The sequence below is a fragment of the Lissotriton vulgaris genome, chromosome 8 (assembly GCF_964263255.1).
Source record: "Lissotriton vulgaris chromosome 8, aLisVul1.2, whole genome shotgun sequence".
Classification (NCBI taxonomy): domain Eukaryota; kingdom Metazoa; phylum Chordata; class Amphibia; order Caudata; family Salamandridae; genus Lissotriton; species Lissotriton vulgaris.
The window spans coordinates 1,577,592,287-1,577,664,375 of NC_141696.1; the positions used below are offsets into that span (position 1 = coordinate 1,577,592,287).

The 72,089-nt window shown below is 47.7% G+C and overlaps 1 long non-coding RNA gene across 1 annotated transcript; it reads right to left on the reverse strand.

Annotated features, from left to right (window-relative positions):
* Positions 1–31,046: 31,046 nt before the first annotated feature.
* On the reverse strand, positions 31,047–43,510 carry LOC147700463 (uncharacterized). The gene is made up of 2 exons (XR_015299250.1): positions 43,077–43,510; positions 31,047–31,680 (listed from the first exon to the last, which is right to left on the reverse strand). It is a non-coding gene; the product is annotated as an uncharacterized LOC147700463 (long non-coding RNA).
* Between the last annotated feature and the right edge of the window lie 28,579 nt (positions 43,511–72,089).

The following is a 72,089-nucleotide window of genomic DNA, read 5'->3' on the forward strand; positions in this document are numbered from 1 at the left end:
GCACCTGTACTTGGTCCGGTTGGTTCTGGACAACGTTGACCGCTTGGGGATGGAAGATCCTATCCTTCCTAGGCATTGCCCTTGTCATAGTATTCAGTTGTTGCCTGTGCCTACAGTGTGGGCCAGCTATTTGTGGACTGTGCGCCACATCGTGCATTGAACATTCCAGTTTTCTCTCAAACCGTCAAAGGAAGAAAGACGAGCAAATGATGTTACAAGAACAGACTGATCGATTCATGAGGATCGAGATATCATGAAGGGTCCGTAGGGAACAAGGAGGGAATGAGGAAATATAAATTTTTGGTCAAGTTATGTTCCCTAACGTGTACCCCACCGTCTCCATGTACCAAGCTTAAAGTGCATGTAACTTCCCTCCTGTGCTAGCTATGAAGACGCAAATACGTTTGCGTCCAACGTTAACATGTCCTCTTTCAGACCCACCCTGAATGGGTTGAATATTCAGTTTCTAAGTATGCCATGCCAACGTCTTTTTGTGGTGTACTTTACACGTTTTTCAGCTCTGGCAAAGTAGGCCCTGAATTCTGCCATCGAGCCTTTTTCCTGCCTTCTGACTCTGAAAGCCTCAGCCCAGGCAGCCTCTGTATCCGTGACCTCTGCCTTACTTCCAGCGCGGCCCACCGCGCTTAGCTCAGTCTGCTGCCTGCCAAGACTGAATTCAACCTTCGAATTATCTGGTCCGCTCCTCGAAAATGCATTCCTGCCTACTAGCTTAAGTAAACATCTCCCCAGCTGCAGAGCAAAGGGCCCGGCCTCACTGTCTCCGTGCAAGTAATTCATAGCCTCTGTTACCATGCTACCATGGAAGGCCCCATGCCCCCACGCTCCTCATGCAGACACTTAGGCGCTTATACACGCACTCACAGTCAGTATAGAACAGCTTCTGCCCCAGAGATCTCTTCCGCCCAGATAACTTAGTTCCTAAACATCAGATACCAGATATGATAGAAGCCCAAGTTGATCTGACATGCCAGACTTCTGTCTCTTTCCGTCAGTGTAAAATGTCAAGTCCCCAGCACCCTCCAGCTTCACGTCAATCACACGTCATGCAGCTGCGCGCGCATCCAGGCCTCAGATTTCTGCTGACATTGCAAGATTCTGCTTTTTGTTGCCACCCATCTATGACACTTACATGTGACGTTTCTAGCACACACCTCTATGTTCACGCCTAGTTCACGCCTTCTCATTACGTATCATTACCACGTGTGTGTTTTATCTTGTCTCTCTCAGCTGTTACGCCTACTGTATTGGTTTCTATGACACGTTTTTTGTATATAAGCTATGTATTGTCAATAAAATATGCTCTATCCCTTCTTACACCCCTGTGGTGGTAAGAACCCGATATCCGGTCTTGACCATTCCTTTTAAAGGAATAAAACCCCTAAGAACTCTAACACCACGGACTCTGCATCTTTTTTTCCGATTGAGTTATTATTGATTAAGCACTTATCTGCATAGAAATTAAGACGGTAAATCAAATATTTACCACAATGAGTACTCTCTTTGTGTAATCTTTTGTGGTTAGACCTATTTTCTTTCGCTCAAGGATATTTCACGCATGCAGGCATTAGAATAATACGACCCTCGTTTTATTTACTTATTGCGTGTTTTCTATGTGTTTTAATGGCATTTCTTTTAAGATTCAGCATAATATCTGATTTCATTTGTTTTCATAATCAGAACAAAAAAAAACATGTTATCTATTAAAACATGTATAAATATACATTCTGGGTAAACTTACAAGGTCAACCCACACATCTGTTATTATTTCACTTCATTATTTTACCCGTTCAAAAGTCTTTTGGCAAACCTATTGTCTCTTTTCCTTGCCATGTTTTAGTAAAAAAAAAAAACAAGTCCCTGAATACGCACATGATGATTCTATCTGTGACACATAACCCCTCAACGGCACCTATTGTGTACAAGAAGCTGTCTTCGTGGCACATCAGCCTAAAACTAAGGGATAGCCGGAGAAGCCTTCTGATGTCAGAGAGTAATGCTCATGCAAATAGCTCATGATCCTCTTGCAATTTCACATAAAGCGTAGGTTAGGAGAGTGGTTTGACTTGCGTACATATGGGAATTTTACTTGATGTGACGGGAGAAACATTGTCGATTTGCATGGTGCTGTCTGATGTTCTCTGCATATTGACAAAACATTTGACCTTGCATTTGTGGTGCGAGTCGGACATAGTTGGGTCTGAGACTGAGTTGACTGTAAGGTGGGCTTTACAATACCTTTTCTTTTGTTGTAGTATTCTCTGATGCCTGCCTTGTTGTTTTATCTTAGTTACCTAGAGGCTGTTGCCTCTAGATTGCACTGCAATAGGTCCTGGAAAAAAGACCCAACCACTAGCACCAAGGACGCCTTCAAAAACGCCACCCGCACTCACCACCAACTAATCCGAAAGGCCAAGAAAACAGCATTCAAGGATCGACTTGACAACAACGCCCACAACAGCAAGGAACTTTTCAACATCGTCAAGGAATTTTCCAATCCCTCGGCCAACTCCAACGACATCACCCCCTCTCAAGCCCTCTGCGACTCCCTAGCCTCATTCTTCCACAACAAGATTGCAGACATCCACAACAGCTTCGACAACCAACCCGGAAACCAACCCACCCAACCATTTGCTGAACATTCTCCCCCCGTGAACACCCTTAACGACTGGAACCCAATCTCCACTGAGGACACCATCCGCCTGATGAATTCCATCCACTCAGGATCCCCCAGAGACCCATGTCCTCACCACATCTTCAACAAAGCAGACTCCGTCATAGCACCGCACCTCCGAGACGTCATCAACTGCTCCTTCAACTCCGCCACCTTCCCGGAAGACTGGAAACACGCTGAACTCACCGCCCTTCTGAAAAAACCCACAGCGGACCCCACCGAACTCAAAAATTACCGCCCCATTTCGCTCCTTCCATTCCCGGCCAAAGTCATCGAGAAAGCTGTCAACAACCAGCTCGCCGCTTTCCTCGAAGCCAACAAATCCCTCGACTCCTCACAATCTGGCTTCCGAGCAAAACACAGCACTGAGACCGCCCTCATCGCAGCAACAGACGACATTCGAACTCTACTAGACAATGGAGACACAGTCGCCCTCATCCTCCTCGACCTCTCTGCAGCATTCGACACAGTCTGCCACAGCACCCTTTTACAACGCCTCAATAACATCGGAATACAAGGAAAAGCACTTGAATGGATCACCTCGTTCCTCACCGGAAGAACCCAGAGAGTCCGCCTTCCACCATACAAGTCCGAGGCCACTGAAGTCATCTGTGGCGTACCACAAGGATCCTCACTCAGCCCCACCCTCTTCAACGTATACATGAGCCCCCTCGCGGCCATCGCCCGCCAACACAACCTCAACATCATCTCTTACGCGGATGACACTCAACTAATCCTTTCTCTCACCAATGACCCCAGCACTGCCAAAACTAACCTACACGAAGGAATGAAAGAAGTTGCCGAATGGATGAAACAAAGCCGTCTGAAACTGAATTCAGACAAAACAGAAGTCCTCATCTTAGGTACGTCCCCCTCTGCATGGGACGACTCTTGGTGGCCGGAAGCCCTTGGAAAAGCACCCATCCCGACAGACCACGCACGGAACCTAGGCGTCATCCTGGATTCTTCACTCTCGATGAACAGACAAGTCGGCGCCGTGTCCTCATCGTGCTTCAACATTCTTCGCATGCTCAAAAAAACATTTCGCTGGATCCCCACCGAAACCAGGAAGACGGTCACCCATGCTCTGGTCACGAGCCGACTGGACTACGGAAACACCCTCTACGCAGGTACTACCGCTAAACTCCAGAAGAAACTCCAACGAATCCAAAACGCCTCAGCCAGGATCATATTAGACATCCCGCGCAACGAACACATCTCTGGTCACCTGAAAGACCTCCACTGGCTACCCGTCAATAAGAGAATCACTTTCCGACTGCTAACCCACGCACACAAATCACTCTACGACATCGGACCAGAATGCCTCAACTCACGACTGTCCTTCTACACCCCCTCCCGCCAACTACGTTCTTCCAGCCAAGCCCTCGCCACTGTACCTCGCATCAACAAGACCACCATGGGAGGCAGATCCTTCTCATACCTGGCTGCTAAAACATGGAACTCACTCCCCGCTTACCTGCGCCTTACCCAGAACCACCTAGCATTCAGAAAGCAACTTAAAACGTGGATATTTGACAAGTAATCCTCCTCCCCTTCCTAAGCGCCTTGAGACCCTCTGGGTATGTAGTGCGCTATATAAATTCTCTGACTTGACTTGACTTGACTAATTTATCTGTTTCAAAAACCAACACATAAACAAAAGGCATTGTCATTTACAATGTCAATAGCTAAAAACATCCCAAATTCGAAACCTATTGCGTTGCAAATGCTTGTTTTATTATGTCCACTACAGCAGTTATGTTTTCCTGTAAAAATCTAAGAATGCAGTAGAGGGCACTTTTTTTCACATCACTATCAATATGCGACCAAAGATCCTCACATTTCTTGCCTTTGGCGTCATTACTCAGCAAATATACTGTAAACCGTTGCCACATTGATAATATAGCATTCATGGCCCCTTGGGCTGAGAACCATCAGCTAAGGGACACAATTGGATGACTCTTTCTTTGATGCCACATAAAGCACAAAATTATAAATATTTGCGTTTCAGTTCCTGTGCATAAGAAAACAGTCCAGCAGAATGGACTACAAAGTCAATAGCATTCCTCATTAACTCTGAAGATTGTAAAGATGCTTGCAGCATACCTTCGAACAAGTGGCAAGGATCTCCTACAGGCGAGCACCTCAGCTCAGCTATCAATTTTGACAGGTCATCACACAACTTTTTTATATGCGTAGCAGAATCACTGCAAATACAAACAATATCACTCCAATCTTTGTTGTACTTGGAAAGAACCTTTTTTGCAGAGCATTCCAAGTGACACTGAGTTCCATGTTTTGCAAAGGTCTGGTGTCATGTGTTAACCAGTATCTCAGATGCTTGGTGATAGCGCTCTTTTCCCATATACTGGTCACTATACCTTGCATTGAATGTTTAAAGCATGAGGTGTTGGCAATCAATATTGACTCACTAGAAACTGGGGGCTGATATATCATGGGGTTTTACCCATTCTCTGTGGGTAAATGTGATGGGAAAGATTCTTATGAAACCAACTATTTTACCAATCAGTGAAAGGATCAAATGCAGCCAAAATATCAAATATGATTTTGATATTTCTGATTCTCTACAATTTATAAAATGATTAAACAAGACCTAAAACATGCTTCTAAACCCTGTGTCTTTAGACCAAAGACCACAAAACTGAAAAAAACTAAAGGAAGAAGAAACAATATTTTAGTGGCATCCCTGAACAACAAACACTCAAGCAGAATAATGTTAGCCCAGACTTTCTTACTGCTAGCTTGTATAACAAAGTTACATTGTATTGGCCCCTTCAGGAAGAAAAAAAAGACTCTTTTACTCTCTTTTTCCTTTCTTTGAATGGCATTGTGTTTGCAGTTGTGCAGGTGTTTTTTCAGTGCTTATATGTTTTCACTGATGAAGGCTATTTCTCTTTCCGTGGAATTTTCTCAGTTACTATAAGTTTAAACCTAAAACCAGACAACCTAATCATACCTGTAACTGTTCACACTAGAGAGTAGCTAGTCCACACTCGGAGCTCGTACACCCTGCAAACAGCACTGCGCCTACATCCTGGACAGTGTCCCTAACACAGGGATTCACCTGTCTGCACACTCACCCATCCTCCATATGTGATACCTGTAACAGTTCACACTGTAGTGAGTGCACCACGTGTGCAAACTCAGAGCACGCACACCCTGGGAAGAGCATGGTGTGTACATCCGGGACAGTGTCCTTACACTGAGATTCACCTGTCTGCACACTCACCCATCCTCCATATGTGATACCTGTAACAGTTCACACTGTAGTGAGTGCACCACATGCGCACACTCAGAGCACACACACCCTGGAAAGAGCATGGTGCGTACATCCGGGACAGTGTCCTTACACTGAGATTCACCTGTCTGCTCCCTCAGGTGCCCTCCATATGTGATATCTGTAACTGTACACACTGGAGAGTAGTGAGTGCACCACACGTGCACGCTCAGAGCACGCACACCCTGCGAATAGCACTGTGTGATATCCGGGACAGTGTCCCTAACACTAGTGTTCACCTGTCTGCACACTCAGCCGCCCTCTATATGCGATACCTGTAACTGTTCACACAAGCCCTACAAACATCTTTTAATCGCATGTCCTGGCTAGCAGGTGCTACCATGTGGAACTCAATGGTACACATTTCACCAGTTTTGGAATGTTGACAGGCAGAGCCCATCCTGTCAAGAATTGAAATAATTCCCTGCAAGTTGAACACGGATCTCTGCAGCAGGCACATTAACACAACGAGCTAGAGACAGGTTCTACTTACCCCCATGGTGAGTGTGTTTGCCGGTGCGGGTGTCTGTGCTGCAATGTGTGCTCCTCGGCAGACTCCTCAGTGACTTGAGTATCCAGCGCAGCCGCACACCAGGTTATATGCACACTCCAGAGGCCATGCCCCCTCCTGGGACACTCCAGAGGCCACGCCCCCTCCAGGGACACTCGATAGGCCACGCCCCCTCCTGGCTTGTTAGTCATGACTGAAGTAGCAGATCCAGTTCTTTCCTGTCCTGGAAGCTGACCTGCAGCCGAGCCCTAGAAAGGACTTGTGATCAATGTGGCTTTTTCACACTCCTGCTCCCAAGGGGGGGGCATCTGCCGAAGCACAGTGGGGTCCTTTCACCAGTCAAGAACACACAGGAATTGTGCAGATTCCTGCCTGTGTCTACGTGCAGCCGCCCCTATTTCACATGATCACCATCAAAGTGCAAGGGAACTCACCAATATATAATGTCAGTTATTCCTTCCTGAAGATGCAGGGGGTGGCACTGGCGGAGGGGGTGGGTGTGTCTGTGCTTGTTGGAGTGGGGGGGGGGAGAGGTGCTAAAGAAGTTTGCAACTGGTAGAATGGCTAGTGGTGACCCCCCGCCCCCGTCAGGATGGGGACGTGTGTAAAAGTGTGAAACCGTCATAATAATTCAGATCAGTGCACACACATCAACAAAACAATCCCAACCCCAATTAAATCAGGAAACAAAAATAAACGAAGAGAAAAAGGAAGACAGTGAGCTGTGCTGTGTGTTACACAAGCGGGTACGGTCTGATGTCATCCGCCCCGGGGAGAAACCCACAGAAACGGTCAACTCATAGTCTGTGGAGCTACCACATCAGAGGGGCCAATGACAGGACAGCAAATGGAAAAGACATGGAATGCCTTTAACCCTGGTCAGCACCCCCCCCCCCCTCCAGAAGCATTCATCAGCACTCACGATGCCCTCTCCGTGCCTGGCGCCAGGCAGTGGAGGCCCAAGGGGCAGCTGCCCCAGATGGTCGGTGTTGTTTCCCAAAGTTATGGCAGCTTTGGAATTGGCAAAAAAGTAGGCTTGCCCTCAAACATTGCTCTAATGTTTGCTATTTACAGCTTTGCAAAACCCCCACCTTTACTACGCAGCAGTTCTTACCATCAGAGAATTTGCTTCTGGCCTCCTGGACAACAATGAAGGTGTCACTGAGAAACAGTTCTGATCTGTTGTGTTACTGATATTTATAGAGCGCTCATACACCGAGCGGTTTCACGGACAAACACTTCCAGGATCCTCCAGTTTGCCTATCTGCGTTGATTCCACCAGACCCAATATTCTAAAGTTGTTGCGGTGCGACCTGGCCTCCAGATCCTCATGGCCCCAGCTGCCCATGGCTGCAATTTCACAAAGTGTCCTCTTGTTTGCCAACAATCTGGTGGACTGTGCCACACCATCATCTTCAACATCCAGGATCCGGCACTCAGCGACATCCATTCGGTCAGTAGTGTTTATCCGAAGGCTCCAATAACTTATCGAGAGGGGAATGCACTGCGTCCAGTTTTCCTCCAATGGCCAGATGTTCAAATCACTCCGAGTTGTAGTGTTCCTTGTCACAGTCCTTACTAATGAGGCTGTGGCTCTGACGTAGACCACCCCAAATATCGAATAATAACCTTTTTATCCCAGAGGCTGAAACCCCACCCCTATACTCTGATGACATACAAGAGTGGCTCACCCTTCCCACATCCTGTTATTTCAAGCAATAAAATGGAACCACATAGCTAAACCAGAGTAAGGAGCCAGGAGGGCGGGAGGGAACGTAGGACTGTTACGAGGTAGAGTACGATTTGGAGTAATGAAGAATTCGAACATTACCTCCGCCTCTGTCTTCCTTGTCCCAGTCCTTACTCATGAGGGTGTACTCAAGCTGTACTCCCTTTAATGCTTCTACTACATAGAAAGAAAAACACAAAATCCCAGAAGCATAATATATGCAACACCTATGGTCTGTTTTGTGTTGCAATGTAATCCAATACTGCAGAAAGAACTCCAGAACTATAGAAGTAGTGCTGGAACCTCCCACCTGCAGCCTATAATGTGATACAAACGTATTTGGGGAGGCTCAAGTGGCCACATTACACATTTCTTTGAGAGAACAAACTTATGTGCTCATGTTGACCTTCGTTTTACTGAATCTAAAGGGGCGGGAGCACACAAATCATATGCGGTCAGAACTGTTTGCTTCACCCGTCAACTTACGGTAGAAGAGTGTGGACGCAGCCCTCTGATGGAAGTCCCCATGGTAACAAGGAGGAACTGCTCCTTTCTGCACTCGGCTGAATTTTATAAATAGTACAACACCCTATGGCCGTTCAAGTTGCTCACCCACGCGCACAAAGCACTACACAACGAAGGAGCGGCACCTCAACAAACAAGTAATGCAATAAACCCATCAAGGCGGCTCTAACTTTACTAAATACACTTGGTGCTGAGGAAAGTCAAAGAGGCAAGACCCTCAACTGGTAATGATTTCCAGCAACACAAATACGCAGAAACTTCATACTAAATCCAGAGATGCCCAAAAATCTCCCTCAGATATTAATGGAAAAATTAACCATAAAGTTATAATTTTGAAGAGTCTGCATTACATTATTGGTTTAATATTTTGGGATCCAGAATAGGTCTGAAGTTGCCTAAAGGTTTTTGAACCAAAAATACTGCCATCCCCCATTATTCCTGGGGAACAGGAGGAAGGCATCCTTTTTCAGTAGGTCTTCTATACTCTGAAACACAGCTTTACATTCTTGAGGGTTGTGAGTGGTGGTAAAGTATTTGCCTAGCTCGTCCTGAAACTCTATTTTGTAACCTGGGCGTGCAATGTCCAATAAATACCCAGACATCTGATATTGATTTTCCCCCAGATTTCGAACAACCGAAGACGACCTCCCACTGGTTCCGCGTAGTCAGGATTTTTAAGCGGTTGACTGCCCTGTTTTACCGGAATCTATCTAAGGGGATCAAACTCCCGCCATGACCTGTCCCTCGAAAGAACTGGAAAGACCTTCTCAAACCTCTTTGAGAAGCAAACCCATGTGTATCAGAAAAACAATGCCCTCTTGCAGAAAATTGAGGAGGTGCCATTAATTTTCTGTCCAAACGTGCCTTGTAGCTGAGATGGCAGAAGGTGAGGTGGAAACTGAAGCAGAAGGAAATCAAATAAGATATCCGCTCAGAACCCGACCTGCTGCTCCTCGGCCGTCAGTCCCTCTGAGGAGTCGGGACCTTCCTGGATCTCTTCCCGTAGGGATAGAAAATCTTACAACAGGGAGTGGACTGTATAAGAAGCATAAGAAGATGCTCTCATGGCAATGTTTGAGTTCATTCATTTATTTGAGAAGTTTTTTATAGCGCTGGCTAGACCCGGAGGAATCAGAGCGCTTTACATGAGGATCAGTGGTTTACAAGTTACAAAATTACGTCAGTTACAGGAGCCCAGTATTGAAGCAGCAGAAACTTTTTGTTACTGCTGTGTCCACTTTCTTATCAACCCATCTGAAGGAGATGCACTATCTTGCATCACCACCTACACCTCTGGATCTGGATCAATGTGCTTACTCTTAGAAAGCGCTTTGCTTCCTTCCTCCTCCGTGACGGCAGGAAGCACAAAGCAGGTAGCAGATTCCCTCCTTTTGAACCCTCCCAAATCTCATGCACTGAAATCTCGCAAGATCTGGAAGCAATAAAAAAAAGTCCCTTTTTTATTTTTAACCCATATGTGCAAGAGCCAAGGCTACCTCGGGCAATTCTCATCCCTTAAGACTGAACTACCTAATTATTTATCATTTATTTAAAGGTTTTATGTAGCGCTGACTAGACCCAGAAGTATCAGAGCGCTATACATGACTATCAGACAATAATTGCAGGTTACATCTTTACAAAGGTTACAAGGTTATTAGAGCATGGCAACATAGTGACAAGTAAGGTTGAGACAAACAAACAGGAACCTATAGGTAAGGGAAAAAGCAGGCAAGGGGAGATATTCCGGGGAGGGGGGGGTAAGAGCAGGGGAAGTAGACAGAGAATGGAGAAGAGGAAAGAAGAGGGGAGGGTTAGAGACTAGGCCGGGCAGCAAATTCCGTTATGCTTGCGGAATTTGCAGAATTTGGGTAATTTCGCGTTCTGCGGAGATCGTAAAATTAACAAAAATTCTGCGCTCCCGACTTCGCACATTTTTTTGCTTGTTTGCATTCTCAAAATGCGTGTTAGTGAGATATTTCCCCCCGAGCACGCAAACAGCGATTGTGAACAGGATAAAAGCATTGCGAACAAGCAATTCCGCGTGTTCGCGGAATTTCTGCATGTTCGTGGAGATTTTTTACCGTTTCGCGAAGATTTGCATAACGCAATTACCCACATTACGCCCACCCCTATAGAGACACTGCATGGCAAGAGGAGAGGGAGGGTGACGGGGACACAAACCGGTAGACAAGTCAGAGCTGCTCCCAAAGTCCACCAGTAAGCTGTGATCCCAGGGGGAGTGGTATCATTTCCCATCTCTGTTGCGAGAGGCTCCCTAAGCGTAGTGGACTCTCTCAGAGGGGTCTCTGAGACTCCAAGCCCTACATACTGGATCCTTCCCCAAAAAAGGGGAGAGGGAGTGCTTTGGCAAGGGGTGCCGTACCATACCTCAGCTGTGAGTGGCTCCCTTGGCGCAGTGGACTCTCTCAGAGGGGTCTCTGAGTCTCCAAGGCCTACATACTGGATCCTTCCCCAAAAAAGGGGAGAGGGAGTGCTTTGGCAAGGGGTGCCGTACCATACCTCAGCTGTGAGTGGCTCCCTTGGCGCAGTGGACTCTCTCAGAGGGGTACACTGAGACTCCAGCGTATATATCTTGGATCTTTCCCCACCAAGGGGAGAAGGAGTGCTTAGTCAAAGGGCACAAAAGGACATGGCGCTAGGCAGTGTAGCGGGCAAAGGGAAAGATTCAGTTGAGAGGGGATAGGAGCAAAGGAAGTAGAAAAAGAACAAAAGAATGCTGAATAGGAACAGATAGATAGATAGGAGACAAGGAAAAAGCAGAGTAACAGAAATAAGATGTGGGGGGTGAGACAGGGAGACGGGGAGAAAAACTGTTCCCAAAGTCCGGCTGGGTAGGTGACGGTCAGGGGATGAACCAAAGCCGATCTCCTCAATAGATGAACAGGGCAGCTCCACTGGGCGTCGGACATAGTGCTCGGATTCCGCTGTCAGGATGGAGATCAGGAGTATGCTCAGAGATTGTCATTGTGCGTTGATTAGGTGGTGGTCGCTTCCACCCCTCGATCGCCTCTGCGCCATTGCTGCCTCTTTGGTCTGTTTACTCTGCCCCTGGGTCCCAACAGGCGCTCCGGTTCCAGGCACCTTCTCTTCTAGTTTTAGAAGTATTCTTCTGTGGGTTCTTGAAATTTCTGCTTCTTTGCTTCAGAATACGTGGCAGAAATATAATGGAGGTCCCTCGTCGCCAATATTAAAATGATAAATGTTCAGAATATATGATAAATCCATATACTTATTTTAAGATATGCAGAAGAAGCACAGCACGTCTGTTACGATGTAGATCTTCTGTAAAAATAGTTTTTCATGGAATCTGGAACCCAACATGTAAGATGCAGGCACGCATCATACATTCCAGGCTCGAGCAACCAGAGAACATGAATAGACATAGAAAACATAATCTAAATGAATAAAGAATGTAACACATGGCCATATGCAAATCAGTCTGACCCTGTGCCTCATGGGAACAGTCCAGCCCGAACTGCCAAGCCATGCCTTCCTTGGACCGGATACAAGCTTCCTAGGACCGGTTTCTGGCATTCCAGCCGTCTTCAGCCAGGCTGGCTTGAATCCAGTGGCAAAGTGAGCAAGGGACTCACGTCTGAGCATACCCTGCCAACATATGGCGAACAAAGCGGTACAAAAGGGGGTGGTGATGGACGGAGCATCTGAACCAATCAAACACTCACACCCAGTCAACAGATCTGGGTTTAATCCATCCCCGTTCTTTAGCTCACTCTGCCACCCCAGTTCAGACATGGCCATATGCAAATCAGTCTGACCCTGTGCCTCATGGGAACAGTCCAGCCCGAACTGCCAAGCCATGTCTTCCCTGGACCGGAAACAAGCTTCCTAGGACCGGTTTCTGGCATTACAGCCATCTTCAGCCAGGCTTGCTTGAATCCAGTGGCAAAGTGAGCAAGGGACTCACGTCTGAGCATACCCTGCCAACTTATGGCGAACAAAGCGGAACAAAAGGGGGTGGTGATGGACGGAGCATCTGAACCAATCAAACACTCACACCCAGTCAACAGATCTGGGTTTAATCCATCCCTGTTCTTTAGCTCACTCTGCCACCCCAGTTCATATGCAAATCAGTCCGACCCTGTGCCTCATGGGAACGGTGATGGTTTAAACCCAGATCTGTTGACTGGGTGTGAGTGTTTGATTGGTTCAGATGCTCCATCCATCACCACCACCTTTTGTACCGCGTCCCGTGACATTAGACAGACTCTTAGCCGTAGGAGTAGCTGTCCACGCGCTGTCCAGATTCACATCATTTTTGAGCACCGCCTGCAAAATAGTCTTTTGAGAAATCATAATTTGCACAAATGTATCATCAGCTGTGAGTAATATGCCGTGTCTCCTCACTTCTTTAACATATATGTCCACCCTCCTGCCTCTTTGATCTGCTCCTTTGGTCTAGAGTTAGAGGCTTATGCAGACAAAGCTCAGTTCATTTTTCATCTCAGTGCCCCCCACCTCCCAAAATCTCCAGACGTACTGCACAAAGCACTTTATCAGAGCCCGGATTGGAGCTGTGGTATCCTTAAGTTCTGCGATTCGAGCCAACACCGCATCCCTGAGTAAGCCTTGGACCGCTCTACTCACTGTCTGAGGGTTGAGTGTTAAAAGGGTGCACTTGTTACTCAGCCCAGGTCACAGGCTCCAATTGACACAATAGAAGCCCAGTCAAGTCTGATCCATGAGAGCCACAAACCAGTGCAGAGACCAGGAAAATCATGCCCTGCACCTCCTCCCAGTGATTAATATTACACTTCATCATTATTATTTTTACCATAAACACCTCCACCCTTCATGTTTTATTTAGAGGGGTCACTCACATTGTATACATCTTCCTCCATAGTTTTCTTTGCACAACTCTCTGTTAACTCTTTCCATTAACTACTCCCCTTTATACTGATCTGTATCCCATTAGATTGTTTTCTTCTAAAGTTTTTGTTTACTCAGTTTAATTTCACCTAGGTTTTAGATTTGTGTCTCCTAAGTGAATTAAACTGAAAAATGGACTCGCTGAGCCTGATGTAGTAACTGTTCAAACAGTGGCAGCACACACATTTAGAGACGCGCCTTGGTACACACTACAATGAAAGGATCTGGCAAAGAAGCTGAAAGACTGGAAAAACCCTGATGAGAGTTTGTGAACATGACGGTGAGATTTGAACTTTCCCAAGACTTCGTTAAGTGGCCGGGCAACAACCAGCAGACTGGGCTACGGAAACGCCCTCTACGCAGGAACCACGGCCAAACTCCAGAAAAGACTACAACGCCTACAGAATGCCTCTGCACGCCTCATCCTTGACATCCCCCATCACACTCACATCACAGCCCACCTCATAAACATGCACTGGCTCCCAGTCAACAAGACGATCCCCTTCAAGCTCCTCACCCATGCTCACGAAGCACTCAACAACGCCGGCCCAGCATATATCAACAAACGACTCACCTTCTACACCCCGAACCGCCAGCTTCGTTCCGCTGACCTATCCCTCACCACCGTTCCACGCATCCAGAGGACAACGACTATGGCAAATATTTCTCTTACCTCGTCACCAAGACATGAAACACCCTCCCCACCCATCTGCGACAGACCCAGGACCTGCTGACCTTCAGGAGGCTTCTCAAGACCTGGCTGTTCGAGCAATAGCTGCAGCCTCCCCCCTCAGCGCCTTGAGACCCTCGCATGTGAATAGTGCACTCTACAAATGATTGATTGATTGATTGAGTCCAATCTCACCATGTCTCTAGCTCTCTCACCACTGATGAACTAGAAGACATACATCTATCATCAACATTATCTAACTGATCCCACAAAGGTCCACCAATAAGCCAAACTGCAGATGGTTTTGAATAGATACCTCATGTACAGTAACAACAAACAGGTGGGTTTAGGGTCCTAGGGAATATTTAACAACCACACAGTTACTACCCCCTAAACATAATATGCACTACAAAAAGAATAACTGTGGGTCTACAATGAATCTATGTGTGTCAAGATGACTTGATGTGTACTCTAAGTGTGTTAGTAGAGCACACAACAGGATATCACACTGTGTGGGAAGATATCCATCAGTTACTCTTCCTTTGCCGCCATTTCATCATTTGAACCACTTCCCAAAGTGGAGAGTCTTTGTTGTTACCACCTCACTTAGTGTTGGATGGGAATGGCTAGTTCTATAGGATAAGGGGCACAAGGAACTGGTGTTAGTAACTGAAAGCAGTGCATGAAAAAGTTGTGGAAATGGAAAAGTGCTCTATTAAAAATGGAGAGTGAGCGCAAAAATATTTTATTCTGGTGCCGTCCACTTCCAAAGTTAAAAACAATACAGTGTAAAAAAGCCAGTAGGTTCACCTAATAGCTACTGACCGGATGTATTGGTCAACATGTTTCTGCGGTTATTTAAAGAACCACAAGGTATCTACCACTTCTTCAGGACCTATGTATTTGCTAGTGCTTGAAAATGAAATACAACAAAACTGATACAGATATCACCTGTTCAATCCTGGTAGTCCTCCTCCGATTCAAGAGGAACGTGCTTCTCCTCACCTGGCAACAGCTCAGGAAGATAGTGCACCGCTCTGCCCGTCGGTACACCTTGCAGCCATCTGGGCTGTATGGGGAGGTGCAAGGTGTACCGACGGGCAGAGCGGTGCTATCAGTACACTAGCTCAAATCAAGAAATCAATCAAGATTATCGAGCTGCTACATTTTTGTCTCAGACACAACTGTTTTCAGCTTTAACAAGGAATTCTATCTCCAGGTACAAGGAACAGCAATGGGTGCAAAATTCGCACCACATTATGCCTGCATTTTCATGGGAGAAGTGGAAAAATTTTGAATGTGGGATGGCCAAGACTACAAATCGCATATCGTTTACTGGGGTCGGAATATCAACGATATGCTGTGTATCTGCCAAGGAAATCAGGACAAACTCAAAACATATCTTGTTAACAATAACAATTGGAATATTAAAACCAGTTCAGAATTTTCTAAACCCAAGATTAACTTTCTGGATAGCAATATATACAGTTGTGGCTCACAATTACCAGTGTGGGGGGAGGAGGGGGGGGTTGCGCCGGGGTGAGGAAAGGAGGGGAGTTTAAAATTAAATAAAAATAAAACTTACCAGGTCTGTGCTGTCCCTGCTGCTGGCTGGGGTCCCGCGTTGATGGCTGGTGCCTTCAACTTTTGCTGAACAGGTCCAGGAACAGCCACGTCACTGGCGGCAACCCTCTCGCCAATACTGACACTGCTCCAGCAGCACCAGGATTGGCTTAGCAGGGATTCTCGCCGCCCGCCTGCCCATTAAGAGACTGAGGGTTCCGGCATTGATCAACCCTCGCTCTCCTAATGCGCATCCGCCAGCCAAACTCAACACTAGTGAACATGACTGGTCTGGCCGGAAAAATTCTCCAACCTAAACCCAGAATGCGCACTGGTGCTGCTGCCTGCTGTGCACTCCGTGCCACCCCCTGGTCTGACAATGCATGTCAGTCAGCATGATGCCAGACCGCCCACCCCCTTCACATTCTCAAGGGGGTGGGCGGTCCGGTGTCATGCTGACTGACATGCATTGTCAGTTCAGCCATAGCAGCCGCCGAGGGAGCTGTGCAGTTGTGGGTCAATGCCCCAGTGCCCTAAGGAGAGAGGTGTGGCGCCGCGGCCAGGGCGACTAATGCTGGAATCTGAGGTGCACGGTTCGATCCCCAGCACAGGTGGCAGCTTAACCCAGCACCATGTGACTCTGGGCAATAGCTTGCTTGATCTTCCTGACCGCCTTCAGTGCCTGGAGACCCTTACAGGTGATTGTTCGCGCTTTACAAATGTGGATTATTAATGGACACACCACCACAGATATATCTGTGGAAAATAACAAACTACAAACCATCTTGTTCTGCAAATATACAGCTGCCAACTCAATTTTACAGGCAGAGCCCTATCGCAGAGCTAAGAAATTAAATTCTCTATACATCAGAATTTACGAAAAAACGACATCTGCCAACCTGCTCAATGTGCAGTTTTGGACTAACCAAACTCAATGTTTTTATACCAAATAATACAATATGGATACCTACTTACTAGTGGATCAACTGTAACAGCACATACGTGATTTACATCATCCTTTGCCCCTGTACTACAATATATGTGGGAAGCACTATTCGACCACTAAAAATGAGAATGCAGGGACATTACAAGAACATACTCAAAACAGATTCTGGTCTACACCTTAGGGAACACAATACCAAGTATCATGAACACAATCACCAGTACACATTCTTTGGCCTGGAAGACATCCCACAACATTCTAGCAGTGGAAAACACGATCTCAGAATGCGACACAAGGAGAGCCAATGCATATTACGACTGGACACTGTTCGGAATGGCCCCAACAAAGACACAGAATTACACCTTTGGCTCAAATAATCAGAGAACTGACATCACATCCCTCCACCCGACCCTCAATTACCAGTATTATCGATAACACTACCTCTAATCTTCTTCCAAACTTCAACCATTATCAGATAATTCTATCCGGTTCATAAATTAACACACTGGACACTACTTAATTATAATTTCCTTGAAATAAATATGTCAGTCGAATTATCAATTTGTTCTGGGTATTTTACCCTGGGGTTGAACACTTTTCCAACTAGTAAACAGTGCTTATGTAATACAATATTTTTGTAATTGGTGTGAATTGAGTTATTGCTAGGGACTGTCTACGCGAGAGACAAATATATCGGACATTCCAAAGGTTTCACATCTAAAGTCAATTACAGCGAGGAGAGCCAGTATACTCTATCAAATATCGATGCTCATCCAATATGGCTGCCATATGTACTGTTTTCTACGTGTCTACTCCCAAGTCTTCATCCTGATTTTCAGTAAGGAAGCAGATTATAACTGATCAGCCCAGTTAAAATTAATAAACGTATGTGTACCTAATAGCCGTATACCCTGTAATCCAAAAATTCTTAAGGACTCCGTTCTTCACAGTACCTCTCATCACCCATATAAAATGGCCTCCCCCGCTGAAGTTGACTGTGAAGCTAGCAGCTCATTGTGGACTTTGCCCATGATACAGGTTTCACTCATATTTAGAGCTTGCCTGCTGCTCACCCAAGACGCTCCATACACATACCGTGTGAGACTGTATCCACAGACCCAGATACCTATGACTGCTTGTATTTAACCGCACAGTAAGGAATTTGTGGGACACCCCGCTTTGAGAGTGACATCTTTTGCTACTCCTTTTAAATAAGAATGGACTTTAAAATGGTTACTTTTTGTGCAGATCTTGCAATTATGGCTCATTGGTTCAGATCTCCAGCAGGTATTGAGCGTGTCTTTAAAGCTGATTAGACAACTCATAACCGCTTGATCTGGGGCCCACAACTGAAGCTATTCTTTGTCCTTTCTTTCTACATAGACTTTTTGGGACCATATACTATTCAACTAGTTGCTTCCACAAACTAGCAGATTCTAAAAAAAAGGTATTTTTTTCCTGACCCATCTAGGCACTATCTATTTGATATTTTAACTGATGCCTGCTTTCCCGCCAGTAACAACAGCCCCAGTGGCAATATGACCACTTAGTGTGCCACACCAATTACACAGAGATATAATGCACAGTGCACATATGTATAGATATAACTTCTGCTCATAATACCATTGTTATTGATGAATCATAGTTTATAGTGCATTACAATTGTGTGTATACCAAGTCACATTGTATAGGACAGGACGGGTTCCATAAGCAAGCGCTTAGAAACCGCTCGGTGATTTGCGCTATATAAATTCCTGTACATTTACATTTACATAATTACACGTACCATAGCATGTTTATCACTTTGTAATATTTTTATTTATGTTTTCATTTTTTGTTTATATGTAAACCATATTTTTCAGCCTTGGAAAGGCTCCAGGCCTGCACGCCACGACGGGGAGAAACACTTGTTGGCTGTTCTGCTTCGGCTGTTCTGTTACTATTGCAAATAACCAAGCAATAAATAATTTCCAGCACTAAGTCATCGGCCTTCCACAGCTCTCTTCTTTTTGATATAGTTGTATAGAAACAAGTTGGTAATGTACATAAATGTAAAAAATATATGACATATGGCATACTTTAAATTTTAATGCGATTATCCCAGACTTTCTAAACAATTTAGAATAAACCCATTTTATGATGTTTACAGATATATAGAAACATAAATAATATAATACTGGGATTCTAGGAACCTCCAACCTCACCAAGTACAGAATTGGTAAGTATCCACAAAACCAAAAAACAATTTGGTAGCATATTACCGAATTGCAATTTGGGATTAATACATACCAAAATGCTTTTTTGTATTCACAAATAGCCGATTCTGCTAATCCGGTCTTTTGTGAATGCAAACAGGCTTGATACAGCCGGTCATAAGTACCTGCATTTTGTATCCACAATGTTTAAACTTAATTTAAAAGCTACATATTTACTTAAGAGTAGTGCCAGATCTCTCGAGTAGGAGTGTTATGATGTGAAATTATAAGGCTGTGTTCTCGAAGATTGGGTGAATGTCTTTTCTGTCTTTGTAGTGAAATGTGCCTCTTGAAGGTACACTATGTCCACACCTCGTCTTCTAAGATTTCTCTGACTTTAATAGGAATTGTCCAGCTCTTCTATGTTCCAAATAATTAGGTTAATTCTAACCCCTGCGACTACAGTTTGGCACCCCGGAGAAATAGCACCTCACATCTGTATGGCATACTTATCCTTCACTGGATATTTTCTTTTTCACATATCTGTTCCTTAAACCTTTTGTCTCCTCTCCAGCCACCAGTACTGTTGGGAGTGGTATTTCTCTAAGCTGAGCTTCTCCTCATTACCCTTGTCCTACAAACCCCAACAATAAGTGGTGTAACCTAATCCCATCGTAACTTTCCACCTGTTCTGTTCAACTAGGTAAAGAGCCATGGTCAAGCAATAGTAAGTGCCAACCTCACCATTTCCCCAGCCTGCCGGCTACACTATTCCCCCTCTGCATATTTCTATAGCATAGACAGGCCTGGAAAGTCTGATCATACTAAACCAACATATGCAACATTTTCCATCTGTGGCGTGAAGTTTAGCAGTACAATTAAGTTATGATTAACAACTGGCTTACGGTGGCGGGTGACGAATTTGCCCCCTTAAGGCGGCTTACAGTCAAACGGGCCCACGCAGCCAATCGCTGGTTCACTCCCGACCTCAAAGTAAAGAAACTAGCTGCAAGGAGGGCCGAGCGAGTTTGGAGAAGAACTTACGACTCCGCACAAAAGGCAACTTATCTGTCTGTCTTGCAAACTTACAAAAAGGGTATTCTCGAAGCAAAAACTGAATACTATACCAACTGGATAATGACAGCGTATTCCCAATCGAAGGAAATTTTTTCCACCGTCCACGAACTAGCATCATCCAGCAGAGCCATGGTCACCATCCCCCCTTCCCAGTCCCTCTGTGACTCGCTCAACGAGTTTTTCATTGACAAGGTTGCTAAAATCAAACACAACATTCCCCTGCCCTCTCCCACCTTTGTCATCCCCTCCCCACCCCCTACTACCCTCAAATTGACCAATTTTCCATTACTAACCAATGACACCCTCCTCCCTTTGCTCCATCGGGTCAAATCAGGCTCTCCTCTGGATTTCGCTCCTGCTCGTATCCTCAAGGAAATTTACTCAGCCTGCCCCACACCACCTTTGACCCTTCTCAATGATTCACTTACACACGGTTCTGTCCCCTGCCCACACAAATCGGCGATTGTCATTCCTATTTTTAAAAAACCTGACGCCGACTCATCTTCCCCCTCCAATTACCGCCCCATTTCACTCCTGCCTTACCTAGCAAAAGTCCTTGAAACCCATATCACCACCACCTTGAGCACCCATATTGAGGCAAATCATTGCCTCTCCCCCTGTCAAGCCGGTTTCCGTCCCCTGCACTCTACAGAGAAAGTGGTCATCTCAGTAATGGACAAATTGCGTGAAGGCATCGACACCAACCTTCCGCAAGCCTTGATACTCCTAGACCTGTCCGCCGCTTTTGACACGGTGGACCACTCCATCCTCCTCAACCGTGTCAGGGCGGCGGGCATAGAAGGCGTGGCCTTTTCATGGCTTGAGTCCTTTCTTGCTGGGAGAACTCCAGCGGTACGTTTGACTGGCTTCGCTGCGGCCTCCCGCAAGGTAGAGTGCGGGGTCCCCCAGGGCTCATCACTTTCCCCTCTTTTGTTTAACCTATACATCTTTCCCCTCATTTTTATGTTACAGCAGCTGGAGGTCACCGTGTTCAATTACGCGGATGACCTCCAGTTAATCTTCAACCTGTCTCATACATCTTCATCCGCCCTGAACGTCCAGACAGTAATAACGTTCATTCAAGATTGGATGAACTGCAACCACCTCAAACTCAATCCAGACAAGACTGAGTTGGTCCTGACCGGAGGTGGTTGCAGTCCATGGTCCCCCTATTTTTGGCCCCCTTCCCTTGGTGCTCCACCACTCCCTGTGCCCAAAGTAAAAACCCTTGGGATCCTTCTTAACTTTCAACTCACTGTCCACTCACAAGTTAGTTCCGTGGTTTCCTCTTGTTTTTTTTCCCTCAGAATAATCAGGAAAGTTTCCCGTTTCTTTTCTCCCTCTGCATTAAAAGTAATTGTGCTGGCCATGGTACTGTCTTGCATAGACTATGGCAACATAGTCTATAATGGGGCCCCTGCCTACGCGATCCATCGCTTGCAACTGGTGCAGAATCAGGCGGCCCGCCTGATCCATGGCCTACCCAAATACCATCGGGCCACCCCACTGCTTAAAACATTACATTGGCTCCCTGTGAAAGAGCGCGCCCTTTTCAAACTTGGCTGCCTCACTTACCAGGCCAGATCGGGTACTGCTCCCAAATTCACCTGCTCTGCTATTAAGCCCTACTGCCCAGGCAGAGAACTTCACTCCACTCAGTTAGCCCTCCTCACCATTCCTCGCTTTAAAAAACAGAAGGCGGGCGGAGCGAGATTCGCTGTCCTGGCTCCAACCTTTTGGAACTCCCTCCCGGCTACTCTGCGCACCTCACCTTCTGTTTCGGAAGAACCTTAAAACCTTCCTTTTTACGCAAGCTTACTTGACTTAGATCCCTCTAGTTGCTGCTGTCCACTGTTCACCACTAGCGCCATGAAACCGCTGGGTAAACGAGCGCTGTACAAATGTTTTTAAATTCAAATTATGATTGGCCCGACAGCAGCAACGAGCCCTTAGCATTGGTCGACAACATGAATATCGAAAATATACAGCCTTAAGATCTGCATGTTTTAAGATCTACTTGATTTGAAGTACACTAAAACCGCCCCTTCCATGCGTTGTGCCACTCATTGTTATTTACAATGTGCGGTATGGGCAACCGCTGTTCTCCAGAGTGTCGAGGCAAGGTTTTTTTCACAACAGACCTCAAGGACACCACTGCCTTTGGGTTTATGAAGAAGAAGGATTTACCCTTGTGATCGACCCTCAGCATAACCAGATACAACACAGCCTATCACAACCCTCGCTCTTGTAGTTTCTACTTGATCAACACAAATGCTCCGAGCAGCTCCTAAACTGCCTTTGTAAAGTCAGGGAACAACAAAATTGAAGAACCCTCATAGACCAAATATCTCTTCTCTCTGGCAGGTCATCGACCATTGGCCTGGTCGTGATAGTTGAGCAACCTCGCTATAGGTGCTGATGAGTCTAGGAGGGGCACGTGGCAGGCGCTGCTGAGGCGCTAGGGCACCATGGGCATGCTCTACTAGAAGCATCATGGAGACACTACTGGGTCCGATTAGTTCTTTCAACACATTGTCAATGAACTGAGCCAAGTGACCAGTATTCATGGATTCGGGGAGCCCTACTATACATAGGATATTTGTTCTAGATCTCCGCTCAAGGTCTACATTTCCTTTTTTAAAAAATATTTTTATTGGACTTTTATATTTTCAAGCACAGCAGCATAACAAAGTAAATGTACAGAAATTGTCTGAGATATGTACATGATAAGAGGAGGGAAACACAGAGCTTATACCAAAACATTAAAAGAAAAAGAAACAGCATTTTCACCTATAAAGTTAACATCCATATTGATCATACAGAAATGGAAATAAATCCCCAATATGTGAAAAAGGAAAAAAATATTAATCATTACTGCTTCTCCTTCCAACTGTAAATGGGTTCCCATATACGCTTCCCAAGTGCTCTCCCCCTTTTGCCCTTCCTCGCATTGATCCCCTTCTCAAGGTTATAGGCAGAGAGCAACCTAGCAAGCCATTGTTGGAAGGTTGGTGGTACTTTATCCATCCATGCCGATGCATTGCAAATACGCAGAACCGACATGCTCATAAATAGAAAGTAATGTGACGGACATTGCTTATCTTCACTATTTATCCCTAGTATTATTATAGATGATGTGAGAGAGATCTTAATCCCTAGAGTTCTATCAAGAAAGTTTCTGTAGCGCTCCGCAAACCCTGTAGGTGAGGGCAGGATGCAAAAATGTGTACTATTTCAGCATCCGTGCTATCACACCGTGGATATCTAATACCCGTTGCACCCCCCCCCCCCCTTGTGCTATCCTTGCAGGCGTGTAATATAAGTAGTAGATTGTTTTATACTGCTGGGCTTGAAGCCCGGCAGACCATAAAATAGTCTCACCTAAATCTAATGAATCTTGAAAACAGCCTTGATCTATCCCTAGTTTATCTGCTCACTTGTTTCCATATTTTGCAAGATCATAAATTTTGAACGCAGATAGCTCGGCATAGAACTTTTGTATGGTGCAGTCCACGCCACCCTTAATAACATCCATTATTTAGTTTTTACCAAAGCCAGAGGGCCCGCCTTTTTTCTTTCATAATAAACTTCGAATTTGAGATCTTAAAAAAATTTCTTTTGCCAATAACATAAATAAGCTGTATATCTGAGAACTGGTGAATTCCATCCGGCCCCAATAGATCACCCAATTTCCGAATTCCACGCCGTCCCCATTCTACCATTACTGAGTCTGCAAAAAATGTCCACAGGGAGGGTTGGATTCCTACATATCTGAGTATAAGCGTGCCAAGTCCCCTTTTTTCCCGAAACGACGTCCACACCTTATAAGCAGCCATCAAGGTCTTAAACCTGGTTCTTTTAAAATAGCTAGGGCTGGTGTATTTAAAGAAGCAATTCTCCGCCTCCCCGCGAATCAATAAAGAATACATATCTATAGATCCTGACTTGACCTGCGGATCAGACGCGTCCCCCCTAACAAACCACATATATACTCAAAGGCTGCTGCCCAATAATACATTTTAAAATCAGGGATGCCCCATCCTCCCTTTGCCCTAGGTAAAGATATGAAACGTAATGCCCTCCTGGTTTTCCCATGAGGCCAAATAAGTCTATTGGCAAAATATCTCTTCTCTCTGGCAAGTCATCGACCAGTGGTCTGGTCGTGATAGTTGAGCAACCTCGCTATAGGGGCTGATGAGTCTAGGAGGGGCACGGGGCAGGGGATGAGGCACCAGGGCACCATGAGCATGCTCTACTAGAAGCATTATGGAGACACTACTGGGTCTGAATAGTTCTTTCAACAAATTGTCAATGAACTGAGCCAGGTGACCAGTATTCGTGGGTTTGGGGAGCCCTACTATACATAGGATACTCGGTCTAGATCTCATCTCAAGGTCTTCATTTCTAATGCAAGTGGCTTTGGGGTCTTTTTCCAGTTTTTGCAGTTTCCCCTTCCTCATTTGCATCATCCTCAATGTCAGAGAAGAGCTACTCAGAAATATCCAACATTCAGCTTGGCTGCCTAAAGTCCCTTTCGTTTTAGCTAGGCCAGCAGATAAAATAACTCTCTTAGGGGGGTGTGGCTTAGCCAGTGATGGTGTAAGACATGCTTTTGGGGAGCTCCAGCTGGCTGCCACTATTATAAGCAATTAAAGTGGAGCAGGGGAGCTACAGATGCCACCTCTGGGGTGGACATTGACTGCTGAGACCAGGGCTACCAGGTGAGGGGCTCCACTCTGGCTGTGGTCCGAGGTACAGAAGACGACGGGGACCTGGAGGCCCGGTGGAGCGGACCGCCATCTTGCAAGGTCCCTGATGGAGCCCTCCCTGGGTCCGGGTGATCCCTCAAGGCCCCTGCATGTTGGGGAACGAACAGAACGGAGACAGGGAGAATCAGCGGTGCTGCTACCCCCGACTGACTGGTGGCAGCTGGGGGGGTTGAGCTGGCGACAATTTGTTGGTCGCGCTAACGGAGCGCGCATTGAAGTTGGCGGAGGCGGGCGGTGTCTGGGAGGCCCAGTGGAGACTGCCCTGCGATACACACCTGGAGGCAGTGACTGTCATCCTCGGGGCAGACACGGATTGCAGTGACCTGGGGAGGGTGCGGGGCTGCACACTGCTCGGCAACAGCCCACGGCGAGGAGGAGGACCGGGAACCGGTGGCCTGGCGGAGCTAGCCGCCATTTTGTGTGGTTTCTGGCGGGGCCCTACCTGAGGCCTGGTGATCCCTCGGGACACCTGCAGGCCAGAGATCAAGCTGAGCGGTGGCAAGGTGCCTGACGACGCTGCTACCTCTGAGTGTCTAGTGGCGGCTGAAGAGGACTGGCTGGCAATACTACAAAGGCCATGTCGGAGAAATCTGCATCAGGGCTGGCAGAGGCGGGAGATGACATGGCCGGCCTGGCGGGACCTGCACTGAGGCGCACGCCTGGAGGCTGCCAGCAGTGCGGGTCTTGGCGGGGCTGAGTGCTGGTGCTGGCTTGGAAGATCATCGGAGCTCGCAGCAGGTACGGCACGGCAGAGGCTGGAGGCTACGAGTGAGAGGCCCGACAAGGCACAGGCTCCGTCTCCATTTTGTGACTCCTCCACCGGACAGCTTTGGGGACACTAGGCTGCTCGTTGCTGCACCCGGGAAGCCTGTGATCCCCGCGACGCTGGTTGGAGGGGTGTGGAGGGGCACAGCAGAAGGCAACTGCATGCTGGCAACCAGGCGGCGGAGGGGGTGACGCCTGGCCCAGAGTGGGCATCCCGCCATTTTGTGGTCTGCACATGGAGCTGCCTGGAGGCCCGGGATACTTATTACGCCGGTTGGAGGCGCACAGAACATTTGAGCTGTTGCAAGTAGGAGGCGCGGCAGAGAGGCCTCATATACTGTGAAAAACCCTAATACCCTGAGCTGGGCGGATTGAGGGGAAGCTGCAGACCTGTCCGGGTCTCCCCCTGATGATCGCGGCAGCCGCCATTTTGCGACATCCTGGACCGGCGCTGCTACAGCGGGACTCCAAATTATATTCAAAATCACCATGGCCATTTCCCCGAATTCTCAGAAACACACATACATTCAACAGTGGGACCCATTACACTGCACACTTACTCTGTTCAAGTAATTCGGCTTCACAGATTTGGCCAACGAACCAGGAGTCCTACTATAACATTGGCGGAGTGTCTAAACCTATTTAACTATTTTTATTTACACCTGCAATGTAAAACAATTTACCATGGTTTAATTTTAAACACCATTTTATTCAGACACACCACCTTATGGCAATGGATCTGCTAGAACGAAAACTAGGCGTAGGAAAAACCAAAGACCAGCTTTTACTTCTCCATTTATTTAATTTTTATTCAATGGAAACTTTTAGTATGTCCGACATTTAGGCATTTATTTAATTCTTTATTCATTAAGAACCTTTAACTTTATTTTTCAAAATGATCATTTATTTTAAAGCTCAGAAATAGACATTTATTTTAAAGTTCAGTAAACGTTTAGCAAAGAAACATATACAGCCTTATTCATGAAGGGGCCGTTTTGCGAGCCCCTAATAGCGAATCATAGCGATTCGCTATTAAGGACTCGCAAAACGGTAATCATGTAGGAATCGCATAATAAAATGCGATTCCTACTGATTCCTTATTTGCGATTAGCAAATTGCTAATCGCAAATAAGGAATAACTCGCCATTCATTCCTATGGGCCAAAAGGCCCATAGGAATGAATGGGGAGTATTCCTTATTTGCGATTAGCAATTAGCTAATCGCAAATAAGATTGCGATTTGAAGGGTGCCAGGGGTGTCCACAGGACACCCTGTAGCACCCCTCAAATGAAATTTCACACAGGTGCTGCACACACACATGTCCAAAGGACATGTGTGTGTGTAACATGCAACTCAGAAAAATGCATTTAAATGCATTTTTCTGAGTTATCGCAATTTACCGCGAGGTCTGACCTCGCGGTAAATTGCGGCAAGAAATTGCGAATTCGCAAATTTAAATTGGATGTTGAATTGCATTTAAGGAATCTCTAATAGAGATTCCTTAAATGTAATTCCTCGCACATTTGCGACATCGCAATTAGCGATTTTTGCATTTGGGATGCTGAATCCCAAATGCAAAAATCGCACTCGCAAAGGGCCGGATTCTCAGAATCCGGCCCTTTGCGAGCCGATTTAGCCTTCATGAATAAGGCTGATAGTTCCACATTCATTCTCTCCTAGCATCCTTAGCCAACACCCTCATCTTATCCTAACAGTCCTGCAAAGAAAAATAATCAGTCAGGAAAAACAAAGTCTTACATCCAGAATTCAATCTTCAATCCGGCAGCATCTCCAGAGGAAATCGAAAGAGCGACCCCTTCTAAGCAAAATCAGGGGGTTTTATACACTATTTCCTATCTTAATCTATCTAAAAAGTAACTAACATCACCAATTCGAGTTCTGATTGGGCAAATTTGGGGTAGATGAGTACTTCCTCATCATTACAGTATGTTTTTCACGATGAATCAGCAGAAAAATAAAGGGGCTTTGTTTAGGACAGTTTGTGGCCTAGGCGCTTCCTTCACGTGAAACATAGGGAAAAGTTCTCAGGCTCCGAGCATGACATCGTCGATGCTTGGCACCCATCCTAGGTTCTGGGGCAAGGCGCCCTTGAACCTCCCATCCAAGCACAGTCAGCTCACTCGCGCTTGCAGGCTTGGGATGCACATGCGCAGACCAATACTCGCTCGCAGTGAATCAGAGTGCCCTTTTTCTGTATAGGCCTCACGAGCCACATTTTGGAACTATCATAGAAGCAAACACAAATTCATGTTAATTATGGTAATGAAACCCTTCTGTTTACCTCCCACCATTCTAATATTCCCATTAGTTGTTACCTAGCAAATAAGCCACATAAATGCGCTTTATACTTACATATCCAATGACTTTTTGGCACAAAATGTGTACAATAAGCACATTTAAATTGCGTTTGTTTATAATTAAGCTGTGCATTATTTCACATCACAATAACAACACAAATTAGCTAATTTTTATTATTGCATCCTGCAAGCAAGATTAATATTCCCATATGTTCATGTATGCATATTACTCTAAAGTTGGCTATTCAAGCACATCACACCGTTAGTGAATGTTAACGTTATGGAATATTGATTTCGAGAGGGGTATACAAAGTTTTGCTTTTACCACCTCGCTCCATAAATTCCCTCATCTGGTGATCCTATCACCAAACATTTCTCAAAATTTTGGAAAATTTAGCAGAACATGTTTCAAGTTCTTCATATTAGTATAATCTATACTCTAGCATCCTTCTCTTTTATTTCTTTAAAAATCGTTTCCCTAATATCTTCCATCTCTATTTCATTGTTTTCTCTTTCCCTTGCTTTTCTTTCTTGGCTTGTCTTTTTTATTGATTTTCTAAAATATCTTCTACTTTTGCATATACAACATAGTCTTATCAGAAAAATCACTATTACTACAATTGTTATAGGAATTAGTATTTTACCTATTATTGAACTACCTATCTCCTGAAACCAATGCTTAATTGCTGTAAGACTTCTAGCTAATTTTTCAAGAACACCTTCAACCTCCAGTGGTTCAATCTCTTTATGTAAATTTGTAATGTTTGTAATATATCTTTCTTAAATTTTGACTTTTATCTGGAATATAAATACAACAATGTTGCACTTTCAATATTCCAGAGACTCCTCCCTCTTTTACTAAAATTATATCAAGGGCAAGTTGATTTTGCATTACCATTGCTCTCATGGCAACCATTTCAGTATCAACCATCAGGAAACCTCCTGCAGTATCTGTTGGCAATCGATGAACTATCGTGGGCAATTTTCGGATTCTATTTGTATTGAATGAAATTCCCACTGCTGGTATCAGTGCTCCAAAGACATCACCTATTATTTCTAATACACTCTCTCTTCTTTTCCTACTAAGAACTTTGCCTATCTCATGTTTACCATTAGTACCTCTATCTACATGAAAATTTTTAGGCAAGACCAATCCCACATAACAAGTTCCATACCAATGGTCAGGTAACTTATAATAAGCTCTATTTCCACAAATAAAATAAACACCCGGGAAAACAGGGTCTTTTCCTCCTTTAAATCCCCAACCCCCTATAATTCTATAAGTGTCTTTACATTGACTTGCACCCACAAAATAATTTAGAAAAGGGGGTGGTGATGGACAGAGTATCTGAATTAAGCAGAACACTCCTACCCAGTCAACAGATCAGGGCTTGATCCATCACCGTTTTTTAGCTCACTGCACCATCCCAGCTCAGAACCTGGCTACATGCAAATTAGTCTGTCCCTGGCCCAGTGCATCATGGGAACAGGGCAGACCAAACTACCAAGCCAATTCTTTTACTGGAAAGGAAACAAGCTTCCGGGGACCGGTTTCTGGCATTACAGCCGTCTTCAGCCCGGCTTGCTTGAATCCTGATGGTGCAGTGAGCAAGGGACTCATGTCTGAGCATACCCTTCCACGCTTATGGTGGGCAAAACGATTCAGAAAAGGGGGTGGTGATGGACAGAGTATCTGAATTAAGCAGAACACTCCTACCCAGTCAACAGATCAGGGCTTGATCCATCACTGTTTTTTAGCTCACTGCACCATCCCAGCTCAGTACCTGGCTACATGCAAATTAGTCTGTCCCTGGCCCAGTACATCATGGGAACAGGGCAGACCAAACTACCAAGCCAATTCTTTTACTGGAAAGGAAACAAGCTTCCGGGGACCGGTTTCTGGCATTACAGCCGTCTTCGGTCCGGCTTGCTTGAATCCTGATGGTGTAGTGAGCAAGGGACTCATGTCTGAGCATACCGTTCCACGCTTATGGTGGACAAAACGATTCAGAAAAGGGGGTGGTGATGGACAGAGTATCTGAATTAAGCAGAACACTCCTACCCAGTCAACAGATCAGGGCTTGATCCATCACCGTTTTTTAGCTCACTGCATCATCCCAGCTCAGAACCTGGCTACATGCAAATTAGTCTGTCCCTGGCCCAGTACATCATGGGAACAGGGCAGACCAAACTACCAAGCCAATTCTTTTACTGGAAAGGAAACAAGCTTCTGGGGACCGGTTTCTGGCATTACAGCCGTCTTCGGTCCGGCTTGCTTGAATCCTGATGGTGTAGTGAGCAAGGGACTCATGTCTGAGCATACCGTTCCACGCTTATGGTGGACAAAACGATTCAGAAAAGGGGGTGGTGATGGACAGAGTATCTGAATTAAGCAGAACACTCCTACCCAGTCAACAGATCAGGGCTTGATCCATCACCGTTATTTAGCTCACTGCACCATCCCAGTTCAGAACCTGGCTACATGCAAATTAGTCTGTCCCTGGCCTAGTGCATCATGGGAACAGGGCAGACCAAACTACCAAGCCAATTCTTTTACTGGAAAGGAAACAAGCTTCTGGGGACCGGTTTCTGGCATTACAGCCGTCTTCGGCCCGGCTTGCTTGAATCCTGATGGTGCAGTGAGCAAGGGACTCATGTCTGAGCATACCCTTCCACGCTTATGGTGGACAAAACGATTCAGAAAAGGGGGTGGTGATGGACAGAGTATCTGAATTAAGCAGAACACTCCTACCCAGTCAACAGATCAGGTCCCCGGAAGCTTGTTTCCTTTTTGATTTCGAAAATAAAACAGATTTCAAACAACATATCTCTCTTCGTTCGATGTGCTGAAGGTTCTGCACCCGGGTGGGCAGGTGAAGCAATGCCTATGTTCAATATGTAAATATATACAAGCAGGAGGCTGTTTGCAATGAGCTCGGAAGCCTTGGAGCTGAGTGTGGCCCTGTGGTTTCTGAAGGAGTGCAGTGTGGTGGATTAATAAAACAGCACAATACTAGGGACAAGGATTGCACCACTGCACTCAGAGCCAGACGGCGCAGAACAGGAAGACAGGAAGCAGTCACTCAGCTCAGATCTTTATTACATTCTATTAAATGACCATCATTTTCAGAAGCTTCTGCAGAAAGCTAGTGCCGAGTAAGGCCACAGTCCTACACAGCGCTTTGACAGCATGGCGTTGGATGGAACAGGCCTCTTCTGAACGAGGGTTCTAAGCACTGCAGGCTGCTGTCGGCAGGCTGCATTGAGCGCTTGCAGCCAGGGAGGTAAGGGTTGAACACTTTCACATCATGACGCGGTATGGCGTATACATCTTCTCCCCTAGGTTTCTACGCACTTCATGCAGCCATCCGCAGGCTGCATTTGGCGCTTGCAGGTAGATGGGATCTCCGGGCATGGGATGACTTCACAGGCAAGCTCCAGGTTGCACTTACAGATGCAGTGTCGGCGCCCATAATCTGTGTACATGCTCCCCCCCAGAGGAACCAGGCCGTTACTATACTGGGCGCATTCTGCGTATCGCTGCTGATCGCAGGGACAGCCGACATACTCTTTGCAGCACTGCTCATTCGATTTTTGGCACCTGAATGCCTCATTAGCACAGTTCTCCTTTGAGCACTGCTCTGAGCTGACCTCAGGGACCAGGACGGAGGCCAACCAGAGGCAGAGGCAGGGCACCACCAGCGCTCGAACCAGTTTCTGAAAAAGAGAAGACGAGGCGTTGTTAGCTGAGATGCGCTGCGAATGATACAAATCATCTATTATGACTGCGTGCAATGCCAACATATGCTGAATATGTAAAATCTACAAGACAAACATGAGGCTGCTACATAGGACAATCATGTAACAAATCTAACAGTCACATAAAGTGTGTCTTCATCATAACATATCTTATTGAATCATTTTCTATGTGTGATGTTTAAGCAAAAGCTGTGAATCCACCTGGAGTAGATCTTTTTCAGGACAAATCTCAAACACTGCCGAAACATCTCCACACAACATCACCCAAATATCTTGACAGCAAAGATACACCATGTGACCTACAAGATCACCAAAGCAACAACACACCAAGGGGCAGATTTATTAACATTTTGACCAGGTTTGTGTCACAAAAGTGAGACAGACATGCATCAAATGTTTACTTTAAATGTACTTTACATAGCAAAACGTATTTCTTTTACTTTGCATCAAGGGGGCATCGCAAAGTTGGTATGTGGGCATTCCTAAGCTACCACTCATGGTTTTGACACAAAGCCATTTCTACAAATGCTGATAGACACATCTTTGTGGCAAACAATAATGTCTCTGGGCCCGATTCACACAACTAACTTGGTATACACAGAAAGGCATTTAGGAGTCCTAAAGTTAGGAGTTCTAACTTCTGTGAATACCGAAATGAGTAAGTGCCTTCTGTGAATACCAAAATGGTAGTAAGTTTAATATTTTGTCTTAAGTTAGTTCTGTGAATCGCTTTCTCTGTGAGGCAGGCATTTAAAAGGATAAGTGCTTTAATTTCTTCAAACCTTTATGATTGTGCATGCGTGCTACACTGTACAGAACACACCAAAGTGGAAAACATGTGTCTAGGCACAGTATTTTGTGCTGGAAGGGTACCGGCCCGGACATACACCTGCAATCATGCAAATGCGTGTGTGTAGTGCTAGGCAGCCTGATTGTGCACCAACGCTGTGTGTGTGAGGGGTGTCAAAATGAAAGATGCAAGGAAGTACATGCAGGAGTCAGGAAAATGAGAGAGCTGAGGAGGAAAGTGATGAGGTGGGAGGTATGCAGATGGAGGATTTTAGGAAGATGTGGGGGCAAAATGGTGTCAGTGTCTAACAGAGAGACCGCAGAAAAATGTGGCATAAAGGAAAAAAAGGGAGTGACCGAGACACTCTAAAAGGCCAATACACTTTCCAAAGACCTTAGTATTGTTTAATTCACAGTCTGATATTTTCAAATTTAAACACTTTTAGTTCTAATTATTCCAAACCAAACTTTTGTTACTCATTTATCTGATACTGCTAACACACACTGTCCCGCCAATAGCTCCGCTCGTTTTAGGTTCATGTCTGTTACAGCACCCATACCCACAGACCACGCACGTATCCTTGTCTTCATCCTAGACTCCTCACTCTCGATGACCAGACAAGTCAACGCCGTCTCATCCTCCTGCTTCAACGTACTTCGTATGCTCAAAAAATCTTCCGTTGGATCCCCTCCGAGACAAGAAAGACTGTCACCCACGCACTGGTCACGAGTCGACTGGACTATGGAAACACCCTCTACGCCAGAAAAAACTCCAACGCATCCAAAACGCAACAGCCAGACTCATATTGGACATCCCTCGCCAAGATCACATTACCGGCCACCTGAAAGACCTCCACTGGCTTCCCGTCAACAATAGAATAACGTTCCGTCTGCTCACCCACGCACACAAGGCCCTCTACAAACTAGGACCTGAATGCCTCAACACTCGGCTGTCCTTCTACACACCCACCCGCCAACTAAGATCCTCCAATCAAGCCCTCGCCGCAGTTCCGCGTATCCAAAGATCCACCATGGGAGGTAGATCCTTCTCCTACTTGGCGGCCAAGACCTGGAACTCACTCCCCACTCACCTCCGCCATACACAGAACCACCTCTCCTTCAGAAAACAACTAAAAACCTGGCTATTCGATAAATAATGATCCCCCTCCCCAAGCGCCTTGAGACCCTCTGGGTGAGTAGTGCGCTATATAAATTCCTGAACTTGAACTTGAACTATGTGATATGTCTGGATGCAATAACAGAAAGCCGAGAGACGCAACAAAAAATACTTGTCGGGGGGGCACACTATGGGAAGTAAACGCGCAACAGGGCTTCAGCACCCCCATCGTGTGTGTCAGCCTGGGCTGAGACAGCTTCCCGGGCGCACACTCAGCCGCACCCGAGTACTTCACCGGTCTTTAAATAACCATTCAATTGTTAATGAGGCTTTGTCGTTTTTCATCTCTTGTTAGAGCTCCTGCAGCTCCACTCTGCCTATTGCTTGAACAATTAGCCCCCTTCCCCGAAATTTTCCTTAGCCCCCCCCCACCCCCCCCGAAGTTTGGCTCTAGTTGTGCCTCTGATGGGAAGCACAAGGTTTTCATTTAAATGTTTTAAGTCACATCCTAAATGGCTTTGGCCATGCCTCTCGTAGAAGATTTCTAGTTACGCTTTTTAGGCTACACCCCTTTTAGTGACCCCCTCACTTTTTTCATTCTACGTAAAGCCCTGGCCAAAAATTTATAGAAACTCAGCCTATGAGTTGATGCGCTCACTTGGAAATTCTGGCCGAATCAACCATATGTGGGACAGAACCCCCGTATTTACGATGAACACCTTACTTATCTTCGGCGCCGCTCTTTCCGGTGGTTAGTCTATCTAACCGCAGATTCTTCACCTTTGAATACTTCCAACGCGCCAGGTTTGACCCAGAGATTTTTCTGAGCATTACTCTAGCATGAAAGCTGCTGGTTCCATGCGGCTCTGCGTCGACTCCTGTCCGGGAGGGAGGTCAAAGGCAGCCAACGGCCCCTGATCAATCCCCACACATGGGACTAGAGATTACGCAGGGCGGGGTGCAAGCCCCTTCCTGTGACTGTGACAGAAGAGCCTCCTGAAGCCGTAGCCTGATTGGAGGAAAGAGAGTCATGCCCAGAAGTTCCGGGTAGCACAGGCTTCTGGCCCAAGACCAAGGCTGGAACATCAGGATCATAGCCCAAATGACCGGACTCGTTGAACCAGAGGGAAGGCTCAGAAATGCAGCACATCTACGATGGATCCAATGAAAGGGAGCTTCTGCGGAGAGCAGTGTGCACACATCCGGGACAATGTCCCTAACACAGGGATTCACCTGTCCGCGCATTCAGCCATCCTCCATATATCATACCTGTAACTGTTCACATTGGAGAGTAGCGAGTGCACCACACGTGCACACTCAGAGCACGCACACCCTGCAAACTGCACTGTGCCTACATCTCGGACAGTGTTCCTAATACAGGGATTCACCTGTCTGCACACTCACCCATCCTCCATATATGATACCTTGTACCAGTTCACACTGTAGTGAGTGCACAACATGCTCACACTCAGAGCACGCACACCCTGGGAAGAGCATGCTGCGTACATCCGGGACAGTGTCCCTAACACAGGGATTCACCTGTCCGCGCATTCAGCCATCCTCCATATATCATACCTGTAACTGTTCACACTGGAGAGTAGCGAGTGCACCCTTGTGCACAATCAGAGCACACACACTGCGAAAAGCACTGTGTGTACAACCAGGAAAATGTCTCTAACACTGGGGTTCACCTGTCTGCTCTTTCAGCCATCCTCCATATATCACACCTCTAACTGTTCACACCAGAGAGTAGCGAGTGCACCCTTGTGCACACTCAGAGCACCCTGCAAACAGTAGTGTGAGTGCAGCACGGGGAGGGAAGCCCTCTCGGTCCACACGCGCTTCAAGTGCTGCAAACTGTGGCCATAGGCAACAGACAGCGCCGCAAATGGAGCACACAGTGTGCGAAGGTGTGGAGCGCCCGCGGAGGAAGTTTCTATGCAGTGATCAGCGCGGAAGATAACTTATCTTACCACCTTTACAGCGGAGAGTGTACACACGCCTCGCAAAATGGCGGCGTGCTGTGTGACCTGACGGAAACATTGCCGGACCGCTCTGGGAGGTAATGGGAAGAATGCCCTTCTAAGGACCGACTCGCCTACCAAGGTAGAGCTCAGACAGGTGACGCTAGCGGCATTAAAAGCGCCTCCCGACGGCGATCGAGCGCTGCAATCAGTGCCTCTGTCTGACCCTAAGATGTACAAAAGGGGGTGGTGATGGATGGAGCATCTGAACCAATCAAACACCCACACCCAGTCAACAGATCTGGGTTTAATACATCACCGTTCTTTAGCTCACTCCGCCACCCCAATTCAGACATGGCCATATGCAAATCAGTCTGACCCTGTGCCTCATGGGAACAGTCCAGCCCGAACTGCCAAACCATGCCTTCCCTGGACTGCTAACAAGCCTCCTAGGATCGTTTTCTGGCATTACAGCCGTCTTCAGCCCGGCTTGCTTGAATCCAGTCCCAAAGTGAGCAAGGGACTCACGTCTGAGCATACCCTGCCACACTTATGGCGAACAAAGTGGTACAAAAGGGGGTGGTGATGGACGGAGCATCTGAACCAATCAAACACTCACACTAAGTCAACAGATCTGGGTTTAATCCATCACCTAAGACCCTATGATGGCTGCGCATTCCCCCAAATAGCGGCGATCTTCGCGTCCTCATGTTAGGGGATTTATCTAATGCGCTGCTTTCCTCTCCTACACCTCCACGTCGTGACCGGGGAATTGACAGAAAGCAGGTGGCCCGTGCGTCTCTGCCCCCGCCCTCCTCTTCCCGTGGGTCAGCGAGGGCGCAGTCGACCAGAGAAGGGCACACACAGACTGGCCCACGCAGCGGGGGCCGGTGCCTGGGGGAGAGAGAGTGTGAGAGTGAGCCGCTGGCATGAAAGGCTGCCCCGGGAAGACAGCGCGCCTAGAGACAGCAGCAGGAGAGTTGCGGATCCTTAATTTTGCAGGCTGGAGTGGATGGGCCGAATCTGCTGACATCAGGGCTTCCTACCTAAGAGGCACATACACAGGGCTGCCTTAAAGCGTTACCCTGCGGGGGCCCCACTGGGTGTACCGTGTGGTAGGCCAAACATACAAAGTCCACGGTATCTCACCACCATTCTCTGATGCTTTAACTGGGACAGAGAACTTCACGCTGACATACCACGCTGCGGATTTTATCGCAGCCGCGGCCCTCGTACAAGTCAGAACAGCTGCCGCCATCATCGGCATGCACAGAGGCCACGCCCCCTCGAGGCCACGACCCCTCCTACGTTATAATTGGTGCTGAATGCGAGCGTCCAGTCAGAACCACAACTCCTGAGGCGGAAGCCGGGAGTCTTACTGCTTAGCTTGTTTTAAAATATCACACTTTGAGAGTCACATTATTGTGTTTTGTTTTTAAACTCACCACCATTCTCTGATGCTTTAACAGGGACAGAGAATTTCACGCTGACATACCGCGCTGTGGATTTTATCGCAGCCGCGGCCCTCGTACAAGTCAGAGCAGCTACCGCCATCACCGGCGTGCACAGAGGCCACGCCCACTCGAGGCCACGCCCCCTTCGCCTCCCTCCTCCCATAATTCATGTGTATGTGGAGGAAGCGCAGCGGGCACAACGATTGCGCGCCAAAGGCGCGCTTAAGGCAAGCTCGTCTGCGCTCGTCCGCGCCGAGACTGGGCCTAGGGCCATCCCCCCTAGATCTCAGGCAGCAAAGCCCAGGCATTACAGTGCTGTAACCCTCCTCGGACTAAGACCCCATGGAAAGGAGTGTAGCCAGCATCGGCTCCACGTAGAAGACATCCCACAAACTTGCCCTATCTGTAAATCTACCCTTAAACCCAAGCCGGCCCCAGACCAGCTACACGAGTACCGCATGTTCATGCTTAACTGTAGATCCCTACCTTAACATAGGGCGGAGTTTGCACTGCTGCTGGAAGAACGTATTCCAGACATTGTCTTCCGCCCGGCTTCCAAATCACCCGGCAGGACTGTCCTGAGGGTAGAGGAGGAGGCTTAGCAATTATCTATAAAGATCAGTTCCTCTGCCGAGTTATCCCGGAAACTATCCCTGACTGCGAGAGTTTAGCCTTCAGTCTCGAACTCTCCCCTAACAACTGCTTCTCAGGAACTCTAATCTACCGCCCTCCAGGTCCCCCCAAGCAATTCCACAACCATCTTGCTTCAATTGTGGCTGAACGGGTTAGCACCTCTTCTAACTTCACCCTGATAGGTGATCTTAACTTTCACTTTGACTCCGTAGCAGATCACACGGCAACTACACTTACAGACGACTTAGCAGCTCTGCAACTAATCCAATTTGTCAGATCTCCAACCCACGTCAAGGGTCATTTGCTGGACCCAGTATTCAGCAACTGTATAGATCTGGCAACAAGTCTACCAATTCCCCTTCCGTGGACTGATCATTTACTAGTTCCCTTTACCTGGACCACACCTAAGCCCCTAACCATCAGACCCACAGTAAGAATGGCCAGAGCCTGGTCTCGCCTTCCAGTCGAAAAATGGACCACCAAACTGGCTAGCAGCCTACCTCTCTACAATGAGGACCCCTCCCTTGCGAACCAGACATACGAAGAATGGATCACTCAATCACTTGATAACTCTCTCTCCAAAAGAAAAACCACATTGAAACGTCCCCATAAAACCGCTCCCTGGTACTCAGAGGCCCTTAGGGCTAAGAAACGCCAGTGTAGGAAAGCCGAAAGGAAATGGCGTCTGGATTTCTTACCAGGGAAAAAAACTCAATACCGAAATTTAATCAAAGAGTATAAAGAAGAAATCAAAGTCACCCAAGCTGCATACTTCTCTAATAAAATTATTTTAGCCAAATCAAAACCCAGAGAAATTTTCCAGATTGTGAAAAAACTTACAAAGTTGCTACCTAGCCTGCTTGAGACCAAATCCACAGAACACTGTAACAAGATGGCAGACTTCTTCCACCAAAAAGTCAACAAAATCTATGCATCCTTCCCCCCCCTGGCCACCCCCCTCCCAGCCCTGACCAACACAACTTTGGCACACCCTTCATCTCAGTATCTTCCCACACTAGACCACTTTCCCCCTCTTAATCTTGCGTCCCTGGAATCAGTGGCTCGGAAAGTTAAATCTGGTTCCCCTGACGATCCAGCCCCGCCAGACATTGTCATGTCAGCATCCCAGGTCACTTTGCCCATTATAATGGACCTCCTGAACTCTTCTATCACCTCCGGCACGGTCCCGCCTGGATGGAAACGGGCCATGGTTCGAGCCCTACTAAAGAAACCCAGCTTGGACCCTTCAGACTTTAGCAACTACCGGCCAATCTCTCTACTCCCCTGGCTGAGAAAAGTCTTGGAGAGATACATCAATGGCCAACTGGTCGATTTCCTAGAAATCAACCAACTGTTAGACCCCACTCAGACAGGCTTCAGACCCAAGCATGGAACTGAAACCGCCCTTCTCAGGGTCACCAAGGAATCCAGAAACATCCTGGACCAAGGAGGATCAGTGGCAGTGATCCTCCTCGACCTCAGCGTGGCCTTTGACACGGTCAGCCACGACATTCTGCTGAATCGTCTGACTAGTATTGGTATCAAACACAAGGCATGGCTATGGTTCGAGTCCTTCCTGAAGGACAGATCCTTTCGGGTATTCGACGGCGAATCAGTGTCTACTAGCAAACCATTAAGATGCGGGGTCCCACAAGGCTCCTCATTAAGCCCTGCGCTCTTCAACATTTATATGAGGCCACTAGCTGTGGTTGTCCGTCCGTTTAGAGTTAAGATCATTTCCTACGCTGACGACACCCAGCTGGTGGTCTCATTGGCGCAGGAGGCCAACATGCCAATGGTAGGAGGGCTCAGAAAGTGTCTAGAGGAGGTAAAGAGCTGGATGTCTGCCTCATCACTCAAACTAAACGGGGACAAGACAGAGCTGATGCTTCTGGGCCCCGCTGATCCTAGTTCCTTCAATGCCCTATGGCCACCCTGTCTGGGCACCCCCCAGCTCCTAAGGATAACATCAAGAGCCTTGGGGTGTGGCTGGACAGATCCCTCTCATTTGGCGTCCAAGCTACCAAACTCTCGGCTACCTGCTTTGGCCTTCTTAGGATGTTAAGGAAGGTTCTTCATCTTTGACCCGTGGAGGCCAAGCAGGTAGCCATCCAGGGTCTGATCCAGTCTCGCCTGGACTTTAACAACGCCCTCTACCTTGCTGCTCCAGATTATACACTGCGGAGACTCCAAACAGTGCAGAACTGTGCAGCTCGCACACTGCTTCAGCTCCCTCGTCGACAATCAGTAAGAGCTGGCTTGATCAGCCTACACTGGTTGCCAGTACGCCAAAGAATCCACTTCAAAGCCATGTGTATCGCCCACCAGGCTTTCTGGGACACAGGTCCTCTGATTACCCGTGACCTAGTCTCCCTCTACCAACCAAGCAGGAATCTCCGCTCAAACCAAGCCTTCATGGCCACAGCACCCAGAATAAAAAAGGCCAGATCAGGCGGTAGGACCTTCACCCATAATGCTCCCAGGATGTGGAACGCCCTACCCCTTCATCTGAGAGCCAACCCCAATCTCTCCTCATTCCGGAAACAGCTTAAAACATTCCTCTTCAACTCTCCACAGTAATTCTCTGCCAGCCCTCCTGCTTCCACCAATCTCCTCTGTTGGTTCCTAGCGCTTGGACGCCCCCGGGCAGCAATCGCGCTCTACAAATCCACATACAATACTACAATACAATACAGTATCAGTGACTGAGAGGTGTGGGACGGGAAGAACCCATAGTACCGGTGTGGACAAAACAAGAACTATACTGGGTAACGGCCCGCAGTCATTCATCATTTTTCAGCACCAATATATAGGCACTACCCAATAACAGACTGGCTCCTGAGCAAAGAGTGTACTGAAAGAGGGGCCCAACACAAACGTCCCTGGAACCCACATTGACACCTGCAGGGAGGTAGCGCTATCCTGGCGCCATTATGCTTGCGAGTATGCCCAGAGTCAAGCCAGCGATTGTGTGCTTGTGCATAACTGTGCGTGTGATGGTGTGGACATGTACTCGGGTATTTTGTACTAAAGCATGTGATTCTATGTGTGCTTGTGTTGGTGCGCCCAGATATTTCTGTATGTATGCTTATGTCTGTGCGTGTGATGGTGTGTGCATGTACTTCAGTGTTTTTGTACTAGAGCATGGGATTGTATGTGTGCTTGCGCGTGTGGATGCTTCTGTATGCGTGCTTGTGTGCACCCTCTGTTTGCATAAGAGTGTGCGCGCACATTTGAGTGTGCTTGTGCATGTCTGTGCGTGTGATGGTGTGGGTGTGCATGTACCTGTGTGTACGTCCTTGGGTATTTTTGTTCTGGAGCTTGTGATTGTATGTGTGCTTGTGTTTTTAGTAGTTTCTGTATGTGTGCTTGTGTGTGTTTGTGTGCGTCTGTGCGTGTATGAGAGTGTGAGCGCAATTGTGGGTGGTTGTGCATGTCTGTGCATGTGATGGTGTTTGGGTGTGCATGTACTTGGGTGTTTTTGAACTAGAGCATGGGATTTTATGTGTACTTGTGTTTTTGGATGTCTCTGTCTATGTGCTTGTGTGTGTGCGTATGTGCGCATATGAGAGTGTGTGCCCACATGTGTATGTATTTGTGCATGTCTGTGCGTGTGATGGTGTGTGTACGCTGGATTTGTTATTCTCTGGCAGCCACTGTCCTGGAAATTGACTCTAACTGCCAGATGCCTGTCCTTAAGATGGCCACCAGTGTAGATTACAGACTCCTGCCTGACCCCAAGATGGCTTCCTTTGTGGTCCCCCTCGACGTTGTTTTACTTCCCTGGGACAACAATTGGACATTGATCAGACCTTGAACCTATCCCCTAACCTGCTTATACATCAGGACTTGGAACCTGTGGAACTTACCCCAGACTGTAGAGACCAAGCGATTTGGCTGATTCCCGGTGGAGCTACCATATAGCTAAAGAGGAGATGGTTTGTGGACTCCCCCCCCCTGCCATCACCTACCCAGCTGGACCTTGGGCAGATGTTCCCCTCGTCTCTATGTCCTATCTTCCTCCTTCCCCTTTACCCTATCCCCTTACCCTTCCTTGCGCCATTCACCTTGTCCCCTATGTTGTTTAAATGCTATTCTTGATACTTATGTAATTTTTAACTGCTGTAAATTGCAACATTATTGTTCCTCATGTAAAGCGCTCTGAGTCCACTGCGCCAAGGGAGCCACTCACAGCTGAGGTATGGTATGGCACCCCTGGCCAAAGCACTCCCTCCCCCCTTTTTGGGGAAGGATCTAGTTTGTAGGCCGATGTGCACACTCGGCGCACGAACACCCTGGGAAGAGCACTGTGTGCACAACCGGGAAAAAGTCGCTCACACTGGGGTTCACCTGTCTGCACACTCAGCCACCCTCCATATATCACACCTCTGACTGTTCACACTGGAGAGTAGCTAGTCCACACCTGTGCACACTCAGAGCGCGCACACCCTGGGAAGAGCACTGTGCGCACATCCGGGACACTGTCCCTAACACTGGGGTTCACCTCTCTGCACACTCAGCCGTAACACCATATGTGACACCTGGAACTTCACACTGTAGTGAGTGCACCACACGTGCACACTCAGAGCGCGCACACCCTGGGAGGAGCACTGTGTGTACATCCGGGAAAAAGTTCCTCACACTGGGGTTCACCTGTCTGCACACTCAGCTGCCCTCCATAAATCATACCTCTAACTGTTCACACTGTAGTGAGTGCACCCCTGTGCACACTCGGAGCACGCACACCCTGGGAAGAGCATGGTCCGTACATACGGGGCAGTGTCCCTAACACTAGTGTTCACCTGTCTGCACACTCAGCCGCCCTCTATATGCGATACCTATAACTGTCCACACTTGCCCTACAAACATCTTTTAATCGCATGCCCTGGCTAACAGGTGCTACCAGGTGGAACTCAATGGTACACATTTCACCAGTTTTGGAATGTTGACAGGCTGAGCCCATCCTGTCAAGAATTGAAATAATTGGCTCACTGGTTAGAGGCGGCAGACCCGGAAGCAGAGAACGGCCCGGGACCAGGGTTCAATTCCCGACGCGGCAGGGTCGTGAACCAGGGTCAGCGGGCTCGATAATTCTCGCCTCGGTGCCTACTCTAACCAGGGATCACACTCGGCAACTCTGGGCATTAGCTTGCCTCATCTCCACAACGGCCCCCCACAAACGCCGGGGATGCCTGGTTTCACCTTGGAGATACCCAGGAGGGAACATCTCACAGGGAAAGCCAGGATGGGTTCCCCAGCGGTCTATAGCGCCAGGAACGCCTCCGGGTAGCAGTGCGCTTTACAAGACACACACACACACACGATTCCCTGCAAGTTGAACACAGACCTCTGCAGCAGGCACATTAACACAACGAGCTAGAGACAGGTTCTACTTACCCCCATGGTGAATGTGATTGCAGGTGCGGGTGTCTGTGCTGCGATGTGTGCTCCTCGGCAGACTCCTCAGTGACTTGAGTATCCACCGCAGCTCACACCCGGTTATATGCACACTCCAGAGGCCACGCCCCCTCAGGGACACTCCAAAGGCCAAGCCCCCTCAGGGACACTCCAAAGGCCACGACCCTACCCCTGGCTTGTTAGTCACGACAGAAGCAGCAGAACCGGTTCCTTCCTGTCCTGAGCTGTCCTGCATCCCCTGCAGCCATGCCCTAGAAAGGATCCGTGATCAATGGGGCTTTGTCACACTCCTGCTACCGAGGAGGGGTGGGGTTGGGGGGGGGAGGGGTCCTTTCACCAGTCGAGAACACGCAGGAACTGTGCAGATGCCTGCCTGTGTCTTCGTGCTGCCGCCCTGATTCAACCACTGCCACTTTGGTGGTGATCACGTGAATCATTCACGTGATCACCACCAAAGTGGCAGTGAACTCACCAACATATGACGTGAGTTATTCCTTCCTGAAGATGCGGGGGGTGGGACTGGGGAGGGGCCGGGAGACTGTGTGAGTTGGGGGGGGGGGGGGGGGGGGGGGGGGGGGGGGGGGGGGGGGGGGGGGAGGGGAAGGAGGGGGGTGTTGTAAATGTGTGAAGCCGTCCGCACCACAATTCAAGGACCCACCCACCGTAAACAAACGAAAACAACCTCAACCCCGAGAAAATCAGGGAACGGAAATAAGCTGTGAGCTGTGCTGTGTGTTGCACAAAAGGGTGCGGTCTGACGTCATCAGCCGCGGGGAGAAACCCACAGAAACAGTCAATTCACAGTCTGAGGAGCTACCACATCAGAGGGGCCAATGACAGGACAGCAAATGTGTAGCAAGACATGGAATGCCATTAGCCCTGGGCTGCACCCCCCCTCCAGAAGCATTCACCAGCACTCACGACCCACTCTCCGTGCCTGGCGCCAGGCAGAGGAGGCCCACGGGGCAGCACCTCCCCTCCAGAAGCATTCACCAGCACTCACGACCCCCTCTCCGTGCCTGGAGCCAGGCAGAGGAGGCCCACGGGGCAGCACCTCCCCTCCAGAAGCATTCACCAGCACTCACGACCCCCTCTCCATGCCTGGCGCCAGACAGAGGAGGCCCACGGGGCAGCAACCCCCCTCCTGAAGCATTCACCAGCAACCAGCACTCACGACCCCCTCTCCGTGCCTGGTGCCAGGCAGAGAAGGCCCACGAGGCAGCACCCCCCCCTCCAGAAGCATTCACCAGCACTCACAACCCCCTCTCCGTGCCTGGCGCCAGGCAGAGGAGGCCCACGGGGCAGCACCTCCCCTCCTGAAGCATTCACCAGCACCCACGACCCCCTCTCCATGCCTGGCGCCAGGCAGAGGAGGCCACCGGGCAGCACCCCCCCTCCAGAAGCATTCACCAGCACTCACAACCCCTTTCCGTGCCTGGCGCCAGGCAGAGGAGGCCCACGGGGCAGCAGCCCCCCTCCAGAAGCATTCACCAGCACTCACGACCCCCTCTCCATGCCTGGCGCCAGACAGAGGAGGCCCACGGGGCAGCAACCCCCCTCCTGAAGCATTCACCAGCAACCAGCACTCACGACCCCCTCTCCGTGCCTGGTGCCAGGCAGAGGAGGCCACGGGGCAGCACCCCCCCCTCCAGAAGCATTCACCAGCACTCACAACCCCCTCTCCGTGCCTGGCGCCAGGCAGAGGAGGCCCACGGGCAGCACCCCCCTCCTGAAGCATTCACCAGCAACCAGCACTCACGACCCCCTCTCCGTGCCTGGTGCCAGGCAGAGAAGGCCCACGAGGCAGCACCCCCCCCCTCCAGAAGCATTCACCAGCACTCACGACCCCCTCTCCGTGCCTGGTGCCAGGCAGAGAAGGCCCACGAGGCAGCACCCCCCCTCCAGAAGCATTCACCAGCACTCACGACCCCCTCTCCGTGCCTGGCGCCAGGCAGAGGAGGCCCACGGGGCAGCACCTCCCCTCCAAAAGCATTCACCAGCACTCACGACCCCCTCTCCGTGCCTGGCGCCAGGCAGAGGAGGCCCACGGGGCAGCACCTCCCCTCCAGAAGCATTTACCAGCACTCACAACCCCCTCTCCATGCCTGGCGCCAGGCAGAGGAGGCCCACGGGGCAGCACCCCCCCTCCTGAAGCATTCAGCAGCAACCAGCACTCACGACCCCCTCTCTGTGCCTGGTGCCAGGCAGAGAAGGCCCACAAGGCAGCACCCCCCCTCCAGAAGCATTCACCAGCACTCACGACCCCCTATCCATCTCTGGCGTCAGGCAGAGGAGGGCCACGGGGCAGCAGCCCCCTCCTGAAGCATTCACCAGCAACCAGCACTCACGACCCCCTCTCCGTGCCTGGTGCCAGGCAGAGAAGGCCCACGAGGCAGCACCCTTCCCCCTCCAGAAGCATTCACCAGCACTCACAACCCCCTCTCCGTGCCTGGCGCAAGGCAGAGGAGGCCCACGGGGCAGCACCCCCCCTCCTGAAGCATTCACCACCACTCACAAACCCCTCTCCATGGCTGGCGCCAGGCAGAGGAGGCCCACGGGGCAGCACCTCCCCTCCAGAAGCATTCACCAGCACTCACGACCCCCTCTCCATGCCTGGCGCCAGGCAGAGGATGCCCACGAGGCAGCACCCCCCCTCCAGAAGCATTCACCAGCACTCACAACCCCCTCTCCGTGCCTGGCGCCAGGCAGAGGAGGCCCACGGGGCAGCATCCCCCCTCCAGAAGCATTCACCAGCACTCACGACCCCCTGTCCATGCCTAGCACCAGGCAGAGGAGGCCCACGGGGCAGCACCCCCCCCTCCTGAAGCATTCACCAGCAACCAGCACTCACGACCCCCTCTACATGCCTGGTGCCAGGCAGAGGAGGCCCACGGGGCAGCACCCCCCCTCCTGAAGCATTCACCAGCACCCACGACCCCCTCTCCATGCCTGGCACCAGGCAGAGGATGCCCACGGGGCAGCACCCCCCCCTCCTGAAGCATTCACCAGCAACCAGCACTCACGACCCCCTCTCCATGCCTGGCGCCAGGCAGAGGAGGCCCACGGGCCAGCACCCCCCCTCCAGAAGCATTCACCAGCACTCACAACCCCCTCTCCGTGCCTGGCGCCAGGCAGAGGAGGCCCACAGGGCAGCACCCCCCTCCTGAAGCATTCACCAGCAACCAGCACCCACGACCCCCTCTTCATGGCTGGCGCCAGGCAGAGGAGGCCCACGGGCCAGCACCCCCCCTCCAGAAGCATTCACCAGCACTCACGACCCCCTCTCCATGCCTGGCGCCAGGCAGAGGAGGCCCTCGGGCCAGCACCCCCCCTCCTGAAGCATTCACCAGCACTCACGACCCCCTGTCCATGCCTGGTGCCAGGCAGAGGAGGCCCACGGGCCAGCACCCCCCCTCCTGAAGCATTCACCAGCACTCACAACCCCCTCTCTGTGCCTGGTGCCAGGCAGAGGAGGCCCACAGGGCAGCACCCCCCTCCTGAACCATTCACCAGCAACCAGCACCCACGACCCCCTCTTCATGGCTGGCGCCAGGCAGAGGAGGGCCACGGGGCAGCACCCCCCCCCTCCAGAAGCATTCACCAGCACTCACAACCCCCTCTCCGTGCCTTGCACCAGGCAGAGGAGGCCCATGGGCCAGCACCCCCCTCCTGAAGCATTCACCAGCAACCAGCACTCACAACCCCCTCTCCGTGCCTGGCACCAGGCAGAGGAGGCCCACGGGGCAGCACCCCCCTGCTGAAGCATTCACCAGGAACCAGCACCCACGACCCCCTCTCCATGCCTGGCGCCAGGCAGAGGAAGCCCACGGGGCAGCAACCCCCCTCATGAAGCATTCACCAGCACCCACAACCCCCTCTCCATGCCTGGCGCCAGGCAGAGGAGGCCCACAGGCCAGCACCCCCCCTCCTGAAGCATTCACCAGCACCCACGACCCCCTCTCCATGCCTGGCGCCAGGCAGAGGAGGCCCACAGGCCAGCAACCCCCCTCCTGAAGCATTCACCAGCAACCAGCACTCACGACCCCCTCTCCGTGCCTGGCGCCAGTAAGAGGAGGCCCATGGGGCAGCACCCCCCCCTCCAGAAGCATTCACCAGCACCCACGACCCCCTCTCCATGCCTGGCACCAGGCAGAGGATGCCCACGGGGCAGCACCCCCCCCTCCTGAAGCATTCACCAGCAACCAGCACTCACGACCCCCTCTCCATGCCTGGCGCCAGGCAGAGGAGGCCCACGGGCCAGCACCCCCCCTCCAGAAGCATTCACCAGCACTCACAACCCCCTCTCCGTGCCTGGCGCCAGGCAGAGGAGGCCCACAGGGCAGCACCCCCCTCCTGAAGCATTCACCAGCAACCAGCACCCACGACCCCCTCTTCATGGCTGGCGCCAGGCAGAGGAGGCCCACGGGCCAGCACCCCCCCTCCAGAAGCATTCACCAGCACTCACGACCCCCTCTCCATGCCTGGCGCCAGGCAGAGGAGGCCCACGGGCCAGCACCCCCCCTCCTGAAGCATTCACCAGCACTCACGACCCCCTGTCCATGCCTGGTGCCAGGCAGAGGAGGCCCACGGGCCAGCACCCCCCCTCCTGAAGCATTCACCAGCACTCACAACCCCCTCTCTGTGCCTGGTGCCAGGCAGAGGAGGCCCACAGGGCAGCACCCCCCTCCTGAACCATTCACCAGCAACCAGCACCCACGACCCCCTCTTCATGGCTGGCGCCAGGCAGAGGAGGGCCACGGGGCAGCACCCCCCCCTCCAGAAGCATTCACCAGCACTCACAACCCCCTCTCCGTGCCTTGCACCAGGCAGAGGAGGCCCATGGGCCAGCACCCCCCTCCTGAAGCATTCACCAGCAACCAGCACTCACAACCCCCTCTCCGTGCCTGGCACCAGGCAGAGGAGGCCCACGGGGCAGCACCCCCCTGCTGAAGCATTCACCAGGAACCAGCACCCACGACCCCCTCTCCATGCCTGGCGCCAGGCAGAGGAAGCCCACGGGGCAGCAACCCCCCTCATGAAGCATTCACCAGCACCCACAACCCCCTCTCCATGCCTGGCGCCAGGCAGAGGAGGCCCACAGGCCAGCACCCCCCCTCCTGAAGCATTCACCAGCACCCACGACCCCCTCTCCATGCCTGGCGCCAGGCAGAGGAGGCCCACAGGCCAGCACCCCCCCTCCTGAAGCATTCACCAGCAACCAGCACTCACGACCCCCTCTCCGTGCCTGGCGCCAGTAAGAGGAGGCCCATGGGGCAGCACCCCCCCCTCCAGAAGCATTCACCAGCACTCACAACCCCCTCTCTGTGCCTGGCGCCAGTCAGAGGAGGCCCACAGGGAAGCAGACCCCCTCCTGAAGCATTCACCAGCAACCAGCACCCACGACCCCCTCTCCATGCCTGGCGCCAGGCAGAGGAAGCCCAAGGGGGCGCCGATGCGGAGCGGAGACATCTCTGTGGGGCGTAGCGCTTAATGTATTGGCTGATCTGTCCGGGTTCCTCCCCGTGCAATGTCTTGTGTAGAATACACATAGATTTGAGCTGGAGCCTGGCCGTAATGGGCAGACAGTGCAGCTGTTCTCAAATGACTTGACTAATGGGACTGAATTTAGGTAGTTTTAGTAGTAGCCGTGCGGCAACATTTTGCAGAGTCTGCAGTTTATGTACCACACTCTTTTTGGCTCCAAGGTAGAGTGAGTTACAGTAGTCAATTTTTGACAGAATCAGGGCCGTAACAACCATTTTCCTAAGGGGTATAGGGATGAAAGGGAGGATTTTCCAAAGGATTTTCAAGGTATAGAAGCAGGAAGAGGTGTTGCTGTTTAACTGGTCTGATAGGGAAAGATGATCGTCGATCAGAACTCCAAGGTTTTTTACCTTCTTTACGGGTTGGGAGCAGGGCCCTGCTGTCCCAGGCCACCAATCAGAGTTCCAGAGTGAAACGTCCCTTCCAAACATGACCACTTCCGTCTTCCCAATTTTAAACAATTGTTCTGCATCAAGCTAATAATATGGCTCATGCAAAGGTTAAAACGTGCTGCCACGATCTCTGGTTTGGGGGTTAGTGAGACAACAATTTGCGTGTCGTCAGCATAGCAAATGGCTGAAAAGCCAAAGGAGAGAATAATTTTAGCCAGTGGGGTAACATATACGCTAAATAGGGTAGGTGAAAGTGCTGAACCCTGAGGTACCTCACATGGGATGACGATAGGGGGAGATTTGTGCTCCTATAACATCACAGATTGTTGTCTATTAGTTAAATAGGACCGAAGGATGTCTGCAGCCTTATCAATGATCCCTATTTCCGCCAGCCGCTGAAGAAGTATTCAGTGATCCACTGTATCAAACGTGGCGGATAAATCAAGCATTATTAATATAGCCTTCCCGCTCTCATCTAATTGCACAAATAAGCTTTCAGTAGCTGCGATCAATGCAGATTCGGTGCTGTGCCATGGCCTGAAACCATGTTGTGCTAAATCAAGTTTGTCGTTAGATTCTATAAAAGACAGCAGTTCCTCATTTAATACTTTTTCAAGAACTTTTGACCGAAATTGTAAACAGGTGATGGGACCGTAATTAACAACTTCCAAGGGATCTAGGGTCGGTTTTTTAGAACGGGTTTTACCAGGGAATTTTTCCCACAAACCGGAAACTGTCCTTGATTGAGGATGTTGTTCAGGAGAGGTGTGAGGTTATTAGCAATAGTATCGGGGACCATATGAAAGACCATGGCCGGGCAGGGATCCAAAGGAGATCCTGACTTCATTGCAGTGATAATTTTTTCAACTCTATCCTGTGTGAGAGGACTGAACTTTTTAAAGAAAACTTGTATGTTTGATTTGTCCGTCTCATGTTCATCTTGTCTCGTTCCATTAGTATCAGTAGAGAATTCATCGTATACTTTGACCACTTTGTCATGGAAGAATTTAGCAAGTTTGTCACAGAACTGTCTTGTTGAGTTGAACGTTTGATATTACCAAAGGTGGCTAATTTCGAGACTGTCTTCAATAGTTCTCGGGGAGTATTTTTGGAGGCCATAATTTTCTCAGTGAAATAGGTAGATTTTGCCTCGGTTATGGCTTCTTTGTATATTGCTAACGCCTCTCTGTATTGTTTTTTGCCCAACACTGAGTATTCCTTCCTCCGGAGTCGTTCTTTGGCTCTGCAGATTTTTTGTTGTTGTTTTAGCTTAGTGTTATGCCGTGGGGCTGATGACAATCTATTGTTTGCACGTACACTGGATTCAGGGCCTAGACTTGAAACTGCCTGTTCAATGCAACAATTGAAATGTACGGCTGCTTGATCAGGATCAGTGTCCAGAAAGGAGCTCTGTAGTCGCAGAGTAGTTTCAAGACCAAGACTGTTTATTCGTTTCCAAGGGCGTGATACCCCTGTTCTATTTGCACCAGGGGTTCTATTTAGGAATCCATTGGTGTGGATTTCAGAGAGGACAGCACTGTGGTCTGTCCAAGGCAAGGATAGTGTTTTAGTGAAATTTGTCTCTGGGTGGTTAGTGAAAATGCCATCCAGAGTATGTTTACCCGTATGTGTATGTCTATTGATAATTTGCTTTAAACCTAAACTGAGAAGCCGTCTATTATCTCCTTGGTAACAGTATTATCGGTAGATTATAAATGAAAATTGAAATCTCCCAAAACAGAAAAATCAGAGTGTCCCATGCAGGATTCCATAACAGTTTTAATGGATTCAATAGATGTGTTTCTGGGCCCAGGTGGTCTATAGACCAAAAGTCCATTAAGGACATCAGTGCTGGTAACTTTGAAGCTAAACAGGATGGCCTCCTCCTTAAACTGGGGATTGTCAGAGAAAGCTGCTTTAATATGTGAACGGTAAACAATGGCGACCCCTCCCCCTCTTTGTCCTTTCCCATCAACCCTATATGTCATAAGCCAAAGGTATGCCCACGTTTAGGTCTGGTTCAGAGGCACTGTGGGCCCATGTCTCTGTGAGAAATAATATGTCAGGCATGTGAAGTTCAGTGAAATCAGCGAGTTCGTGCCTATGCTTGGGAAGAGATCTAGTGCTCAGTAAGACACCTGTTAAGGTACGCTGATTACCGAAACGTGTGTCGAACCGAGCAGTGTCTGCATTTTTTGGAAAATGGGGGACAGAGTGACCGTCCCTCAAGGGGAACATCCTTTACGACGTGGTTTCTACACCGCACTACCATTACAACGCTGGCTTTACAACGCAAGTTGTTACCACGACTTGCACTGGAGGGCGCCCTAGGCTAAGGAATAGTAGATTTACTATTCCAACACCTTCCCTACTGTACGTAGGCTGATGTTGGAAGAGTAAATCTTACTATTCCTAAGTCCAGCACCCTACAGCGCAAGTCATGGTAACGACTTGCGTTGTAAAGCCAGCGTTGTAATGGTAGTGCGGTGTAAAAACCGCGTTGTATTTACATACAACCTTTCCCAAAGCAAGATTACAGGTAGGACAGTACAGTGCCTGAGAATCATTTCTCTGGAAGATAGGCTGGCATGCATTGCCCTTACCTTGGTGCTGAAGGTTCATCAATGTTGATTTAGCATAAGTAATTATATAATTTTGAAACGAGGAAGTGTCGCAAGGCGCAGTCCAGCAGCGGACGGGCGCAATAGTAGTTAACAATAGTTGTGTCCGCAATATTTTTGACTCAATCTTTTGTCCCACAATATTTTTCTTTCTGATATTCTGTATAAACACCAAGTCATTATTCTGAGTTAGATATCTTGGACGCACACTGCATAATTAGTTTTTATTGACTCCTTGTATCAGTCCTAGGGGTCCTCCTCACAGCGCTGTTCACTGCATCCCTAACCACAGGCCGAGCGCCGCCTGCCCTCAAGGAAGGTATAATGGGCCTCTTTTGAAGAAGCCTGGACGGGACGCTGCCGCCCCCAGTAAATTCAGACCTACTACCCTGCGGTTCCAGTTATCGACATCCTGCAGTAGGTAAAATACTTAAATAGCAATCAGGTATGAAAGGAGCAATATTCTCAAGGATGCCCACCTAAGCTTCGGGATTGGCCAGTGTCCTGAATCAGTCTTAATAGCTGCTACGGAGGACTTTCAAAGGGCATCTGATGTGGGCAGTGCACAGACTCTGACGCTATTAGATCTGTCAGCGGCGTTTGACACTGACGTCCTCCCGTCACATTCAACAGACTCTTAGCCGTAGGAGTAGCTGTCCAAGCGCTGTCCAGGCTCACATCATTTTTGAGCACCGCCTGCAAAATAGTCTTTTCAGAAATCATAAGTCGCAAAAAAGTATCATCAGTTGTGGGCAATATGCAGTGTCTCCTCACTTCTTTAACACATATGTCCACCCTCCTGCCTCTTTCATCTGCTCCTTTGGTCTAGAGTTAGAGGCTTAGGCAGACAAAGCTCAGTTCATTTTTCATCTCAGTGCGCCCAGTTCACCAAGTACTGCACAAAGCACTTTATCAGAGCCATGATTGGAGCTGTTGTGTTCTCGGGTTCTGCGATTCTAGCTAACACCGCATCCCTGAGTAAGCCTTTGACCTCTCACCTCACTGTCTGAGGGTCGAGTGTTAAAAGGGTGCACTTGTTACTCAGCCCAGGGCATCCAAGGTCACAGGCTCCAGTTGACACAATAGATGCCCGGTAACTCCTGATCCCTGAGAGCCACAAACCCGTTCAGAGTCCAGGTAAATCATGCCCTGCACCTCCTCCCAGTGATTAATATGACACGTCATCATTATTATTTTTACCATAAATACCTCTAGCCTTCCTGTTTTTTTCATAGGGGCCACACATACCCACTCACACTATATAACTCTTCCTCCATAGCATGGCTTGCAAAACTCTCTGTTAACCCTTTCCATAACTTCTGCCCTTGATACTGATCTAACTTCCATTATATCGTTTTCTTCTCACTTATTTTGTTTACTCAGTTTAATTGCCCCCAGATTTTAGATTTTTGTCTCCTAAGCGAATTAAACAGACAAAAGGACTCTCTGAGCCTGATGTAGCCACAGTTCAAGAAGTGGCCGCACACACATTTAGAGACGCGCCTTGGATGCACCACAATGAGAGGATCTGGCGAAGCAGCTGCAAGACTGAAAAAAACCCTGATGAGAGTTTATGAACATGACGGTGAGATCTGAAGTTTCGCAAAACTTCGTTAGGTGGCCGGGAAACTTTCACTGAACTTCCCTGTATTGTGAAACCACTTCTTGCACCAGTGTTCACCAGCACCAGCTCTGCAGGGAGAGCAGAGAGGAAGCAACTTGGTTTAATAGTTAGTTTCAGAAATGACTTGTGAATGAGTATTAAAGATAAACTGTGAGTAGCAAGGAAGCAGGTCTGGTCTAAACTCGAGCCCTGGGAGCACTCACAGCTTATTTACATGTGTAAGTGGGTGTGACCCCCCCACCGTGAGCAGCACCCGCCCCACTGAGTAAACTCCGCCATCCAGTATTCATTAAAAATGGTGAATTTATTGCGATATGGAAAACACCAAGGGCCTCATTTATGAGAAGTGACGCATCGCTGCGTGAAAGCAGCGATGCGTCACTTCTCACTGCGCGCTCCTTGCGACATGATTGATGCGTCATATTTACTGTATGACGCATCATGTCGCAAGGAGTTACAGATACGTCAGTATTTCTGATGTATCTGTATGGCGCAAAAGTGACGCATTGCTGGAGTGTATCACAAAAGTGACGCAACTCCAGCAATGCATCCTTTCACATGGAGCCAGACCCATGTGAAAGGGCCTGTGTCAGTCTCACGCCTGCTGTGAGGCAGGCGCAAGATTTTGACGCAACAGCATCCTAGAAGTGACAATGACCAAGCCGGGCCTCATGCTACAGAATTATTTGAAATTCTGACTAGTCTTAATCTGACACAACATATTACTTCACCCACCCATACTAAGGGTCATATCCTTGACCATATCTGGACTCATAATCTCGTCCTGTCTTGTCCAATTATTTCCCCTTGCCTCTGGTCGGACCATCACTTGATAGAGGTCACTATATCAATTGAAGGGAGCATCAAGGCCCCTACCCTAGCTGGTGGATTGTGCCGCAAATGGAATTCCTATGACTCCCAGGGATTCCTTGACTTTGTGGCCAACACTTGCCCCACTATCGACCCTGAATCAGGCATTGGCTCTATGGAGGGTGGGATAGCCACCTGGCTGCAATCAGCTAGCGACAGGTTTGCCCCTCTCACTAAATTTGCACATACCAGACACGGCAATTCCCATCGATGGTTCTCTGAGGAACTCAAAGCATTAAAATTGAAGCTACGCCAATTAGAACGTAATTGGAGGCGTGGCTACTCTAACGCGGACCGACTAGTGTTCGTGAGGGCCCGCAAAGAATACAAAAACGCAATCATCAAAGCAAAGGCCTCACATATCTCCAAAAGAATTGACTCAGCCCGCAACAAATCTAAAGAAGTCTTCAAAATTATGAATGACTTCTCATCAGATCACAGAGTGCTCCCTACTCAGGCCCCGACCCAAGAAACCTGTAATGTGCTTCACACCTTTTTTATCCAGAAATTTGCAGATATTAAGAATACTATCTTTTCCCCCATCCCTGCCAGCCCGCTAGACTCCCCCTCTCTCAATCCCTGTTCCCTTACCCAGTTCTCAGCTATAACCCCCAGTATTCTATTAGAACTTACTACCCGTATTAAATCAGGATCTCCCAAGGACTGCTGTCCCCCCCAGTTCTCAGAGCGTTTTTTTCATCTTTACCTGATAGTATTCTTCCCCTTCTGAATGCCTCCTTGAGCACTGGTACGGTTCCTAGTGCGTTCAAGGAGGCCATACTAGTCCCCTTTTTGAAAAAAACGGGAGCCGACCCCGCTAACCCTGCCAACTACTGGCCCATCTCCCTTCTGCCCTACACCTCTAAACTCCTGGAGGCTCATGTGACTACATGCCTATCGGCATTCATAGAGAGCTCCGGTTTCCTGGAACCCAACCAAGCTGGCTTCAGGCCAGCCCACTTCACTGAAGCAGTCATCCTGAAGGTCTTTGATACTCTCCGGGAGAATGCTGACAGGGGGTCTCCACAGGCACTAGTACTCCTGGATTTATCAGCCGCGGTCGACACAGTGGATCATGACATTCTTCTCCACCGTGTCGGACAGGCGGGCATCCATGGCTCCGCCCGGGAGTGGATTAAGTCCTTCCTCTCGGGCAGAGGGCAAACAGTCCACCTAGGCTCTTTCACAGCAACTCAGGTGCCCACTACTTGCGGAGTACTGCAGGGATCCTCCCTCTCACCATTATTGTTTAACTTATACCTTCGGCCGTTAATCCATTTATTGAGAAACTGGAAATGCACTGTCCTCAATTATGCAGATGACATGCAGATCATCTTCCCCTTGGACTCCCCTGAAGCTGCATCTGATTTTCAAGCAGTAATGCTTCACATTCAACAATGGATGATCCTTAATCAGCTCAAATTAAATCCGGAGAAAACGGAACTCATCCTGCCTGGCAACAGTGCGGCTCACTGGGGCCCACAGTTCTGGCCAATAGAGCTAGGTACGCCTCCCAGCCCGTCGAGCTCAGTGAAAAGCTTGGGTGTCACCATTGATACCGACCTCTCTCTTAAAACCCATGTCGGAGCCATCATTTCGGCCAGTATATTCCAGTTACGAAAAATTCGTAAATCTCTCACCTTCTCTCGCATGATGCATTAATGCAAATTGTCATTTCCCAACAAGAGGCATGTTTTACACCGCCGCCAAAAAGTGACGCATCAGAAGCGCAAAACTGACGCAAGGCTTCATAAATGAGGCTCCAAGAGTACAGCTCTGGAATAATGCCCTGTCTCTTTCTCAACCCAGCTCCTCTGTCAGGATCTCACACAGTCTAGAACCTATGACAGAGCAGTTGGAACGAAGGAGAGACGACAAACACAAACAATACAAGAACGTGCCGACACATAAATAAAGAACAATACTAGAAAATGCAAACAAAAGGGGTAAAAAGTAGCATGCGCTATTGTCACATTCAAAATCAGACATCCATTTTGGTCTAGCTCAAACTTTCCTTTTGCATCCTTCTACCTCATTACTTTTTTCGATGCACAATCGTTCACGCTCTTCCTTTCAGAATTACCATCTTCCTAAGCTGGCACTATCTCAGAACACAATTCCAAATTTTTCCCAGGGACCAAGTCATTGGTACTGAAATCGCGAACATTGACTGAACCAGCAGCGTCCAACTCAGTAGCATCTTTATCCCTGTTCACCACACAACTACCATCGGCAGACTCCGCTTCCTTAACAACTGAGCTCCCAATTCCGCCAACATCCTCAAAACGCAAAACTCCTTCATCTACACTACCAAAACTTCCGCTGTATATTTTATGATCTCCCTTAAGAACCCCAATCCTCTTGAGATTCCACACCTTCCTGTCACTAAGGCGAACAGCATGACGTAAAACATCCACAACTTGCAAAGGTTCTGAAAATTGTCTACTGCCTTTCTTAACCATTCATGGAAGTTTCACTTTGACCCAGTCGCCCCTAGCAATAACGACACTCTGGGAACCTCTTTTGCAAGCACATTTTTCTCTCTAATTCCTATGTTCTTCCACAGTCTTTTCCCTCACTTCCTCCATGGGTACCTTAGATTCAGTGCTTTTTAAAAGCCACTCAGGATTGCATTTGGTTCTAGCACTCCTTCCTCTCATCTCTTCAAAAGGAGAGACCTCCAAAGCCTCACGGTGAGTGGTCCTGTATCTCCACACCACCCTGTGAACCCGAATCTCCCAAGCAACACCATTCTTAATCGCCATTTGTTTGTCAGCTTTCAACTCCCTGTTGAATCCCACGATCAGGATTATAAAGAGAGGGTGTTCCGTGATTGACTCCAACCTTCTCAAAATACTCCTTTGCCAAATTGGACTGAAACTGTACTCCGTTATCACTGATTAGCTGAACAAGCAAATCTTCGTCCACAAACGTTTTGTCTATAAATCGTAATAATTCCACAGAATCCAATCTTTCCATCACTTTTACTACCGGCCACCTAGAGACGATGTCAATCATAGAAATATCATAATTGGTGGGTGAACCAACCGGATCCATAATATCCACTGCTACTGCCCGCCAGGGTTTCTTAGGTATGCATGGCTCGCACTTGTTTGGTCTCAGAGTCTTTAGTTATTTATCCGCATTCACACACCACAAACATTTCCTCACCAACCTTTCTGCACACATATCCATTCCAGGCCACCAATGCCACTTTTTTGCTCTCTGTTTGTTCTTTACAATACCAAAATTGCCTTCATGACTCATCTTCATCACACGCTCTCTGAGTGTGGATGGAGGAATCACTCTCTCACCCCTAAGGACCATGCCATTGCTTACAGATAATTTGTTTTTGACTTCCCAAAAAGTCTTTAACCCTTTATCCATACCGCCCTTCTGAGGCCAACCACTCTCCACAGCTCAGTGAGTTGCTGAAGTATATTATCTTCAGTGAACTCCTTCGTCCATAGTTCTTCCTCCATACCGGGTGCACCCTGGCCATGAATAAGTACAATTTGTAGATCCTCCCATTCATCATTATTAAGTTCCCGTATTGTGTATGCATGCGGGGGAAAAAACTCTGCTTAAACGCTGCTTCTTCCTGGAACATACACCACCTTATAAATAAAATCTTGCAACCGCATAGACAACCTTGCAATCCATGCAGATACATTGAAGAACCCTTCCGTAATTAACAACTTGACAAGAGGTTTATGATCACTAGACGCAGTGTATGCTTTACCCCACACAAAGGAATGAAAATGTTCTAAAGCCCACACAAATGCCAAAGTTTCCATCTCAATAACTGAGAATTGTATTTCCATTGGTGATATGCACATGAGGCATAAGCAATTATGGATTATTTGCCATCTCTATCCAATTGCGAGAGAACACCACCCTAACCGTTATTGCTAGCATCCACAGTAATCACAGTATCAAATTCTGGGTCAACAACGGAGCTTCAGCAAAAGCATTCTTGATATCCACAAACTCTTCCTCGCACCTTTCAATCCACACAAATTTCACTTTGTTCTTTTAAAAAGTAATCCTTGGCGTAGTTTGTGGAGTTCCGCTGGACGGAACTCTGCAAAGTGCAAAAATAACTCACCCGCGCTCCATGGAGCTCCGCAAGTGATGCAGTTAATTAGAAAAAGGGCATTTGAGTTAGTTTCCAGCGCCAGGTGTTTGTTCGCGCTGTGAAATTGTTGCAAACTGCACCATGCAAGCGGATCCAAGCGAGTGCTGCGTCCTTTCTGCCGCTCAAATAGATTTTCTACTCGAGTAGCAGCTTTCTCAGCGCGAACTTACAGTTTCTCAATGCGAGCGGTCGTGAGCATATGTAACCACTTGCATTGAGAAATCCGACTGCCCACATTGAGAAATTTTACTGGGGGGTTGATTTCCCTCGTTCGCGTTCGCCAACTTGATGTTGAAGAGCACGAATGAGGTAAAATCTCACAGGAAGGTGGAATTTCCTAGCTCGCCAACTTGATGTTGACGAGCTCGAGTGAGGAAGAAAACCGCTATGGGGAGTGGAGTTTTTTGGAAGTCCACGAGCTCAGCCTAACGCAGAGTGTGGAAAACTCTGCAAACTTTGCGAGAGTTCACCGCCGAGGCTTATTTAAAAGTTGTCTATGTTAAACTCTCTACTAGAAAAAACCTTTGACAAACTTCATAGAACATTTCACAAGCCCCAAGAATGACCGAAGTTCATCCTTATTAGATGGATGTGGAGCACAGCCTTCACCAACTTTGGTTTAGTAGCAACACCATTACCACACAACACGTGACCTAAATAGGTTACTGAACACATTGCAAATTTATATTTTGTATGTTTCATAGTCAGTTAATTACTTTCTAGCACGTTAACACATTGTTGAGTAAATACCAACAAATGAATGAAGTTCTCAGGAGTTTATTGGTACAAATGAAGCACCGCCTGCATACACATCCACTGTCAAAGAAGATAGACGGTAACTGACCCTCAACACAGTTGGAGCCAACAGTACATTAACCACACACTGAGGATGTCTCGAGCGATGCACAATTGAATAACAATATCACTCGAGACCAGATTGAAATAAAAACAATGGCACGAGTCGGCGCGAGTCCATGCAGAGAAATGCACGAGCGGAGCCTCGCACTCAGCATGTACTCGCGCTGACCCGTGCAGTACAACACAACACACCTTCCCCCCTTATGAGAAAAAAAAAAACATCACTGTACATTATACTTTTTTCGTAATGAAAGCAACAAAATCAGACAACCACTTTGGTTTTTTAGTGACTCTTTTAGGTAGGGAAACAGTAACATCTTGACTGGTGGAACTGTTATCTGAACACGCAGTCGTAGTGAGAGTAGAATCCTGATTGGTAAAACCACTACTTGAGCAGCACGGTAAAACATCTGAAACATGGGAGTCCTCATCCAAAAAGGAGAAATCAGGATGTTCAGGGACAGGTTCATTACAGTAAACATCCTTGTTAGCTTTGAGAATAGCAATTCTACTCAGATTCCAAACCTTATTGTTGGATAATCTCACAGAGTTTTTTAAGACTTCTGAAACTTCAAAAGGACCCATAAATGAACTTACACCTTTCTTGACCTTCCATGGTTTCTTGACCTTTACCATCATGCCAACTTCTACCTTGGGATCTTTTTTTGAACCACATTTCTCATCAAAGTATTTTTTGTTTGAGCAATGGGTGCGAATAAGGTTTTCCTTGACTAACCTCAAATCCACCTTGGAAGGAGTGGATTTCACTAACCACGAGGGGTTCACCTTTGTCCTAGGAACTCTCCCTCTCATGATCTCAAAAGGAGAATACCCAGTCATTGAATTTATGGTTGTCCTGTACATCCACACCTTCTTAAAAATCTCTACTTCCCAAGTTTTGTCATCATTACTAGTGATCTGTATGGCTCCTTTAAGAACCCTATTGAATCTCTCTATAACCCCATTTCCACTGGGATTATATAAAGAAGTAGTGGAATGAACAATGCCAAGTCTTGAAAAATAGTCATTAGCTTTCTTGGAGATAAATTGTACACCATTGTCAGATATAATCCTTACTGGTAACCCTTCTTCAATAAAAACTTTATCTAGGAAACACAGGACTGAATCAGTATCTATTTTCTGGACAATTTTGATAATAGGCCATTTTGAGAAAATATCAATGGCTGCTATAACGTACTTGGACTCGTAGCCAATGGGACCCATTATGTCTATGGCAATGGTTTCCCAAGGATTATTAGGGATGCTATGTGTACCCATATTGGGTTTCAAAGTAACTAAAGACTTGTCAGAATTGGCACATACCACACAATTTCTGACCAATCTTTCAATAAACATGTCCATCCCCGGCCACCAAAATAAATGTTTAACTTGTTGCTTGGTTCTAACCATGCCACTATGACCTTCATGACCCTGCAAGACTATAATTCTCCTTACACCCACTGGTGGTACAATACGCTCACCTCTTTTAATGATGTTCTCGCAACATGAAAGTTCTGACCTTACTTCCCAGAAGCTTCTCAATTCTGGACTCAAATACTTCTTTTCAGGCCAAGTGCCCACTATATAACTGGCAACATTCTTTAACACTTCATCATCCTCAAATTTCTCTTTCCACAAGGTCTGATCAATAGAAATGGGACCCTCATCATGGATCATGGCAATCTGGAAATTGTCCCATTCATTATGCAAATCCTCTTGAATAGGTAAAGGCATCCTAGACATAAAATCAGCAGAAACATTTTCTCTACCTGGTAAATATTGTATATTATAAATAAAATCCTGCAAACGCATGGACATGCGTGCAATTCGGGCTGAAGCTCTTAACATGCCTTCTGTAGTAAGTAGCCGTACTAACGGTTTATGATCACTCCTAAGAGTGCATTCCTTACCCCAGACAAACACTCTGAAATGTTCTAAAGCCCAAATGCACGCTAAAGTCTCCCTTTCTATTGTGGAATACTTTTCCTCAGCAGGAGTAAGTGCCCTTGAAGCATGCGCAATGATCACTTCTTTTCCCTCCTTATTCTTTTGAGAAAACACAGCACCTAGTCCTTTTGCGCTAGCATCGGTAGTAATAATGTTTTCCAGAGAAGAATCAAAACAGGATAATGCACTTGCTGAGCAGATTGCATTCTTCACATCACAGAACTCCTTCTCACATTCACTAGTCCATTCAAAAACAACTCTATTTTTAATTAACTGCCTGATATTATATGTTCTGCACGAGAAGTCAGGTACATACCTAGCGTAGAACTCAACTAACCCTAAAAAGGACCTTACATCGTCTTTAGATAAAGGATGAGGAGCCGATTTAATCGCTTCTAAAAGTGAAGGTTTAGGCTTGATGCCTTCTGCACATAATTCATGGCCTAGGTAATTTACAGAATGTACACCGAATTTGCATTTCTCGTGCTTAATGGTAAGGCCATGTACATTAAGTGCATTCAAGACCTCTTCTAAAGCCATAATATGTTTGTCTTTATCATCATTGAACACCAAAATGTCATCCTGAAAGCAGATGGCATTTTTACAGTCTTTCAAAATATCTTGCATGACTCTCTGGAAAATTGCAGCTGCGGACGCCAGACCAAAAGGCATCCTGTTGAACCTGAAACACCCAAAGGGTGTAATAAATGCCGTCAAGTCCTTACTCTTATCATTTAACTCTATCTGGTGATACGCAGCAGATAGGTCAATTGTTGAAAAAATATTAGACCCCCCAACCACAGATAACATTTCGGAAATGCGGGGAAGAGGAAATTGGTCTACAACAATATTATTGTTAAGATGGCGAAGGTCAATGCATAACCTCACCTTGCCATTAGCTCGCCTGGCAACCACTATGGGCGAAACCCATTCAGAGGACTCTATTCTATCTATTATACCTCCTTCCACTAAAGCATTTAATTCATTCCTGACCTCCTCTCTGACAGCAAAAGGAATATTACGAGCCTTATGTATTTTAGGACAAGCATTATCCTTTAAACGGATTTCATGTTTAAAGCTGGTTAACCTTCCAATGCCTTTTGAAAAAACATTTGGGAATTTACTTAACATCAAAGAAGAAATGCCATTTTGCTCATCAATCAACATCACTGGAGTAGGACTATTAGGATCCAGTACAATGTCAAGTTTTCCAAAGTCAAACCAACTAAGAACTGAGGGACCCTTCTTTGAAACATACAATTTTGCAATGCACTTTCTGTTCTTAAATCTGAAAACTAAAGTCCTGAATCCTAAGATATCTATCCTTCCACCAGAATATCCTTCAGGATTAATATCACTTTCTTCTAAGTGACTGCCGAGTCTAGGTACAAACAATTTTTTCCAGACAGATTCACACACTATAGAATAAGGTGATCCGGAATCTGCATACATGTTAATCTTTACACCTCCAATAACCATGTCACACAATGGCTTTTTCTTGATGGAATGGTCATTTACATTTAAAACAGCAGAATCTTTTATGTTCAAAACAAATAAACAGTCATTGGAGTCATCCGTGAAATCATCCTCATCACTATTCTCATTCAACTCAATGCACTTGACTTTTTGGTTGACATTACCTCTTCTGCAGGCAGAAGTGAAATGTCCTTTTAAACCACAATTGGAACATTTCTGTTTTAAGCCAGGGCAAGTTTTGTCATTAGCCAAGTGTGATTTGCTGTTGCATCTAAAACATTTAAGATTACTCCTTGAAGCTTCAGGATTTACTTTGGAAGGAAATACTTGTTTCTTCTTGAAAGTATCCCTATTTTTACCATCATATTTTGGATTAATTTTGGCAACAACATTCTTACTGACCGAAGCATCCTTCCCTTTAACCTGTAATGCACTTCTACAAGAAAGTTCAGCCTTTCTAACAATTGACAATACAAAATCTAAATTCTCATCACCATTAATCCAAAGTCTTTCCTGTATGGTCTCATTTTTAGAGTGCATGACTACTTGATCTCTTATAAGATCTTCTTGTAGGTTACCAAATTTACAATCCAAAGCTAAAGTTTTCAGAGATGAAACAAAATTATCTACAGTCTCCTCACATAACTGTTTTCTCTGGAAAAACTTAAACCTAGAAATTCCTATGCATACTTTGGGGGAAGAATACTTATCAAAATCATATACAGCTTTGTCAAATACATTCATGTCACCATTTGCTTGTGAAGTAGGGAGTTGATTGAAGGCTTTTAATCCTTCAGGTCCCAAACAGTGTAAAAAGATACCCTTTTTTTCTGGAGCTTTCATTTTACCATTTGCATCTAAAGTCTCAATATAATTTAAGAAGTAAGCTTTCCATTCAATCCAAGGCATACAAGGAGAACTACCAGCTGACCAATAACTTTGTGGAGGGGAAAGAGTATAACCTTGAGCACACATAGTGATAAAAATAAATGATAGGTTATTTTACACTGAATATTATTAGCTAGTAAAAGCAAAACAAGTAATTAGTCTTAGTAAAAGAATTAAATAAATAAAGTACTTGAATGTCGAGGAGAAAAAAAAATAGTCAAACGAATCCTGGAAAATCAGAATAATTTTCCTGTGTTCAATTGAAGATTTTCAAAGGTTTTCTTGTACTTCAAATCACCATCCGTTTTTTATTTTGCAGCCTTCCAAGCTTTCAATCCGTTTATTTTGAAGTCACCTTGTCAGTTTCATCAAAAACAAGGAAACCAATGAAGAGCGGGGTCTCAGTTTTCGTGTGAAATACAGCAATAGCTTCCGCTTTGTTATTAACCAATCCGTGTAGAGAAAGGATTCTCAAACGCGATGAATAAACAAAGACGCGCACATCCACACGCAGATGAAATAAATCCTTCGCTCTTCGGCCGGAAATACAGTGCTTCAAGTGGTTGGTGATCGCTCAAATGAAGGTACAAGATTAAATGCAAACGTTTTAGATGTGTATAGACTTCCGATAAAAATACGTAAATAAGTATAAATTCGGGCAGGAAGTGCTTCTTTCAGGTTCAATGCTCCGTCCTTCGTCGCCAGAATTGTTGAGTAAATACCAACAAATGAATGAAGTTCTCAGGAGTTTATTGGTACAAATGAAGCACCGCCTGCATACACATCCACTGTCAAAGAAGATAGACGGTAACTGACCCTCAACACAGTTGGAGCCAACAGTACATTAACCACACACTGAGGATGTCTCGAGCGATGCACAATTGAATAACAATATCACTCGAGACCAGATTGAAATAAAAACAATGGCACGAGTCGGCGCGAGTCCATGCAGAGAAATGCACGAGCGGAGCCTCGCACTCAGCATGTACTCGCGCTGACCCGTGCAGTACAACACAACACACATCCACTAAAGCACCATCGTGCTCCTGCCTGTCCCTCCCAAACACAAGAATATCATCCTGAAAACATTTAACCTTGAGATGATTCCCAAACAGTTGGTACATCAGTCTCTAACACAATTTCTGAAATCTTAGGAAGTAGGAACTTATCAATAACTATATTGTTATTCAGATGGCATAAATCAATGCAGAGTCTAATTTATCCATTGCTCTGTCTTGCGACCACCACTGGCGAAATCCACTCATGATTCAATGGGCTCTATAATATTCGCACTGACGAATTTGTTTAATTCTTTCTCCACTACTTCCCTAAAAAGAATGGGAATGTTTCTGGCCTTATGTACTTTATAACACGCATCATTTTTTAACACAATACAATGTTCAAACGCCTTTAACATACCGATTTTTGCACAGAAAACCAGAAAAAAACTTTTAAACCTGTTCCAACTCAAGGTTTCGCTCTCATCCACTATCAAGACTGGATCAGGACTATTGGGGTCTAAGATAACATGTACATCAACTTGGTCCCTCCAGCCTAACACTGAAGGGTTTTTGTTCCGCAATCCAATATTTATCAAAAAAGGTGATTTTTTTGCGATATGGAAAACACCAACATACAGCTCCAGAATGACGTCCTGTCTCTTCCGCAGCCCCGTTCCTCTGTCAGGATCTCACACACTCTAGAACCTCAGACAAAGCAGTTGGAATGAAGCAGAGGTGACAAACATAAACAATACATGAACATGCCGGAACATAATTAAAGGAACAATACCTGGTAAAATACAAAATGAAACACAGCAGCCTTCTTCTCTATACTGATCTCCCAGCATTGTGAGATATCACCAGTCTAACTGAGCTCCCTGCTCGCACTCCCTCTCTCCACTGACTTCAGCCCACATCATTCTGCAATACAAAAGGGGATGATGGATGGAGCGTTTGAGCAAATCAAACACTCACCCCCCGTCACAGATCTGGGTTTAATCCATCACCATTTTTTAGCTCACTCCGCCACCCCAGTTCAGACTTGGCCATATGCAAATCAGTCTGACCCTGTGCCTCATGGGAACAGTCCAGCCCGAACTGCCAAGCCATGTCTCCCCTGGACCGGAAACAAGCATCTTGGGACCGGTTTCGGATTCATAATCCTCATCAGCCTGGCTTGCTTGAATCCAGTGGCCAAGTGAGCAAGGGACTCACGTTTGAGCATACCCTGCCAACTTAGGGCGAACAAAGCGATACAAAAGGGGATGATGGACGGAGCATTTGAGCAAATCTCTCACCCCAGTCAGCTGATCTGGGGTGGTGAAGTGAGCTTTGATTTGTTCAATCGTTCCGTCCATCACCCCCTTTGGTATCACATCATTCTGGAGTCCACTTTCCCCAGCCCCCTAAAAGGATCCTTGTCTGGGTTTTTAGTGACAAACAGCTAGTGTGTCTGGTTTGCTTTTAGGAAACGTCTGGGGGTCATTACAGAGACAAACTACTAAATTAAATAAAAAATAAAAAAGATAGCTATATCCACCATCGGACTTCCCAGTAGATATCCAGCATTTTGTAACCTAAGGACTGAACAGAATGACATATACTTTAATCACCAGCAAAGTCCCATTGTCGCAAGATTCGCCCTCAGTACTTGAGTGGCCTTTCCCATTTTCCTTGTAGTGCTATAAAATAATGCTTTAGAAAAGCGGAGCCAGGAACTTTATTTTACGTTTCTTTGGCTGTGAAAAAATGTAAAATCAAGTTGTGAGACATATTTTATTTATAAAAAAAAATAAAATCTCTATGAAATGCTGCTTTCATTTAATAAAATGTTCTCACTATTTTCTTTTAAATAAATAAAGTTTCTCTTCGTTTTATGCATGTTATGTGTTTCAACAATAAGGCAGTGTTTCACATGGATGTATATTTTTTTAAATAAAGTACCTCTTGCATGTTGACCACAAACCTGTGTCGGGTCCCAGGCCTGAAACTGGTTGTGCTCTTGGGCCCAGGGGTCGAGCTCTACACACTGCGGTGTGCAGCCACAGCAAACCCACCCGGACTCCTGGGCCTTATGATTGTGCTCTTCGGCCAGGGGTCGAGCACTGCGCGCTGCGGTATGCAACCACAGCAAACCCCCCCGGACTCCTGGGCCGTACGAGGCTCCGGCGACAAGGCTGCTCCAGTCGGTTCCCAGCGGCCGGTCTAATACTGCTCTTGCCTGGCTTTTGGCGCTGGCATCAGCCTGCCACCCGAACCAGATAAGTTTAATTCAGCCAAATGTGAGCAGCCTCTTTGGGTGAGGGTGGGCGAGCACTGCACGTGGCCTAAAATAAGCAAAACAATAACGAAAGGCCACTTTACTTTTAATGCCAGACATCTAGCTGCACTAAAATGGGTGTTCGGGCTGTGAGCTACTCACAGGGTGTTGGCGAGCTATCGGTAGATTGCGATCTACCAGTTGGAGATCCCTGTCTTACACCATCACCAGCAAGGTTTCTGAGGTATTCGATAATCTTTTTGTTATCAGTCTCTTTAAGTGCATCAATGAAATATTCAAATGTCTCTATTCACGCAATCCATTCATTGCCAATATTTTGCTTTTTGGCTGTATCGAAAGGTGGTGGTGGTTTCAGAAAGGCGGCAGCAGTATTGTAGACCAGCACAGAACTTAATGATCACGGTGACTTGGTGCAGGCAACTCATCCGTGAGGCCTGGCAATGTGCTGGCCTCGGGATCATCTTTAAGGATAGCTGGAAACGTGCCTTTCTTTGCTGCCATGTTTTAAAATTTCACTATTCTGAGGGTAATCCTCAGCTCTTTATTCTTCAAAGACCTGTAAAGTTGTTCTGAGCCCCAGTCCGCAGTTTTGGTGGCCGCCCATATCGGGTAAGGACGGCTCGGTCAGCACAACTATTGGCACATCTCCTTAACCCCTTCGATGCTGATGACAAGCTCAGCTCGTCATCAGCCATGGTGGTCGTGTGCGGATGACGAGCTGAGCTCGTCATCTAACGCGGCTTTTAGAAAAAAGCCGCGTAGCGGAAAAATAACCGCTGCAGCGATGCGGTTAAACCAAGTCACTGCGTGCAGTAGTACAATGACTCTCTGTAATAGGGTTGGTAAGTCATTTATTTTTCTTTTCATATTGTCAATTTGCAATTTCCTGACACTTAGTTGGTCTCCAACTTGCACTGCTTCTGAACGCAGCTTTATTTAGCAATTTATGATAATCAGTGACTGCTGTTTAAAAACATGGTTTTATCGGCCTTCAGCGCAAACACTCCATATAACGTATGACTTTATCTTATGTGGCAGCGCGGTACCTTTATGTATGACCTGACCAGAAGGTTCTCGGCCAACAAAGTGCGTTCGTTATCGTCATCTGCTTCACAGCGGCTGGAGCTGTGCTTTGCCTCCACATGCATAAAGCGTTGATTCCGTACTTCAACAATGGAACAAGTGGCACACACGAGCAGTTTGCTTACACAACGGCAAACTCTTTGGGAGAGCACTGTAGATCTTCGGGTTACTTATCCCCTATCTCGTCGTCATTTGTAGTGTCTTCCTAAGCCCCGGTGCCCCCAAACCTACGCCACACCTGGATCTTAGTATTCGCGTGTTTATTCTTCTGCATGTAACTGTGATTCTAAAGCAGCCTTCAGAGCATTCTGCTCTGACACATTCAATGCTAAGGGTAGAACCTTCAGGATTTGATGCCAAGGGTAGAACCACTCCACTGCAGTGGCAGGATTGCCGATACTGGTTAAGTGACCTACACTCTCAGAAGCTGTGACGGAAGCCGTCAGTCTCTCCAGAAGATATTTTCCAGTGTTTTCAACATTAAAAAGTAACAAGAGGTTAGTGTGCTCCATCAGGCCTGTTCAGAGTCCTGTTACGCAATCTCTAGCACCGCCCACTGGGCTTCGCTGTAGGTAGAGTGACAGCCCCCATCATCCAACCAGCGGTAGCCTTCACAGAACTTTCTAGAAGGTTCCTCATAACAAACTTACAAGGAAGTGTGCCCAATGAATGAGTGGGAAGTGGACACCGTTGTTGCGTGCCAGAGTTTACTGTCATTTGACGTACATTTACCGGCGTACTCTGTCGCACAATAAGCTTGCTTGGAGTGTGTGGTGTGATGGGATAGCTGCTAGTGATGACGAAGTCCAGCACCCTTCTTCTCTGGTGTAAATCTCAATATGTGGCTGGTGTACGCAGTTTTTGTTACAACAATGTGAGCTTGAAGTATGCATGAAACAATGTGGGAGAATGCTCCTTCCTTGGACTGGTGGCCAGGAGTGTGTCATTTGTGAAAGTAACGTGGGCTTGGACTACATGTTTCTTGTCCTAACAGTTTATGTGCGGGGCATCCATGGTGCCAGAGAAGCACAAGATTACTCGTCAGGTGGTAGAGGCCAAGGGCCATATGTATCAAGCAGAATTGCATTTGCAAACGCCAAAGTTCTGCGAATTTCGGCTTTTGCAATCGCAATTTTGCCAAATGGTATGTATGAGGCAAATCTGCATGCAAAATAAGGAATCGCAAAATTTGCGATTCCTTATTTTGCGATTGCATTGAAGGAATCGCAAATTTTGTGATTCCTTAAATGCAATGTAAGAAGCACCAAAAAAGTGCAATTTGGCCTTAACTTCAAGCTGGTGGTAATTTGCGATTTCTTTGAAAAATGCACTTTTTTGCATTTTTTAAAGTGCTATGTGAAGCACATCCATGCCCTTAGGGCATGTATGTGCGCCACATGTGCACCCATGCTTATTTCAGGGGTGCAACAGGGTGTCCTTTTGACACCCCTGCACCCTTGAAATTGCATTCTCAATTTGCGATTAGCTAAATGCGAATCGCAAATCGAGAATGTCTTCCCATACATTCCTATGGGCCTCTAGGCCCATAGGAATGAATGGGGAGGTATTCTTTAATTGTGAATCGCAATTTGAGATTCACAATTAAGGAATATGTAGGATTCGCAAAATGTATTGCAAATCCTACATACATAGCATTTCGCGATTCTCAAATAGCAATTCGCAACAAATTGCTATTTGAGAATCGCAAATAGAGATGTTGATACGTATGGCCCTAAGGCCTTACTCAGAGGTTGGCGGATGGGATACTCTATCACAAACATGGTAGATGACCCGCCAAAGGCACTTGTAATACATCGGACTGGATATCCGCCACATCCGTGTTCAACACTCGGTGTACAGCCCTATGTAGCTTGTCTGGGCAGAGTGTTCATGGCGCGTGTGGCTCTGAGTGGTGTTTTAGCGTGTGCTCGAGCTGGCATGGGTATCAGTTGTGTATTTGTGGTGGAGTGCTTTCATGTGGACGATGACCACTGGTGGGTCTGTACTTGATGGATACGGCTCCTGGACCTGTGGACGTCTGGCTGGATGCTTCTGTGTGGATGGTCGGGGACGTATGTGCAACAGAATTTACATTTATACGGATGGGATCTGGTGACCATTGAATGGGAAAAATACAATCTTACATTTACGCGCTTGATGTGGGTTAATCACCAGTGGTCTGTGGAGTTGGGGTCAGGGACCACAGTGGCTTCACACCTCTTTCTTTTCTGTTTAGAATCTATATGGATGGGAGTTGTATATATCCTTTAGTGATTCATTCGAGAGCGCGTCCCCTAGAATAGTTTTCATTTCACGAGTCGTTATTCGCGGGATGGTGACCTCTCCACCCTCCATCTTGTGAACCATTCACTAGAGAAGCTCCAGGATGGACTCCTGTCTCCATGCAGTCAAGCACAGCCCGCATGCCCCCTGCTCATACTGCCTCCCACTGACGGAGCTGATGTACTGCAGTTTTATTACCAGATGGACCAGGGAGGTCAGTCAGACTGGTGATGTTACACCCTGCTGAGAGATCAGTGGTGAGAGGATGGCTGGGCAGGGAGGTGCTGATCACGGGTGGGGGAGTGGGGTGTGTCACTTCCACTTATACATGGAAATAAGCACAGAGTGCTGCCATTACTCAAGTTTAAGACCAAACTTGTCTTGTCTTGTTCATCTTTGCGTCACTCACACGTCATTTGTGACCCCGGCGCCTGAGCCAGACTTCCTTCCGTCTGCTCTCCCTGCAGAGCTGGTGCTGGTGAACACTGGTGCAAGAAGTGCTTTCACAATACAGGGAAGTCCTGTGGAAGTTGCCTGAACACTAAGCAAAGTCTTACGAAATTTCAGATTTCATGGTCATAAGAAGTGTCATCAGGTTTATTTTTTGATCTCGCGTCTGCTTTGCCAGGTCCTTTCACTCTGGTGGTGCAAGGGTTCTTGTTTGCACTGCTGCTGCTTGCACTGCTGCTGCTTGCACTGCTGCTGCTGCTTGCACTGCTGCTGCTGCTTGCACTGCTGATGCTTGCACTGCTGCTGCTTGCACCGCTGCTCCTTGCACTGCTGCTGCTTGCACGGCTGCTGCTTGCACTGCTGATGCTTGCACTGCTGCTGCTTGGACTGCTGCTGCTTGCACTGCTGATGCTTGCACTGCTGCTGCTTGCACAGCTGCTGCTTGCACTGCTGCTGCTTCCACTGCGGATGCTTGCACTGCTGCTGCTTCCACTGCGGATGCTTGCACTGCTGCTGCTTGCACTGCTGCTGCTTGCACCGCTGCTGCTTGCACAGCTGCTGCTTGCACGGCTGCTGCTTGGACTGCTGCTGCTTGCACTGCTGCTGCTTGCACTGCTGCTGCTTGCACTGCTGCTGCTTGCACGGCTGCTGCTTGCACCGCTGCTGCTTGCACTGCTGCTGCTTGCACTGCTGCTGCTTGCACCGCTGATGCTTGCACCGCTGATGCTTGCACGGCTGATGCTTGCACCGCTGCTGCTTGCACTGCTGCTGCTTGCACTGCTGCGGCTTGCGCTGCTGCTGCTGCTTGCACAGCTGCTGCTTGCACTGCTGCGGCTTGCGCTGCTGCTGCTGCTTGCACAGCTGCTGCTTGCACGGCTGCTGCTTGGACTGCTGCTGCTTGCACTGCTGCTGCTTGCACTGCTGCTGCTTGCACGGCTGCTGCTTGCACCGCTGATGCTTGCACTGCTGCTGCTTGCACTGCTGCTGCTTGCACGGCTGCTGCTTGCACTGCTGATGCTTGTACTGCTGCTGCTGCTTGCACAGCTGCTGCTTGCACTGTTGCTGATGCTTGCACTGCTGATGCTTGCACTGCTGATGCTTGCACAGCTGCTGCTTGCACCGCTGCTGCTTGCACTGCTGCTGCTTGCACTGCTGCTGCTTGCACCGCTGCTGCTTGCACAGCTGCTGCTTGCACTGCTGCTGCTTGGACTGCTGATGCTTGCACTGCTGCTGCTTTCACTGCTGATGCTTGCACTGCTGATGCTTGCACTGCTGCTTGCACCGCTGATGCTTGCACTGCTGCTGCTTGCACTGCTGATGCTTCCGCTGCTGATGCTTCCACTGCTGATGCTTGCACTGCTGATGCCTGCACTGCTGATGCTTGCACGGCTGCTGCTTGCACGGCTGCTGCTTGCACCGCTGATGCTTGCACCGCTGCTGCTTGCACGGCTGCTGCTTGCACTGCTGCTGCTTGCACTGCTGATGCCTGCACTGCTGATGCTTGCACGGCTGCTGCTTGCACCGCTGATGCTTGCA